The sequence below is a fragment of the Falco peregrinus genome, chromosome 1 (assembly GCF_023634155.1).
Source record: "Falco peregrinus isolate bFalPer1 chromosome 1, bFalPer1.pri, whole genome shotgun sequence".
Lineage (NCBI taxonomy): Eukaryota > Metazoa > Chordata > Aves > Falconiformes > Falconidae > Falco > Falco peregrinus.
In genome coordinates this window covers 95267056-95329024 of record NC_073721.1, presented here as the reverse complement: position 1 = coordinate 95329024, position 61969 = coordinate 95267056, and the positions used below count along the sequence as shown (strand labels likewise).

At 48.4% G+C, this 61969-nt stretch overlaps 1 protein-coding gene and 1 long non-coding RNA gene across 2 annotated transcripts; both read right to left on the bottom strand.

Moving 5' to 3' along the window:
- Nucleotides 1-8146: 8146 nt before the first annotated feature.
- Nucleotides 8147-11023, bottom strand: LOC114013732 (uncharacterized). The gene is made up of 2 exons (XR_003556880.2): nucleotides 9156-11023; nucleotides 8147-8525 (listed from the first exon to the last, which is right to left on the bottom strand). It is a non-coding gene; the product is annotated as an uncharacterized LOC114013732 (long non-coding RNA).
- Nucleotides 11024-30129: 19106 nt separating this feature from the next.
- Nucleotides 30130-39194, bottom strand: TMX1 (thioredoxin related transmembrane protein 1). Its single transcript, XM_055803660.1, has 8 exons — nucleotides 38996-39194; nucleotides 38759-38874; nucleotides 37870-37915; nucleotides 37221-37349; nucleotides 35996-36041; nucleotides 35810-35911; nucleotides 34000-34069; nucleotides 30130-33265 (listed from the first exon to the last, which is right to left on the bottom strand). The coding sequence occupies exons 1-8, from the start codon at nucleotides 39148-39150 to the stop codon at nucleotides 33093-33095; spliced, it is 837 nt and encodes a 278-aa protein (XP_055659635.1). The 5' UTR covers nucleotides 39151-39194; the 3' UTR covers nucleotides 30130-33092.
- Nucleotides 39195-61969: the final 22775 nt, after the last annotated feature.

The following is a 61969-nucleotide window of genomic DNA, read 5'->3' as shown; positions in this document are numbered from 1 at the left end:
GTTTGGCAAACTGCTCAAAATGTCTCAAAGAGAGTTTTGGACTAGCTAAAAGGTCCTATTTCTGCATGTTCTAAAGAAACTTGTCCAGAGTTGTTGTGTTTTTTCAAGGCGGGGCAGTTATTTCACTCCAATACTTAGCTCAATAAATTTTAAAATATGCTTAGGAAGAAAAAAGAGAAGAAATGAAACCTGGACCCAAATTTTCCATAGTATTGGGCCTGTGCCAAAGTACATCTGAGCTAAGCCACCCATGACATTTGCTTCTTGATCCCAGGCTGGAAGTTTTCAAAGGGACGCATGGGCAAGGAAACCCAGCCTGGGAAGACCACTGGGATTCAGGAGTGGTGGCAGCATTGGCCCATTGGGTCATCTGAAGGCTTCTGTTTGTGGGTTTAACTGCTGGTTTGAGGTTCAGCTGCAGCATTCATCATTTTGGATGCTCCAGTGAGCATCCCTTACTACAGCTCAGTGCCTGACATGGCTGTTGTCCCTGACTCCCTTCCAAGCACTTCCCTGGATCCCCAAAACTGGCATCTAATAGGGTCACTGCTCTCATTGGCAACCCATCCGAGATCTAGACATGGCAGACAAGGATGCGCTTGTGGGATTTCTAAGAAAATGCCGATTAGGTGCTTTGGGACCCTGTCCTGACATGTATGTTGCTGCTCCCAGGACTGGGCATCTCTGACTCCCCAGCTGCCACCGTGCCCTGTTATGACCCCACTTCACTACTTTAATTTGTTTTGCATGACCCCGCAAAGGTGTAAATCCCTACATCTCCCACTAGGTATCGAAGCTGTTACTTGAAGGAGTTAAAAATGCCTGTAGAGCTCTCTGAGTCTCTTTAATGACAAGAAATAAATGAATGCCTCCGCAGGGTTGGGTGCTGTTCTGCACCAATGAACCAGTGTATCACTCCTGCAAGAAATTATCTTGTTATGGTCTCCTGTAACAAACTGTCTCCCAGGAGCTGCCCAAGCTGCCTCAGAGCCTGATGGTAGAATACAGGCTGTGTTATTCAGCCAAAATTCACAGGCAAAATGTTTTAGGTGAGGCACCTGCACCGACCCAGGATGCCCCAAGCCACCACAGCATCCTGGGTCTGGGACCAGGGCAGCAGGCCTGCAAAGCCCAGCATCCAGGTGCTTTCTGAGCCTGGCTGTTTTCTTGGTCCCAGCAGCATCCCATGGCAATGAGCTGCAAGGCCCAGTACTGCGGTAAGTGCAAAAATGCTGCTTTTGACACTATTTGGGTTGCAAGCTGCTGTTTTTTGTTCTTTTGTGTACTCCCCGGTGGCGATGTTAAAGGATGCTCTTGCCTTCAGCATCACAGCCAGGCTGAATCAGTCATGCTGGCTGGCAATGGCACCTGCTTGGACTTTATTTCTGATGCCAGGCTTTAAATCCCAGACTCTCATCCCAGGCTGGGAGAGTGGGAATAGATAGGGGTGTCTGCAGGCAGCAGCTTCGGGGCTGGCTCACAAAATATTGGCTAAACCACGCGCTTGTGTAAATCCCAGCTGGGTCCTCAAATCTGTACTTGGGTCACCCACATCCACCCAGCCCCTTCAGCCACCTGCCCCACCGAAATCCAGGCTCGGGACCTCAAACACACATGGGCTTCCCAATCCTCTCCTTCCCCAGGGTTATTTGCAGAGCCAAGGAACCAGTGCCAGCTTTTTGACTGGAGGAAAACTCCAAGAGAGGAAAAGAGAGAGTGAAAAGCATCACTTGCAAGAGAGGGTTTGCTTGGGTTGGCCTCTAGTAGGAGCCTGTTTAATTCAGCATCATTTGCATGAATGAACCATTGCAGTGGAGGGGCTTTCTCCATCCCTTGGTTGCTCTGCTGTAGCATATTTGGAGCTGCTGCCTGCCAGGATTGCTAGGAGCGTGCTCCACATTTTCAAACTTGTTTCAAAAACATTGTGAAATTTCCCAGGATTTAAATTTCCAAAGAGGAACTGGACATTGGGACGGATCTGGATCTTTTATTCCAGCTGTGATTAAAAAAGATAACCTGTCTTGTCATGGAGAGGAAAGTTTGTCTCTAAAGGAAAAGTCAAAACATTCCCTTGCGAGGAGGGTTAGCCATGTTCCCGCAAAAGATGAAACCATCGTTTTCTGCCAGGAAAATTGCTTTATAGCAAAATATCAGCCCATGGGAGATGGGATGTGGCAGAAATCATCCATCACAACCATGCCAAGGAGGAATTGCTGTAGCGAGCCGACCGTCCAGTACCAGGACCTTGCTGCCCCAAAGGCGTGCTGGCAGATTACCCCAATTCCCCAAAGTTTTCCTTGGCTCCAGAAAACCCTTCCAAGCAATTAATGTGCTTCTGAGCTGACATTTAAAATGCTGGGAGGTTCTGGCTGACTACGGAGTTCTACTCCGATTACGTTCCAGTGCGTTGCTTGTCATGAACTTGTTACTAGCCTGACCTGATCCAGTGTGGGCAGACTGCAAGAGTCATATTTTGTCCGCGAACACTTGCGTTTTGGACCTCCTCCTTGTCAGAGACTTACCCCAGGAGGGCTTCGAACAAGAAGGACTCTTTCCAGATTTCAGGACTTGCAATGACTTCATCGTGCTTTCTCAGTGCAGATCAGAAGTTTAATGGGGAAAAAAAAAGCGCATTAATCCAAAGATTAGATTTGCAGGGAATGTAAAAAAGCAATGATCTGGGGAAAAACAAGGGATAAGAAGACATGAGAATATCAGCTCAATACCACAAGCATTAAAAAAAAAGACCAACCCACAAACAAAAAAAGCTGCAGAAAAGGTGAAAATTTCTCCCTGCTATTCAAAGGAAGTTTGTTATGCTGCTTTTTTTTTTCTTTAAAGACTAATATTTTGACATTAAAACTTCTGCCACAAAAACAATTCAGCCTGCTCTATGCCCAAGAGCAACCAGCGAGCTTTGGATGTGCTCCCTTTGAATGAACTGATGACCTGGTTTTGGGAGCTGCCAAACCAACTCCCTTGGCTCTGCTGGGCTCCCCCCACCCATGGATGCAAGGCAGAAGAGGAGCTGCAACACAATGGGTTGTATCTGCAGCGGGCTGAGGTACATCCAGGTGGTGGTTTGGGCTGGAAACTCAGGATGTGCATAGTTTGCTGGCAATGTGCAGAAGCAATCGCCCGTCTGGGACCAGTGGTGGGGCTTTCATCCCAGCTATCAGCAAAGTGGGGTTTAATGATGCTGTTGCTGCTGCTTAGGCTGAAGACTACACAAACGGCCTCAGAAACCTATCAGAAGGCAACAGGGCTGTGCAAGGCTAAGCTCAGCCCAAAAAGGAGTTGCTTTGCTGGTCCTTCTTAATTACGATGCTCCTGAGTGACAGCGGAGTAGGAGCAAGGACTGCTTTTCTCTCCCCAGTCATCTCTGTGCCATCTATCTCCCAACAGTTCATTTTAATTACGCAATTACAGTGTGTACAAAGCTTTCTGTGAGCTTTAGTGGATAATTAAAACAGATGGTGAGCTTAATGGGACCAACTCCTTTTTCTTCTTTTAATTAATGTGTTAACAGTTTATGGGCCAGCCTGTGGAAATCTGTTATTCAGCAGCTCTGTGGATCTACAAGCCTTCCTCGTGTATACAGACCTGCCACACGCATAGATACACACACATGGAGATGCTGCCCCAAACATGGTGGTGGTCTCAAGCAGGTCTCCACACACCTCATGTGTCACCTCCATGGTGTCATGTACCTCACTGGTAAGGCACAAGCACCCTCGAGGCAATGCTGAGTGGATGCAGGTCTTCGAGGCATGCACCAACGTCTTGCAGGACCAGGACACCCAAGCATCTCTGAAGATGTTCGTCTCAAACCTCTGCTGAGGGAGGAAGAGGAGGAGGCAGGCATGGGCTAGGCACACGGACGAGTCCCAGGGCACAGGCCCCTGCACCTCCAACCTGCAGGCAGAAAGGAGGATGGCAAAAGGTTCTTGGGGTGAAGGTGTGGGGGCCAGCAGTGGTTGGGGAGCCGGTGACAAGGGGTGGAAAAGCAGGGAGGGGCTGAGGCAGGATAGGTTTTGCCCGTGGCTGAAGCAGTGCACCAGCATCTTAATATCATTTCATGACATATGGCCGGCAGCAGCCTCCAAAGTGATGCCAGGCACTTCGACACATGGTGCAAGCTTTTAAAGGCCAAGAAAAGCTGCAGATCTTGTGTTTCCTCGAGGAGCTACCCCACAGCAAATGCCAGGTGTTGGGATGGACATGGGGCAGGGTGAGAGCAGACGGGACCCAGAAGCTGAGGTTATACTACAAAAAGAAGCTCGGGGACAAGCAGAGCAGGGTGGCACGGTGTGGGGAAGGTGAGGAAAGCAGGGCAAGGATGGACATTTCTGAAGGAGCCCTCTGTTTGTCCAAGGTGCTTTGAGGCTGTAAGATAAGCCAAGAGCAGGCTGTGAAATCTCGGTGGCCTTGGGAAGGAGAGGCTGTGCTCGGTCCCTGCCAACGCAGGATCATGCAGTCATCAAACAATACCAGTGGGAGCCCTGTTTCACAGCACCCAAAAGAAAGTGGGTCCTCAAACAGCATGTATTTAACTTGCTGAGCAAGGATGCTGAGGATGCCAGTGGGTTCAAGAGGACACTGGAGAAGTTCACGAGATGGAAATCTAGTGGGCTGATAAATTCACCAAAGCACTACCGGGAAGCCCTTGAGCTGGACATGTAAGATGAGGTATCCATCACTGAATGGCTCTCGCGAGCCTTTGGCAGTGGGACAGGCCAGTCCAGGAGGATTAACTTCAGCAGGGCAATGCACTGTTGGGCAGTCACAAGTGCGAAGACTACAAGAAGCAAGCGTTTGGAGAGCTGCTTCCAAGCCTGTGGCTTTGCTGGCAGGCATAGTACAGAAGTGGCTAGCCAGATGAACTGATAATTTTTTGTAAACTGGCCCTGGTTATAGTAACAAACAAGGAGGGGAATCCCACCCAGCCCACCACTGGATTGGGGATAAATCATGGCCAAGGCACTGGCTGTGCCTTGGGCTCAGTTGGGTCACTGGGATTAGCTTCTTGAAAGAGCAGTGGTTTCAGGCAAATGATCCCCGTGCAAAAAGGGCCACTTGATGCCATTAAACAAGAAAACATCCCTACAGAGTTTTGCTTTGCCTATGCCTGATGCTCTTCCAGGCAGCAGGGACTGAGCCACCCTCCCTGCTGCAGGGAAGGGGCTGTTTCTCACCTACCAGGCAACACATGAAGCTCTTGCTGCCAAAAGCATGGCTGGAGGATGAGCACAGCTGGTCCAAGCAAGCTGGCAAGCTGAAATAATAATTCCCTGGTCAGGGGGAAAAACAATGTTTGTTATTTCTGAGAGCACTGGGGTTTTGTCTGGTTTTGATCTCATGCTTTTTAACGCGGACTGGACTGCAAAGTGGCTCTGCAGCTTCGCAGAGGGATGCAGTGTGCAAGGTGCTGTGCATTTAAGGATGAGCCCTGTTCAAGGATGTGTGCCCCGTGCACAGAGGGCAGACAAGGCTGGAGGACACGGGGATGCACACTGATGCTGCAGGCTGGCGTGGGTTTCTCTGCACATCTGCAGCCCAGCTGCTGGGCTACAGCTCAGCATTGCTCAGCTTTCCCAGCCCCTCGCGTTAAAGTGACATTGGAAAATGTTAATGGCAGGGAGAGGGACACCTGGGTGAAGAAAAGCATGGCTCAGCAGCCATGTGCCGGCACCAGGAGTAGCTCTGTACGGCACTGCAGGCATTTGGAGACTGGGGAAATGGACTCGGAGAAAACCATCCAAACCTTTCTGGGCCAGACCACAGGGATGTACTCACCCATGCCAAGCATGCTGTCCCCAGCGAGGGTCACACAGTCAGGCCAGTATTAATCACCTTGTGATAAGCCCTGTCCCCCGCCCAGGCTGCCCCAGTTCCCCCAGTGCCCCTCTCTGACCACAGCTCGCCGGAGAACCACATGCCTCCTGGCCCTTCCATTTCATCAGGAGCTTGTTGCTACAACAGAAATTGCAAAAACCATGGAAACTGCTTGTCTCAGCCAACCCCAAACTTAACCGTATACACAGCATAAAATTTAGCTGCTTTAAACTTGCATTTTTTGGCTCAACTCTCCTGGCCACATCCTGAGACCGAATGGATTGAATTACTGAGCACAAAATAAATTCCATCTGAGCAGGCTGTGGCCCTTGTCTCCCTGAACAAAGGCTGAGGTGTTTTCTTTGCCTTTTTTTTTTCCCCCTCAAATCTTCTGGAAGAAGACGAGCTAATTTTGTCCATGTGGAGGCCAGGGTGCTGGGGAGAACCGTGTTAGCTGTGAGGCCCTGACATCAGCCACCTTACCTGCAGCTCCACGACGGGGACCAAAGGCGAGCACAGCCAGAGCTGAGCCGGAGCAGAGCTGGAGCAGAGAGCACCATGCCATCGCCTCTGGATCAGCCCCATGGGCCACGACGCGGCTACCTCCAGCATCCTCCTGGCAGATATCATATGACATCTCTTTGTCCCAGGACCTCCTCTCCTCCTTTGGAGCAGGGACCACGTGCCAGGTGCTGCACTAAGATGGAGGGAAGGAAGACTCCAAGCCTTTGGGAGGGTGGGTAGCAGGGGACGGGGCTGCCTGTGGGCTCTCTTTTATCCTTAAATCAGGCAGGAGAGTGAGGAGGAAGGAGGAGGGAGAGGGAAATAGAAAGTGGTTGCAGAAGAGCTGGAGGGGAGCTGCAAACACCCACCTAGCATCCTTGGCAGCTGGGGCGTGCCTCTGAGCCCCCCACCCTGCCATGGCACACAAACCCTGTACAAGCAGGGAGAGAAATGCCACCAGCAGCTCCAGAACTGCCCAAGCCGAGGGTGTTGTGGTGGGGCAGGAGGGGTTTGCCTGGGCAGGCAGCACGTCTGGGCTCCAGGAGCCCACCGTGGCGCGGGTGGGCTGTGGGGATCCACTTGTGCAAACAAGGCATCACACGCCCCAGGTGCATCCCACTGATTCTCGGATAAACCCACCCCGAGGGGGGGTCAGCAGCCAGAGCCCCGCCACCATACTCTGCTCTCACCAGCATGGGGTGAACACAAAGGAAGCCCAGGAGAAACCGCCATGGCCCCTCACCGCTGCCTCCAGCCCGCAGCCACCACGGCGGGCGTCTCTGCATGCACGCGTGGGAAGCGGCTCAGCCGGCTCTGCCTGTCCCTGCCCTCCGCCAGCTGCACCTCACCTGTCCCGGCAGCCGCTCCACCCCACAGCCGGCACTCCCCGGCCCCACGGCGCTGGAGGGGGCTTAGTCCTCTGGCTCACGCATGCCCACAGACCCACTCCATGGTCTCCTCCATGGAGAACATCTCCACAGGGTCTTGTCCCAAGGGGCCACAAAAGCCCCTGGTCCACGCTTGAATAAGCCCAACAGGAGGGCTGACCCCAAAACCATCCTTAATGAGAGGGTCCTCCAAAACATCCTTTAGATATCCCCCAGCTCTCTGCTCCCAGCCCAGCTATGCACCAACCAGCCCTGCAGAAGTGCTATGGGGAAGGCATTTCTGGAAAGTTTTCCTTGACAAACCATAATTTACCCAATTAATTCTCTGCTGGTGGCTTATGTACCCTTAGAGAGTCTGGTCAAGGTGAACGCTGCAGCCAGGAGGGAAAGCTGGAGTGTGTGCCCCCTTCCAGCCTGTACAACAGTTGCTTGAGGATATTTTGGCTTATTTATTGACTTTACTATTGCCATCCTTTTTGGAGAAAAACAAAAAGCAGGCTGAAGTTACCATAGACACCCTCGCTATGGGGTTTGTGCATTGCATCAGTGCAGAACCCAGCTAAGGGATAGGGCTGTGATGGCGATGGTTTGCTGTCACCCTAAAGCTGCCACCATTGCAGAGGGCTGTCACCGGCTCCTGTGCCAGCCCCTTCTCACAGCCTTCCCAGTGACCTGGAAATAATGGGGTGGCAGTTGAGGACATGGAGATAGTCTTCTGTGTTTCATCACATCCTATTTTTCACGCTGGGACGGTAAACATCTTCTCAAAGATAGTCTTACCCCAAAATGATGGGTGTCCTGGTGTTCGGGATGCCCCTCTTCAGGTGGGCTAACTGCCCAACCTCCCTTCCCATCAAGGTGTAACATCCCTGGTGCTGAGGCTGAGCCACCTGGTGCAAATTCTTCCTCACACCTTCTCAATCATTTAATAATAATTTAATAATAATTTAATAATTATTTGCATATAGTCTGTGGAGCTGTAGAGCAATAATTGCCCAGTTCCTTTATTGAAAACCACATCTAGCCGGGAAAGCTTGGTGCAGCTGTGGCTTTGATCTCAGGTCCCCATGACTCCCGTGCACCCATGCTTGCTGCATCACGTGTGCCGAGGCTGGGTCACGCTTCTCTGTCATGCCACAGAGTACCTGTCATCAGCTCTCCGTGAGCTACCACCTTTTTCCCAAATCATTGTACAGGTGTGACATCACCATTTCCACAAAATGCTGATGGCACGGCTCTTTCCTGCAGCTGGGCTGCTCCAGCCCCTCCACGATGAGTGGGTATGGCTGAAGAGGATGTCTACAAAGGGGGAAAAAAAAAATAATCACATGGGGTTCCCTCCTCCTCCTCCTGAACCACCGAGTCTGCTTCTTGAGACAAGCAATTGCTCAGAAAAGGGAAACCTGTCTTTCAAACATCAGCAGAGCTGTTATTAAAGTAAATGAGTTTTCAAACAAGGATGAGAAAAACAAACAAAACCAAGCCCCAGCCCTCTAGCCTGTGATGGAAAGAAGGAAACCAGCCACTTGCTGTGACCCGTGGCCACTATCCCAGGCCCCCTGCAAGCCCACGCCCAGCTCTGCTGGGGTGCAGCATGCCACCAGTAACTCCAGCTCCCCCAGAAGCCTCGCTGCCATGGGACCCCACCCCCAAATCCACCAGGGCCAGGAGCAGAGCATCCTGCAGGGCTGGCACAGGGTGAGCAGGTAGCTCAGGGCAAGCTCCAGTTTGGCAGCAAGATGGGCATGTCCTCCATGGGAGTGGATGGAGGAAGAGGGACCTTCTCAGATGAGCTTTCCCAAGAGATCAACACTATCTGCCCAGCCATTCCAATCTGAGCCAAATCCAACCGCTGGCTTGGGCTAAAACGGAAAGCTTCATCCTCACCTTCCCCATGACCATCCCACCCATCAGGGAAGGGACATTCACCTATGGGGGGAGGTGGCCTGGGGTCTTCTCTGGCCCCACAGCCCCAGCACAGGGCTGTTGCCCTCAGTGCATGGCTTTTCTCCAGTCACAGCAGCTGACACAGCATGAGGTTGGGATGCACCATGGGTGCCCGGGAGCTGAGAAGCTACAGAGGAATCTTCTGCCAGACCTGCAAGGAGGGAGAAAGGAAGAAGCACGGCTGCAGGCACGTTATTTGCAGACAAAAAGCATGCAGGATCCGGTCTGACCTCTCATTACATATGTCTGAGGGGCAATGTGCATATTAAAATAATCCCTTCAAAGAGACGGGTGAGAAGAGAGCACTGAAGTATTGAGCCAAGCTGTCACAGGGATTGATCTTGATACATTTATGATTTTTATTAATAACTTTAAGAGAGGGCACACAGAACCCTGGCACCACCACACACAAACATGTCCCACTCACTGTTGCCCTATGCCGAGCTGTGAGAGCTCCCCATCCAAGGCTGAGGGATAAAGAGGTCCCTTTACCCATGCCCAGGCTGGTACATCCTTTGCCCCACCACCACGCTGACTCTGCCTCTCCAAGGCCCAGAGACTTGTACTCTTAGGGCCTCACAAAGAGGCACAAATATGAAATAAAGGCAGAATTTGAGGCTTCAGATAAATAACAATTAAAATCAGGAAAAAAAGAGCATGAAGCAGAGCTTCAAATGAGATTTCAGCTCTGCCTCCTCTGGGCTTTTTCAAGCAATAGCACGGAATCCCCCACATTCCTATCTTCACATGTCCTCTCCTCGCAGCTCAGGTCAGCCTTTGTTCCTGCAGAGCATCTCAGCACCCACAAAGGTGTCTTGCTGCTCCTGACCCAGAAGAGCTGAAGCAGCTCTGCTCTGCTGTCATCCCCCCCGAGTTCTCACCCCAATATGGATCAGAGGATTTTCAGGACTCTGCTGCGAGACTTGCTGCATCTTGTTTCCAGACTGGCTTGGCTCTGCTTTCCTCCCTGAGCTTCACAGGTAAGTCATATCAACAAGGGCTTAAAATGACCCCCAGTCCTTGCTGCAGATAAGCCAGGGTCTGGTGGGGCAAGGGGCACCCAGCCCTGCACCTCCCAGGCAGGAGCTTGAAACTTCCCAGTTGCTCCTGGAGGAGGAGTGGGCTGGATGTAGGGTCTGCTTTCGCCTGCCTCCTCCTCGCCCCCAGGTCTGTGCAGCCTGGCTGCTGGTCCCAGCCCAGACCCCTCTGTCCTGCGGGGAAGCTGCTTTCCCAGTCCCCTTTGCATTCCTGTTAGATGTATCTGCTGAATAGCTCAAGCCTTGGAGGGGAGATGTGACATATCAGAAGAGCCACCGGTCTCCAGGCAGGTCTGCGGGCTCAGAGGGACACCAGCCACCCCCCAAGACCACATCCAGGACCTGATCCAGCATCCAGAGATGCTACCCATCCTGTTGACTGCAGCAAGTGCCAGCTCTCTGCATCAACAAGTATTACTGAGGTCACTGAAAACATCACATGTAAAAAATGTATCCTTGCAAAACACCAGGAAACCCAAATCATCCTGTTGTGCCCATTTTAAGGGCAAACAGAGAAGGGCTGAATGAATCCCCTGGGGGCCTGCAGTAGGATCTCCCCTCCCTGTGCTCCTGCTCTTGCCATCAACTCCTCTTTCTCAAAGCAAAGACTGCCCCCAGCCCATGGGACCTCCCCATCCCACACGTCTGAGAGAACAAGGAGGCAAAGAGAAAAGGAAGAAAGAAAAAAAATCAGTTATTTTCAGAATCTCTTCAAAGACTGGATTGTTCTTTTCTCCCCCTCTTTTTCCCAAAGGCACAGCTCCATCTCACTTGATTCCTTCAGAGCAAAGCTGTGCCCGGTCCCCGCACAGAGGCACCTGCGTCTCCCCCCACCTCCCCCGTAGGGCACACCATGCCCCTCCCCAGCTCCTCCCAGAGCTGCAGCCTCCCCAGTTAGCAGAGCAGTTGGTTTCTATTCAACCTCTCACCCCTGTACTTGTAAATCCTGGAAACACACATGGGTGAGCAACCTGAGCACTGTCATCTGGAGCCACTCTGATTCACCGCTGATGGACCCAAAGCAGGGGGAGCAGCCGAAAAACACTGGGCAGCAGTGATTTACAGCCCAGCTCTCCAGCTGCTGCTACCTGCCAGCCCCAAGGTGACACTGCCTGTAAAGGAATTAAATTTATAGGGACAAAGCTCTTTCCTCCCACACCTCTGCTGTCGTGGCGGTGACACTGAGCTGCGCTTGCATGATGGCCATCCCCCAGCCAGCCAGCGAGCTGGAGAGCATCTTGAAAGAGCATCCCCCACACATGGTGCATGTTACTCTCAGACTGGGAATAGAGGGGTACTGTGTCTTGGGCTGCGTGGGAAGGGTGGCCCCTCCTCCTCTTCCTCCCCATTTAGCCATCACTTCCAAGACAATTCCCCCAGTGCTGGCAGAAGTCCCTTGCAGCTAATTATCCTCAGACTTTGAAAACTGCCCGGAAAGCCTGACAATGCCAAACTTGTGGGTGAGGAGCCTGCAGTGGCTGGCCTGGCTGCAGTACACTGGATATTGCCCCACCAGACCGTGCCTCCCACCCCAGAGACCCCTGTTTGGCACGGTGCTTTTAAGAAAAACACCATCTTAATCATATCCTGCTTCGGAGGGAGATGGTGATGCATTGCACACAGCTCAAATCATGGCCATGGTCTATCAGCTAAAAGCAGGGTGTTACGTTCCCAGACACGTTCGTTGCTCTCCTCTCCCCTCCCCGTGCCATGACTCCTTCTGGGCTGTATTTGAACCCCTTGTCCCTGGGGCCATGAATTATACAGTGACACAGAAGCTGGGATCAGGGACTGGAAGCAGGATTTGCAATTCAGAGCAGCTCCAAGACCGAATGAGACATCTCAGACCGGCAAATGAGAGAGGGCAAAACCTGAGACACAGCCAGTCAGTGCCAAGAATAAACACACCCTTGGGTGCTCCATTGGATGCAAAGCAGTGAGCACCCCATCAGAGCCTCAGCCAGCCATAGGGCCCCAGTCTTTCCCATGGGGCACCCCATTCACCCCTGCGGTGGTACAGGTGCCCCATGGGATGCTGCAGAGCTGAAGGGGATGCTTGAGGGCGGGATACCTTCTCTGAGATCAAGCTCCATCCCTGTTGAGCAATCCCCTGGGATGCTTGAAGCATTTGGGTGGATTTGGGATGTCAGAGTCAGCAACATTTGCAAGCCAGAGAAGCTTTCTGATAAAATAAGGCTCCAGAACCTTCATCTGGCAGTGCTTTTTTGGGTTTACTGATGAAGGTCTGCAGGTACTTAGATGGGAAAGGATTCCTGTCAGGTGCTTCCTCATCAGCCTTGAAGAAAATTGCATGGCAAGAGTGAGCAGATGACACAAGACAAATTAACTTGGGAGATAAAGTGCAAGGGGGGAGCTCTAATGGGGTGAGAAGGAGGTTAGAAGTATTGACTATCTCAAGGATGAGGGAAATAGACCCACCAGAAGCAGGTTCTCATCCAAATACTGGCAGCGATTGCCACAGCTTACACTCCCCAGAGCCATCAGAGCAGTGAAAACCTGGTCCTGTGCAGAAACCACAAACAGGAGAGAAGAGACAAGAAGGCAGGCACCAAACCCCAGAATTTGTGAGGGTTTTGGGTGGGGATTTCTGTAAGGCAGGTGAAGAAAGAAAATAAATCACAGTAGATGAGCTTACATCCCTCAACACTTTCTTGTGCTACCACAGCACCACATTGCACGACGGGACAGCCCCAGGATGCAGAGCAGCTCTCAGAGGTGCTGATGTCACCCTCTCTCTGGGCAGCCACGAAGCTCAGTGGAGCAGCAGCTCCGAAGTGACACAGGTGACCTGCAAAAGCAGCTGAAGGCTGGTCCTGGGGAGCTTCAGAGGAAACAACAGATGCTGAACTTCCCTGTATGATAAATATTGCAGGAATGCCTTGATTTCCTTTTGCAGACATCCCTCACTTGGGAGCAGGGCTCAGAGTGAAATACTCCACATGTGGTTTGGAAATGGCCAAGGCACAGAGGCATGCTGGCAGGAAACACTATGAAAACCAGGTCTAGCCCACAGCAGGGACCAACGAGGGGCTGCCAGAGGTGTGAAGAAGGTGATTTGGCATTTCTCAAAATACAAGAACTAAGGCAGCTGAAGGAGTTATCAAGTGTCTGGTTTAAAACTGACTGAAGAACAGACCCATCACTAAATTGTGGAATTTTCTGGGCAGGATACTGTGGAGACCAAACGTGTTCATCATTTCAAAACAGGAAAAGACAGGTTCACAAATGATGGCTCCATAGTCATTTAGCATGAGGTTCCTGGTGCAGCTTCTCCAGCCCAGGAGATCCTGACACCACTGACCTTGTTGATAGCCAGGCTGTGGACATGGGGGTCCCACCGTTCTTTGCTGCATCCCTTGTTGCCAGAGAGAAGATGCACACCTACAGGGGCTTTTTATTAGATGCATGAGGTGGCTAGCCTTGAACACAATCCAGCTCTGTTGGTGTCGGTGCTTCAAGGAAGATGGAAGTTTGAGAATGAGGTTGGGATGTGCTGATTTGCACATAAGAAAGGGAGAACAGCAGTTGTCTCCATCCCACCAGCTGGCAGGACACAGACTTTTGCTTTGACCAGCCTAAGATGGCCTTGAGTAGCATCACCTGAAGGAAAATGCCCAAACGATCTTGTTACAGCAGCAGACTAGACTTTTCTTTCCAGCAGGGTCTGCTCTCAGCTGTCCTCCCAGGCAGAGGAGAATCCTCCTGGTACCTGCTCGGAAGTGCTGGAAAACATTTTGGGTAGCCTGGTCTCCTGCCAGTCTTCCTGAGGAACAGGATCACTGATCCAGGCCTGCACTGAAGATGCTCATCCCTGTCCAAATACAGAAGAGATACCTGAGTGATTTCAGCAGGAGGCACATTTGTGCCAAATGCTTAGAAAAAAACACGACAGACATCAGGGCATGTCGATGTTTTGGCTGACACCGCCAACCAGGCAAGAGCTTTCCAGGGAAGGACTGATGGCAGCAGAGCCAAGCCTCGACACAGGAGGAGGGCTGAAAGCTGCCCGGCTGCCTCCTCTGCCAACCTGCTGCCAATGTTTTCCAGGCCAGGAGGGATTTTCTCTCCGTTGGAGCCAAGTGATTGTGATCTTGCGTTGATAAATGGGTTTTGATCTAATGCCCACGCACAAAGATAATGTGCTGGCAAAAGCCAGATTCAATGACTCTGCAGAGCTCATTCCAACACAGTGCATCAACAGGTGTCAAATTTGGGGGGGAATTAAGGCCCAACACTGACTATCATTGCTCTGTGACATCTATGAGGTCTGTTAATGCTAAACATTAAGTCTGTTTCCGGAGAAGGTGATGAAATGAAGCCTCATGAGATGAGAGACAGAGGACAACAAGCTCCACTGGTTCAAGGGTTTCTTTGAAAAACAAGGAACTCTCCAAGTGTGATCACTTCGGTTCAATTAAAAAAAAGAAAAAAAGCACAATTCAGCACTGGTCTGTTTTAAATATATGTGTTAGCATTGACAGTGTCAATAACAAAATGTAATTATTTAAAAGCTCCTATATATATATCAGGGCAGTGAAAACTGCAGATGTTGGCTACCCTTGAGTATTCTTCTTTTACACCTGCCATTAAATCAATTTAAAGTTCCCATATCAATGTATCAGAATTAATTATGTGCTTTTAGGCAAAGATTACTGAACGACGACCTTCATTTTCTGTTGCACAGGTCTGGCTAAAGGATTATCCCATCTCCAGTGCCCATACAGGAGGGTGATGCACAGCACAGGCAGGGACCAGAGTATCAGGCAGATGCATTCTGCGTCACTTGCTGGCCACTTTTGCCCTGAAAGGTCTGAAGGTGCTCCAAAACATGTCACCGAGCATCTCTTATCCACAGCAGGAATAGAACAGAGTAGACTATGTTGCCCAGAACAGGTTGCCCAGAGAAGCTGTGGATGCCCCATCCCTGGAAGTGTTCAAAACCAGGCTGGATGGGGCTGGGAGCAACCTGGGCTGGTTGGAGGTGTCCCTGCCTGTGGCAGGGGGGTGGAACTAGATGGTCTTTAAGGTCCCTTTCAACCCAGAGCAGTCTGTGATTCTATGTCAGTTGCAAGGAACCCACAACAATCACCTAGTTCAACTGCCCGACCACTTCAGGGCTGACCAAAAGTTAAAGCAAATTATTAAGGGCATTATCCAAATGCCTCTTAAACATGGACAGGCTCAGGGCATTGACCACCTCTCTAGGCAGCCTTGTTCTTCCTGCACACACACCACTACAGCAGAAGTTTATTCATTCCTGTCCAGAAAAAAGTCCACTCCTGGTGAACTTCAGCCCTATGTCATGTGCTTTGGAGTTTTTGTTGGGGTTTTCTTTCCCCTGTTCTTTTTTTTTTTTTTTTTTTTCAAAAAAAACCAAGACAAAAACAACAAAACCCAAAAAAACCACCGAGTTTGGAAAGTTGCAGGAAATAAAACCAAGAAATTGCTGACAAGTGTCCCACTATAATTGAGTGAGAACACAGAGCTCAGCTCTATAGATTCCCAGAAATACAGTCCAGATGTGGCTCTCCATGGCGGCACAGCCAAGCCACAACCCCCAAAATTACTATCCCTGCAACTGGGAAACTTCCCCAGCACCCCTTCCAGCCATGCACGGTGACAGACGATGCCCCAGACAGCACCCAGCCAAACACTTGAGAAAACACAGGGTTGGCACCAGAGCCCAGAGGGGCCCTAGCAGTCCCTAACGTTGAAGGTCTGCAGCAGGGATACTGGAAACTCATTTGATCCACACAAAGCCCAGATTTCTCACCTGTGTACACACCTGAGCTTGAAAACATGACCTTCTACAGCTCACTTAAACCCCAGCTGCCTGCAAACTAGGGGAAACTGGGAACACACTGGTTTTGCAGCAATCCTCTGCTGCAGTCATCATCAGGGACTGAGTGTCAGCTCAGTCCAGGTGTCACCTGCTCTGTTGCAGGAGCAGCTCTCGGGACTGGTGGTCCCCAGACTATCCGCCCCCCCCATCCCCCCCACCAAGAATGCAGCTAGGGAAGTGACAACACTGTGATCATCCACGCACCGGTCCGCAGTGCAGCCACGCACACAGCCAAGGAGCATGATTGCGGCTACACCAGCATGTGAACGGGAAAAACCCAGCACAGCTAAAAGCGGCAGGAGGGTCAGTAATGGCTCCAGTGAGTCTGTCTTCAGCTTTTCCATGCCAAAAAGTTTTCCCCTTACCGTACCCCCTGCTCATCCTTTTATACAAAACCTTGTTCTCCATCCATCGTATTCACAAAGGTGGCAACAAGCACCAATGATGAAGGATGCACAGACAATGGCTGAGACATTTTGACGTTGTTGTATTATTTACCGTCAAACACTCAGCATACGCTAATTAGAAGTGTTCACCAGCACACAGAGCTCACATCCTCAGTACCTGACACGCTTCAGGATGGTTGCAATGGTATGGTGGGTCTGCAGTGATCACTCAGCTCCTGGCAAAGCCAGCACTGACAGCAGTGAGAAGTTCAGAAGCAGTAACAGCCTCCCACGTGGGATCAGAGCACTTAAGACTTAAAAAACAAACAAACAAAAAAACTAGTCCCCAAATCACTCCACTGGTTTCAATTGGGCTGCAATCTTCCAATCCATCTATTGAGCACAGTGGCACCATGCAGCAAGCAATTAGTCCGGCTCTCCGGAGGCCAGGCACTGGCACAGACAGCAGAGCCAAGCAGAACTCGCTGCCTGCAGAAGCGAGAAGTATATTTTGGTTATGACTCCCAGTATGAAGCCTGTTAGATCCAAGTTCTCTTCACAGCTCCGTTACAGGTGCCTTGCAAAACCTCAGGTGTGCTGCTTCATTTTCACAGAATCATAGAACAGTTTGGGTGGGAAGGGACCTTTACAGGCCCTCTAGCCCAACCCCCCCTGCAGCGAGCAGGGACATCTGCAACTCTACCAGGTCACTCAGAGCCCCATCCAACCTGGCCTGGAATGTTTCCAGGAATGGGGCACCTACCACCTCTCTGGGCAACCTGCGCCAGTGTCCCACCACCCTCAGCATAAAAAAAAATGTCTCCCTTATATCTAGCCTGAATCAACCCTCTTTTAGTTTAGAGACCATTACCCCTTGTCCTATCACAACAGCAGATACATTTTCCCTTTCCTGAGGTGGGGCAGTCATCTCATACTTGCTGAGTTTTCCCCAGGCACCAACTCACCCCAACTTTGCAACAGGTTCCCCCCAAGCAAAGCAGCTGAGCTGGAGGTGGCAGCAAAGCCAATATAACCCTCTCTGTCCTCCAGCTGAGGAAATGAAAATGCTGGGGACACGGTGAAGCCCTGTATCCTCTTCAGCTGAGCATCAGCTGCCCTTAGAGGTCAGAGCAAACCCACCAGGCAGTCTGTGGTCTACCATGGGGAGAGCAAGAAATCCATATGAAGATGAGGAAATGAATGCACCTTCCCCAAATCACAGGCTGCGTTTTGTTCTCCAATACTGAACATGAAGAACATAGCCCTGGGGGGGTGAAAAAGTCCCTCCCTCCCTGCCAGTGCAAACTCAGCCTGTGACAACCAGATGGCTAGCCAGTAAAGCAAGGCTGGTTCTCCAAACACCATCAGGTTGGTGTAAATCACATGTTTTTGACAGATGGTCCTTTCGTCAAGAGTATTTGCCCAGCCTTGCCCTTCCCGTGTGTTTTCTGCAGACAGATCGCTCTGTGCATCCACGAGCCCCATGCCAGCCCACGGCGTATCTGAAGCGTGGCAGCTCCAGCCACAGGGCACTTCTCATCCTTTACAGGGCACGATGAGACATCCCCCTCTCCTCCGCTGTGCGCAGTGAACCACTTTGGGAGAAAAGCTTACCAAAACCAGCAGACATGCTTGCATTATTTAAGTTGGAAACAAAAAAGTTACCTGCCGGCCAGGCTTGCACTGCAGCCCTCCTGCCTCCCTAGCCAGCCGGTGATGCTATCCCCTCCCCCAGCACTGCAGCTCTGCTCCAGCTGCCCAGACACACACATTTGTATTCCTTATACCATAATAGGCCACTAAAAAGGGCCAGTGGACAACCTCTCCCATCCATCCAGGAGGAGCTGAGTCTACATTTCACTTAAATCCCCAGCGAGACAAGCCCCGCAGCAGCACAGACAAAAGGGCACTTAGGCACTGTGATGCCCCATCACAAGCCCCTGGCCATCGGAGGCTGCGCAGGGCAGGGGACAATCTCCCCCTCTCTGCTTTCATGCGGCAGGGCTGGGAGGCAAAGCATGAGCGCTGGGACGCTGCCTGGGCCACAAAACACCCCTGTGCATTTTGTCCACCTGCCGTGGCAGAGCAGGCAATGCAAGGTGCCAGGCTTTGCGCACATCAGGTCTCTGGGATGGCCGATGGATGCTCCTGGAAGCACAACACCAGGCTAACCCTGGGCCATCTGATCCACCAGCTCAGACAAGGGCAGCCCAGGGAATCCCCATTGACCCATTTCTGATCTTGCCACCCACTCCTCTCTACCTGCCCTGACAGGTAAGGGGATGTCTGTTTTAATTCCAGAGTTTAAATGACCTCTTTCTCCTGGAGGACCTGCAGCTCTTCTTACCTAAGTATATAGAAGTTCCCAAACGAAGAGTGAGTGTGTGAGTCAAACAGTCTCTCTTGCAGCCAAATCCTTTCCCTGCAATGCTGGATGTCCCAGGGCCTCTTTTTGTATGCTCTTCATTCAGGGAAAACCTCCCGCTGCCGTTATTCCCCTGGCTGGGAAGTGTTCTTCTAATGGGAAGATTTACTCCCTGTACAGTAGAGAAGATTTACTCCCCATATTCCGCAAGGAGATTATATCCAGTTGCTATTATTCCCTTATCAATAATTCACCATGCAGCCGCACTTTGGATCGTGCCTGTGCTGCCTGCATAGTTTCTAAGCTCAGTACTGACTGAAAGAGCAGCCGTGAGTAATCACATCTCCTCTGATACTGCTTATGCTTTCAGCGAAGCAGAACAAGTAACTCACACTGCAAATGAGTCATGTCCCCTGGAAGCTTCTCATTTTAGCATCCCGTCAAGGAGAGCAGCTTTGCAGAAGCACCTGCTAAGGATTGCAAGCCCTTGGCATTTAAATAAATAAATAAAGGGGAGATAATTAAACTCCATTTTTCAGTCTTATAGGAGGAGTTCACATAAAGGGACTCTTTCTCCTTCCAGAAAATCCAATACAATTAAATGATTAAAACAGAAAAGCAGACATAAAACCCAAGGAGGAGCGGTCAGACAAGCCATTGTGAATACAGATCACACACTAAAGTCTTGATCAAGACTCACTCACTCCCCCGTTAGAAGTACAAGCTTGTCGCTGTTCCCATTTCTCTCTCTCATAATAACAACTGTGATGCACAAAGCTCAGGATTAAACCAGCATAATTTCTTAGCAAGAGCCCATTTGAGTAATTTATCCTGTACACACACACAATATACATGCACAAATGCCTCATTTCCCACAGAAGAGATGATCATCGGCATATGTGATACGATCTCAGCACATGAGCCTGCCATCTCTGATTAAAACCTAACCATTAGAGTGATTTATGGCTCTGAAGATGCACAAACGTCCTTCGCAACTAAATTAGGCACCGGGTGAGAGATGAAAGATGATCTACCCCTTCCCAGTTGTCACCGGGAAGCTCCATGATCGCAGCTTGGATGAACCATCTCGGATGTCCAAGACATCTGTGCAGTCATTGACTAAACCTTTAATCTTGCAGGCTGGCTTTTCTTCGAAACACCCTGCCAGAGACTCAAGCCAAACAGCATTTGAGTGCTCCTCGTTCCAGCTAGGTGGATCTGTCTCCCATGGATTTATTGGCACGTCTCTCCCCAGGAGACGCACCTCCCATTTCTCTATTCACTTGCAAGGTTCAACACATTGCTTCACAAATCCTTCAACGGGAAGGTGGGAAGCACCCCTCTGTGGGATGCTCTCCAGGATGGTTTGAGCAAGGCAGGGGGCAAAAGATAGGACTATGGCAGTTTGGAGAAGGCTCCTTGAGGGTAGTTCCCCACTGCATTGCCCGGCTGGTGTCATCAGCACACATGGGGTTCGCATTTTCAGCTTTACCTAAAAGGCTGGCTTTTCAACTCTCCAGGCTTACTCACCTGCCCCCGAGCATCTCCAGCAGCAGTCTGAAACCCCATCTGCAGCAGCGATGAGCACCTGGGAAGATCACTCTGCGGTGAGGCAGCCGGGTGTCAAGATCAAGCCTGGGGACAGCGTTGGCCACCATCGGAGACAAGTTGCTATTAGAGCCATCAGACCTCTGGAGCCAATCCTTCTTCCCTTGGAGGAGAATGATGAGGCCAGAGCCTCCATGCCCCCAGGCTTGTGGATAACCCATCCTCATGCAAAGCTCTGACTCACGCCTGGGCAAGCACGCGCGCAGCCCTGGGCACCAAGACTATTAGTCTATGCCTGGACCCCTTCCTATTACTTCTAGCTGGGTGAAATTAAATGGAAAAGAAATTCAGTTAGGAAGGTCTGGTTTAACACTGAGGGATCCTTCAGAGTCACTCTCTGGAGCCGTTAACAGGTCTGACAGGATTAGCAGCCCCTGGGTTCCCTCCTCTCCAGCCATCAGCTCAGGAAGCCTGTGGCTGCAGCAGGCTGAGCTCCAGCCAGGATCTGCTGCTGGTGCAGCCGCAACCACCCCAGCCTCCAAAATGGAACTTGCTGCCCAGCTGTTTTCTGGAGCCACCAAAACTCAGTACTTAACAGCAAAAAGAGCTGCCTTCCCCTGGGAAGCGAGCAGCCACCAGGTTACACACCCCACATGGAACAACCGGAGGGGCAGCCATGCCAGACCCTGCCTGCTCTGCCATGGAGGAAGACACAGGTTTGGGTAAGTGGGCTTCTCACGGGCAGCACTGGGCCAGGCTTTGCAACAGCCTGGGAAGCAGAAGACCAAAGCGTGGAGGAGACCTTTGCGCACCAGCCAAGGACAGGGTGCTGAGTCCCTGCCAGCCCCACTACAAGGGTGCCATGGAAAGGCAGGATGGGAGGTGCTGAGGGCTTACAGTGATAGCCAGGCGGGGAAATTTCCCACTCCCTCCCATGCTCTGCCAGCTCTTCATGTCCCCAGTATGCTTTCTGTGATCAACGCAGCCTACAGCACGGGAAATTAAAATGCCTACCAGACAGTTGGCTGCAGCAGCTTGCTTCAGTCTCCATTTATCCAGTGACTTGGACACGGTAAGACAGGCTAATATAAAAGGAGATGCTGTGGTACCTAATACACTGCAGAAGATGATAGTAGTTTCAGACTAATGGACAACGCTAAAGACAGTGTGACCAACGTGATAAATCAGAGCTGTGCCGCTTCAGGGGAACAGAGGAGGGGGGAAAAAAAAAACCCCAAAATGAAGACTTAGAGCTTTCAGCCCCAGGAGTCAAAGGAAAGGCAGTGTCCTTGGGAAGGCTGAGCCCCCGGGCCCTCCCTGCTTACTGCCCCACGAGGCAGATGGGACCTCCAGGGTGCATAGGTTGCCCCTGCCCACAGAGCCCTGTCCCCCAGCACAAGCCACTACTCACAGTGCGTGCGAATCCTCAGCTACTCACACCATCCCTGCAGTTCTGCTAAGCAGTTTCCTTCAAGGCATCTGATCCCTTATCTCACCATCCAGACTTGGACCTACAAGTGGCAGAAGGGATAATTAAAGCTGAGCTGTTTCAAAAATATCTCCCTGCAGACTCCCGCCCTCTGAAAGGGACAGTGAGACAGCATGGGATCCTGTTCCCCTGGGACTCCAGAGTCCTTGCAAGAGCAGTTTAACAGGGTCATTTCTGCCATCCCCAGCGCCCCTGGCAAACCCAGCACCCATGTCTGGTATCCATAGAGCAGCATCTCTTTGGCCCTTGGGTGGCAGACAGAGCAGGAGGATATGGGAGAGGATCAGAGGTAGAATCAGAGAGGGAAATAGTGTTTGCCAACCTTTGGGCTGGAGGGAGCACAAACCAGCATTCAGCATCAAGAGCTGAATCACCCACAACATGCTAGCTCCATGCTTCACCAACAGCCTGCAGTAAAACCCAGCAAAGCTACACGTGGTGAGCAGCCCTGGCAAAGCCCCAGGGGCTGCCTCCGCTCCATCTTTCTCTCAGCCACTTGCCTACACAGCAGATAAATCCCAGGGCACCTACTACAACCGTCCTCCATCCCTGAGCGTGGCAGAGCCCTCGTCCCCCCTCAGAGACCCCACTCCAGGCAAGCTGAACTACCCCTAAATGCGATCAGTGCAGTGAGGTTAGCATCCGAGCATCTGGAGGTGAAGCATGAACCTTGGGGTCCCCCCACACCTGCCCACTGCCTGCCCTTAGGACTGCACTTCTGAGCGGTGACGGAAAGGAGAACAGGTACCACAAAGGAAGAGCAGAAAGTTGCTGAGCATTACATCCTTCCCCTGGCAGAGAAGCTCTCCCCAGAGGAGAGAGCGCTGCTTCCTCCAGTGCTTTTTGGATCCTGCCCAGCCAGGCTGTAAATCCCCCAGGCTGAGGACAAAACGCAGTGCAGGCACAGGCGTCACACCACTGTTCATACCCTGTAACCTCCACCCCAGGAGCTGAGACCTGGAAAAAGCAACAGAGAGGGGCAGCTCTTAGCGCAGGTGGGACAACACCTACCATGATGCCCATCGGCTCTAGCAACCTTGCAGGTGATGTCTTGTATCAGTGTGGGATGCGATGGGTGCTGTGGGTTGGGTCCCCAAGCACAGGGCCAGTGAGTGATGCCACCCTCCACCCTGCTTGGGGACCCTGCAGACGGCAGCTCACCGTGGCACAGGCATCAGGGCACAGGAGAGCTGGCAGCACTGCCAGGGAGCAGCAAAGAGCCTAAAGCACCTCCAGAATGTGCTGGTGCCTCCTCATGACCTTTCAAAATAAAAAAAATCACTCAGTTAACCTAAAAACATATAAAAATCTGAATTGATACCATTTAAAAACAGCAACCTCTCCTAAGCACAGTTTTCATCCCAGGGAAGAAGTGCCAGAAATGAACTCAAAATTGCAGTCGATTCTCTGTGGGAAGAATTCAGCTGCTTTGCTGATAAGCAGCTATATAAATCTCTAAGCTGGAGAGGTAGATCATTAAGGAGAAATGTTTAGAGAAATTAAATCCTTTTTCCTGCTTCTTATGCTAATAGGGAAAACCAAGCTGATTTGCAGGAGGACAACATTTAGCAAAATCTAATTCATCAAAGTCCCCATCTGTTCTCATTCTCATGCTGAGTTTGTCAAAAATCAGCTTTCCTTCAACCAACACCCATGTCCCTTTTAACTGTAAGAGGCCAATTCTGGAGAGATTTGTAAATAAACCACTTCTGCAAATCCAGCCAGAAAAAACAGACAGGGGAAGGGCTTGATTAATAGAAATACGTGTCAGGATTGAAGGGATTGAGGAGAAACAGCAAAGTGAATAAGGAGACAGGGAATGACTAATCAGCACAGCTGGCAAAATAACCCATAGCAGGGGCCAGCATAGGGTTAATGATACCAGAATGGGGAAATCTTCAAAACAGGATCCTACATCCATGCCTCCACTGCAGTTTTTGCTCCTGGATGAAGCAGAATCTGGAAACAGCTCCATGACGGAGCCAGTCTGCGTGTAGGGACTAGCAAGCTCCTCCCGCAGCCCATGGGGGTCTAGAAAAATCTCCTAAAAATGTCTTTCTGTTCCTTACAGGAAGCAAGGCTGAACTGGTTTGTTACACTGTTCTACCTATTCAGTTATCAGAGCAAACAGGTTATCAACATATTGAAGCAAAACACACTATGGAGCACATCTTATCTCAAAACTTGGCAATTTGGGATTTAAGTAACAAGGTTATATTCCTGTATTCTTCTTTAGGGGCGGGATTATTCTCTATGCTCCTGTATTCAATTTATTTGGCAATTTAAACTGTGCACTTATTTCCTGCAGTATTTTCAGCAGTGGGGATTCCACTTTCAAGGTGGGTAGCCCCATGGGTCATACCTGTCATTCAGCGCAGGTCAGGCCAGGCATGGTCAGGTTGGTGTGCTCCTCCAGGATCTCCAACAGCCGATCCCTGCCTCGCTGGCAGCTCCAGCAGGGATCCTGCTGGGGCATGCACACCAGGCGTAGGCACAGAGCCGATTTGGCTTACATTGCAGCAAGCAGAGGGGAAAAAACCCTGACATTTGCTGCCCTGAAGACAAAACTGGTTTTTATCCTTACTCACGGGGCAAAAAATCTAGCCAGCTGCAGCACAGGCAGGAGCCCTGGGGCAGGATCGCAGCTCTGCTCACCACCTGCCCTTTCCAGAGCCTTGCTTCCCCTCCCAGCCCTGTGTAGCCCAGCTTCTGTAGAGCCCCAGAGAGGAGCATGCAAAGATAAGCCTGGCTCTCCCCACAGCAGCCAAAATGTTGCTCCTGCCCTGTGGTTCCCCCATCACTTGCCCCATGGAGCCAGGACTCCATGGCACCAGTCGTCTTCGCTGTTGCCAGCTGCTTTCCAGCTCCATCTTCTTGGTCAAGCACGATACGCAGCAGAAAAAGGAGCAAGGAGCACACAAAAGCTGGGCAGGGAAAATGGCGACAGTTTTGAGGATGCTCTTGCTTACGTACAACCTGCCATTGAAGACTGTGTGCTCTGGCCAGCTGCGAGATGTGCTGCAGTGCTGGGGATGTGTTCCCAAGGGTGCTGCGAGCCATCAGCCTGCGGAGGAGCAGATCCCCCCAGCAAGGCACTGACCCACTGGGGATGTCACCCAAAGGCTGGGTACATGCAGCTCACGTATGTGACACTTTCTTCTGAAAGAGAAAGTCTCACATGAAAACAGAACCAGCCAAAGAGGGTTCACACCGCCTCCTACAAATCCAGAAGAGTTTATTCTCTGCCTGTTCATTGTTTACTCCTGGGACTGGAAGTTCAAGTGGTGATCCCAGTCACCACAAAATAAATCCATCCGTCGAGAGCACAAAGCAGGAGTTAGACATTTCCTTTCGCTATCATTACCTCCAGCCAATCCCCCTCCTGCTGTGCTTCCTCTAGCTCAGTCTTAATTATTCATTTCCTAGTGCCCTTTCATTCAGAAAAGTTCTCCCTAATCTGTAACCTGCTTTTTCCATTTGTTTGGTCCCACATAGCTATGCTATGGGCATCCACAGCATAAGGTGACACAGCTTACTCATAGGTACGTATTGTTCCCATACCTATTGTTTCCTTTAGAACAACTGAAAATATTTACATTTCAGGCTTTTACCATTCTCTTTTAAGACATAAAATTACTTCAGGTCTCTCTTTAGAAGGAAGATTTCCTCCAGGGGCAACACAGATCCAAGCAATCTTTCTGTGGCATCTCCATATTGCCACCACGTGGTAAAATGGTTCCTTTTGCTTGCTCTCCTTTTGGTCATGCAATTTCTTCCACAACTCTCTGGAATAAAGCTAGAGCAGCCCTTCCAGAGATGTGCTCCAAAGCCGTTTAAAAAAAAATAATTAAAAAAATATAATAACCTATATATACATACCCAGAATGGAGATCCGTTTGGAGGCTCTGAGGTTCTTAGAGCAGCATGGCAAGCATTAGCTCTTGGTCAGCTACCTAATTATAATAGGCAAAAGTAAAGAGTGATGCCCTTGAGCTCCTTCTGAAGTGGGGAGCGCCACCTGCACCTCCCCCCATACAGCCCTGCACCCAGATCCAGCCCCAACCTCACCAGAAGCTGAAACCGCTGTAGCAGGCTACAACCGAGGTCTTGATTTCTCAGATAACAAATGAGGCGTCTTCCAAAGTGACCACAGGACATCAGGATATCATGGACAAGCTGAGGGACATCAGCACATCTTGCAAAAATAATAATAAAAAGCCACCTCTTTATTGTGCCTCCTCTCACCCAGCAAGGCGTCACTACACCACCCCATGGTGGTTTGAGTTTTAGTCATCGCTGCAGAACTTCAGCAGAGCACCGAGACAAACAACTCTTTCCCCGGGGGCCGACAGCTCCTGGCAGGGTTTGTTCTTGCTGTCCGTCATGCTTAAGAAAACATACAGAAACCTCCAAGAAAAACTCAGATCCCACTCGAAGGGGGGGACCTGGCCGGCTTCAGCAATTGCTCCGCTCTCTCGGCTGGGCTGACAACTGGCTAGAGCTTTGACGGATCTGGAAGGGGATGGATCATCCTCGTCTAGGGCTCTGACAACTAATGCATCATACCAGACAGTTCCTTTAGAAATCTGTCATGACAACGCCCACCACACACATCAAACTGACTACAAACTCCTGTTTTTAAAAATACACCATAGCAGAGATTACACACAGATTATTCCCCCTGAACAAGAGATACTTCAGCAATACTTTGCTTTTATTCATCTTTACACAGGATTTATCAGCCTTTGTGTTATGGTATCACCACTCACAAAAGATCCTTCAGCAACTCAAAACCTTTGGGAAGTTTGGCCATGGGCACAAGCTCCAGCCCAGGGGGGACACATCAGACGTAATTTCTATTTCTGATCAGCTGGGCATACACAAGAGTCCACACCACAACCTGCTTAACACTGAGCATTTAATCTCAAGTTCATGTTCACAAAATCCTGCTGAAATAAACTCTGTGTAAGACCACACTTCACGTCCTTCCCAAATACTTCACAAGGGGATGGAGAAAAGAGGAGGAAGAGAAGGAAACTGTTACTTACCCTTGGAGAACCACTTCTGCAATCGTCTAAGTCAGCTTTGCAGTTCCAATAAACAGCCAGGAAAATTCAACACGTGTGCTATTTTCCTGGGAGACCCAAGGACTGAGCCTACGCGAAGGAAACAGCCAGGCTCCACAGGCACAGGTAAGGAAAGGCTTTGTTCAGCCACTATTTGTTATTGAGGAGTAACAATGTCACCCCCCTCGAGAGCCACACAGGTCCTCACACCCCTCTTCCTTCTGCCGTACAGCTGTGGACCGCGTTCAGTTTATATCCTGCCTGTTTCTTCGTGCCCGGCGTCTCTGCTGGCTCCAAGCTCTTCCCATTGACGCAGACGATCAAGGAAATTCAAGCCATCCAAACCCAGCGCTCAGCCTCCTTGGGGTTTTGGTTTTTTTGACAGATTAAACTGCAATTCCAAGACAAACAGACACTGTGGTCTGTCAGTGAACAAGATCTTGGCTAGTCCAAGGAGTCAGGTGGAAGAGATTCACATCAACAGTGCTAATAGCAGGCTTGAGCTTCACCGAAATGGAACAAGCCTCGTGCGGTGACGCTAATGGGGCAAGCAGCCTTCCCTTGTCACTGTGGTGCCTATGCTGACACGGGGAATGCAACAGGGAAAGGACACACCAATTGAACTTGACCTGTGGAAACAGCATGCTGTATCCCTGTGATTTCAGCCACAGGCAAGAAGAAATCTTTACTCTGAACCCCGCTTTCCCTTCAGCTGATAGTCTTGACACAGCAAGCGTTCAGAGGGGAGTAACCATCCCACATGCCAAGGAGGTTAAAAAAAGATTCAGAGACATAATCTTTCTGAGAAATTACTAGTCACATGGTGGGGGCACACAAACCCCCCACCAACGACACTGAAGTCTGGGCTCAGCAAATCATGAAGACTCTGGAAGGCAAAGCGCAGCTAACAAAAATATTATCTTTAATGATGGTCATGCATTAACAGGTTCACAACTAGCATTTGAAAATCTCCTTGATACAGGAGGCATAATTTAACTTATAAATGGACCTTTTAAAAAGAGACACCCAGAAGATTTCACTGGTGTCTTTTTCCCCTTCTGATACTCACAGGTGCCTGTCACTTCAAGGACATCAGTCACGTACAAGCCCACATCCACCATCACCCCTCAGCACATGCTAGCACCCCCTGGGTCTTGGGGAGGTTGAACTGGAAGTCCAGATCCTTCCCATGACTTCAGCCTCAGGAGACTGACATGCATGCCAGGGCAGCTAACAGCCCAGCAGCTGCTCCCAGCCCCCAAGGCACCATGCCATGGCTACTCAATGAAGCGGGCTCTCCAAAAGCAAGGCATCAGTTCCCACTGCAGGAAAGGCTGGGTCTCTGATCTACTCTGCGCTTTAGTCCACGTGGGATCCCAACACCAGCTGTTCCTCCAGTTATTACAACTATCAGCACAGAGAACTTAAAAGCACCCGTAAGCCAGGAGCAAAAGGCAAATCCCAGCATGCAGCCTACAGCATTGCTAGGAATCTAGTTCTAGGGGCTTTTCAGAAGGCTGGCTTTTATATGCAAGAATTTAAAAGTCAAATACAGTAAGTGCTACAACAGGGATATGCATATACTCAAGTACCTCACCAGATAAAAGAAATATATTTATTCCTTTCACAGACTACAGATGGCTATTAAACATCAGATGCATACCTAAGTGCTAGCTTTCTGGATCTGCCTTGCAGTTAAAGAGAATTTCTGTAAGCAATGCTAAATAGAAATGAAACTTGTATCTGGAAAGTTTTAGAGTGCTAAATACGGAATAGTGAGGAAAAAGGGCACACTGAGGCAGAATCTCTACAAAGTTACTGAAGTTCATGAAGCCCACAGCAAGGTAAGGAGTTCAGCAAGGCAAAGAAAAGCTGACCCAAGAGCAGATTGTAAGGTATTAAGTAGTCAGAATAGCAGTCAGAAATAAAAGTCAGGGAAGAGCCAAAGATGATGCTGTTCAGGTCAAACCAAGAACTTGCAAACAAGGAGGCAAGACAGCTGCAGGAGATAGAATCCCTCTTCTTTAAAGCAAAGAAGCCTTAAAATTGATGTTGTCCTTCGGTGTTTCGAAACAGTGCTACAGCACACTGACACTGAAGTTTCTCCTTCCCCATCAACCTTTGTCATAACTGAAACTACTCACTTCAAAACTAAACTTACAGCTGACTTTGGCGATCCGGCAAACACCAATTGCTGCCTAAGCATAATTGCTTTTTTGTTTCTCATTGGGCTAGTCCCAACAATTTTAACTATCTAAATATACTTCAGTTTGACTTTTTGCCCTGTTTTTCCTTTGGACTGGCAATCACTTTGTTATATGCAATACACTGAGTGGAAAGGGAGGGAAGTTAGGTTTGTATGAGCATCCACTGAAGTCCCCAGGCAATCCGTATTCCTTACTCCTGTTGGGGAGGAACTGCAAGAGTCTTACAGCACTTTTCCAGAAAACTCTACGCATTCAGACTAAGCACTCACATGCTAGAACTACCACATTCTCAATGCTCATTCCTAAGAGAAAAGATGAAGGAAAGAGTAAGGGAACTCTGATGGCAAATTTTGTGCTGGGCCGGCTGTTACTCATTAGTGCTGTGAGCATACCTTGTCTGGATTTGTTTCCTCCTCAAGCAGCCTCTTTCATTTCAGATCCCATATAATTCTGAATTGAGCTTCCCACTCCAAGACAAACTCACCAGTGTTGACCCCTTCAGTTGTTAAGATTTGATATACAGTGTGTAGGTGGAAGAGGGGAGGAGTCCATCTGTAGCTGAAATACAATTTGCATGCATTTTACGCAAATACAGGAAAAAAGTTACAAAGAACTGAATTTTAAACAGAATTTGTCCACTCCAGCCTACATTCTTTTTGCAGCACAAGAACTCACTTTACGACCATCACTGTTGAAGCCTGGTACGTGTGAAAGTGCTTTCCCCAACCATACCAACCATCTAACCAAAATGAGAAGTGGTCAGCTCACTGTGAGGTACCCAAACCAGTCTCAACTGAAAAAACCACAAGTATACCTCAGCACAGCTTTACTTTGAAGTATTATTCAAACTTTTATTTTCAGAAAGACTCAGCACAAATGGTGTGTTAGCTATAGTGTTATGACAATCATGTTTCCATGGAAATAGCTGCAGTTTTGCTTCATTGCTAAACAGCAAGATACAGTGTTAAAAAAAAATAAATACACAAACACAGGAATCCAAAGCTGGTGATTATTTTTTACTTGAAGACTCTCAGAAACATCGAAAAAGAAAAGTACTGTTACAGGTAATTAATTCTTCTGGAATGAAACTGGCTGGACATGCTTGGTCAAGGTGGTAATACGGAAAGACTGTCTGACTTTTACAAAATTGATACTCAAGCATCATCAATACACACAAAAGACAGGCTCTTATACACATTTGTTACATTGCAATCTTCGCTCAGCCTCAGTAAACATCTTTGGAATACAGACTATTTTTTTAAATTATTTAAAAAAAATATGAAGAAACTTAAATATTCACAGGACAAAACCATAACGTTATTAAAAATACAAACAGTAAGATTTACAGAGATCTGCAAACACAGTCTGCCTATGGATAATCAAAACAGAAGTTAACACTAATCACAAGCATAGGTCTGCCACAGAGGCTGGATTCCAGAAACACCACTAAGAGGCAGTTTTGAAATTTGGTTACTTGCCTAAGGCAGGGAGGCAGTAAGAAAAGGTAGGTGTGCAGAAGGCAAAGGCAAGGTAAATTAGTGCTAGAAGTTCTTGTTAAACCAGGAGTCTAGAAATACAGCAAGAAAAAAAAAAGAGGTGGTTTGTTCTGTTAAAAGTTAGCCAAAAGTTATCAGTATATACTTTCTATATTGCACAAACAGTTTTAAAGTAACTGAAAAAGTAGAAACCCCTGCATGTATAACAGCTACATTTAAATATATTCCCAGGAGTCAGCCCGTATAATTCCACTTTTAAAACAATTCAACACTCTTCCCCTAACAACACAGGAACAAAGGAAAGCATACAGCATTCCTGCATCCCGTCTTCTCAAGCCCTCTCAAAACTAATGAAACACACCATTTATCAGAGACTGTGCTACTAGTTCTCTTCAGCATATCACAGATTTATTGCTTTATTTTACTAGTGACAAAGGCTAAAATCTAAGCTTCTAGAGAATTTAAGGCAATCCCATAAGCCCAACACCTTTAAGGGCATTTATGGCACACAGTGGTCTTCATTCAAACACCAGGAAAAGTTTGGTATTTAAAAATGACAGGAGCACTCAGATTTTAATTACAAGGACCCTTTCAAGCATCAGTTATATCTCCCTAACACTTAACCCAGCACTGAAGTCCTAAGTCGTTCCAGGGCACCAATGTCCAGGAATAGAAAAAAGAAGTTGTCAAAGGAGGAAGTTCCAGAACATCTTACAGAACAACTCATTCCTACTCACCTAAGAACTTGTTGGAAGATTCACTTGGGTAGTTGGATAGCTGAATCGCTTTTTTCCATACGCAACGTGGAGGATGAGTTATGATCTATCAGATATACTTCAAATGCCACTTACAAAGAAGCATTCAAGACTGACAAAAACCATGGTGTATTCCTGACAGCTTTACAAGCAGATTCACCTGCGAGAGCTCCAATTATTGTTTTTTCCAATATATCTTTCATATCCCACAGAGTTCATTACGAACTCCTTGTCTGATGCTCTGTCCTCTTAATGATCACTAGGAGAGCCTGGCTTTAGAGTGAGGCTGCATGAAAATATCAAGAGGTTTTCTAGGTTTGTGGTCTTAATTACTCACGACCAAGTTTACTATCGACACAGATTTATCAACTGCCAGTCCTGCAAACCCACTCAGATCAACATCAAAAAAAAAAAGCCAACTAAAACATAAAAACAAACAAAACCCCAAACTGAAACCAAAAAAAAAAAAAGCAAAACCAGGCTTGTCAAAACACCTATGTGTGCTCAATATTAGGCCAGTTCTTCCCTCACAAATAATTTGGAAATTCACTGAAAGAATATGGAAAATTCTTTACAAGCGATGCAAGGTAACACTTGGTCCAATGCGCATGTGCATTCTTTTTATTTCTATACAGAGTAAAAACAAATACCATACAGAAAACAGCAGACTACAGTTTTTTTTAAAGAAAGAATCAGGGTATTTTGTTTCAAGAGGGTTTAGCAAAAATAGAAAAGATTACTTTCTGCAAAAGAAATTCAGAAGCAGTTACTTCAACTTCAGACCAGATACAGCCCGACTGAATTTGCAGTAAAATTTGATTGAGCAGAAATCACTGATGATTTACTGCCACTCAGCAGGATGAATGAACAGGTTTTGCACTCAGCAGAGAACCCTAGATGTAAACTATTCCTACCTGAATCAGAGTCACTGAGACAAACAAGACTTCATGGTGCTATTTGTAATTTCTCTAGAGAAGAATTACTTAGCCAAGAAACTCACATATTTTTCTACAGCCTTTTCTAAAAGAAGTCTATGTAAATAGTAGGTTTCTGGTCAGCCAGAGGATCCACGTTACACAAAGTGCTGGTGGTAATTTCCATCTGGGAGGATGGCAGAGACAAGCTCTCTAGTTTTTGTTCAGAACACAACCTCTGTTCCTCTGAATGAAGACAGCGACTTTAACCTCTTTGGAAGAAAGATTGGAGGGGTTTATAGCACTCATTGTCACAGCAGAAAGCAGGTTTTGTCACATGAAAAGCCTGGAACATGTCCCGTAACTGAAGGAACTTTTCCCCTCAGCATTTCTTCAGAGTACAATTAGATAAATTTATACTGAGAAACCTTTCTGAATACTTTAACAGCAAACAGGTTAGTGCATTTTCCTTGCTAATGTTCCCTAATGCAACAAGTACACTGCTTTACACTCTGTTAAAAAAAATAAATCCCTATAGAACAAGTCATTCAAGAAGCCACACAAATTACTTCTTGGCACTTCTCTGCACAGACAGGAGAAGTTTCAGCCATTAGCAACAGCATATTTTAGTTTTGAATATCTGATGCCAAAGATGCTTTTTTCCCCCCCCAAAATTTGTGAAACACATCAGTATTACCATGACAGGAGTCATTCTTCCCTTCAAGCTGAAGGATTTGATATTTATTTCCTTTTGAGTTGGTGACTCAAACACTAATCCTGCATGCAAATAAAACTAAGATTTAGCCATTGTAGCAGCAGTGTTCACTGGGCGCTGCCTAACAGCATTCGGTGATGAGGTGGACTCCTCTTTACCCTCCGTTTCACCATCTGAGATATCTTCCTCATCTGCTTCTTGCTCTTCATCCAGCTTTTTTGGCAGCTGAGCTGACTCTGGAGCTAGCTTTCCTTAAGGCGAATGGAAAATGTGCATACACAAATACCATTACCATGTGAAATACACTTTTTTTAACACCACAGGCTAGCACAGAATTTTATTTAATTTAATCCAGGTAGCACTTTCCAGTGTCAGTCACTTAAGATGACATCTTATGTAGAATTGTTGCTAGCGTGAATTTACCCACAAGTATTAACAGATTACAGACTACCTAGACAGAGTAATATAAAACTTCCTCCAGCTTTGAAAAAAATGAGTCAGGTTACTACAAACCATAAACCAGCATTCAGATCTTCTTCCATTACTTTTTAAGACCACCTTGAAAAATTCCAGAGACTAACCCCAAACTGAACCACTTACCATCCACAGAAACACAAATTCATTTTTAATCCTCACTTTGGTCCTAAAAACCCCCAGCTTAACAACACTGAGAGCTCCACTGAAAACTTTTACCTCCCTTCACATATGGAATTTCCTATCTTGCAGGTATGAAAATGCTGTAAAAACATTTTTTTTCCTCTCCTAAAAAAATTTGTTTAAGAATAGTTTAGCTTTAGCTAAATAGAAAATGCAAGCCCACTATAAACCCTAAGGGCAAACAGCTGCAGGTAAAGCAAAGTATCAATCACAAGTGTAAGATTCTACATTAAATCTCATGTCCTGCAGACACAAGTTACAGACCGATATCTATTATATAATGTTTACCAAACAGCTTCACTGAATTAAAAGTATACAGTGGGCTTACCTGAATCAGAGTACTGTGGGGGTCTGCGCCTTTTGGATGGACAGATGCAGTCTGATAAGAACACCATCATCTGAAACCAAAGACAGATAAGTTTAAATCTCCAAACACCCTGCGTATCAGAATCAAAGAATCATTTAGGTTGGAAAAGGCCGTTCAGATCATCAAGTCCAGCCATCAACCCAGCACTGCCAAGCCCACCATTAAACCCTGTTCCTAAGCACATCTTTCAAATACCTCAGGGATGGCACCTCCACCACCTCTGTGGACAGCCTTTCCAGTGCTTGACAACCCTTTTGGTGAAGACATTTTTCATAATATCCAGTCAAAACCTGCCCTGGCACAACTTGAGGCTGTTGCCTCTTGTCCTGTCGCTTGTTACCTGGGAGAAGAGACTGACCCCCACCTATCTACAACCTCCTTTCAGGTAGTTGTAGGGCACGATGGAGTCTCCCTTTAAGCCTCCTTTTCTCCAGGTTAAACAACTCCAGTTCCCTCAGCCAGTTCTCATTAGACTTGTGTTCTAGAAGCTTCCAGCACCTCAACATCCCTTTTATAGTGAGGGGCCCAAAACTGAACCCAGGATTCAAGGCACGGTCTCACCAGTGCCGAGTGCAGGGGGATGATCACTGCCCCGGCCCTACTGGCCACACAGTTTCTGACACAAGCCAGGACACTGTTGGCCTCCTTGGCCACCTGGGCACGGTGCTGGCTCATGTTCAGCCAGCTGTCAACCAGCACCCGCAGGCCCTTTCCCGCTGGGCAGCTTCCCAGCCACTCTGCCCCAGGCCTGTAGCGTTGCATGGGGCTGGTGTGACCCAAGTGCAGGGCCTTCTTGAGCCTCACAACTGGCCTTAGCTCATCGATCCACCCCGTCCAGATTCCTCTACAGAGCCTCCTGCCCTCAAGTAGATCAACAGTCCCGCCCAACTTGGTATCATCTGCAAACTTACTGAGGGTGCACCCAACCTCCTCGTCCAGATCATTGATAAAGTCATTCAACAGGACTGGTCCCAGCACTGAGCCCTGGGGGACACCACTTGGGACCAGCTGCCAACTGAATTTAACTCCATTCACCACAACTCTCTGGGCTCAGCCATCAGCCAGGTTTTTAAATTCGCTTTATCAGCAAAGAGTGCAGCCCTCCAAGCCACGAGCAGCCAGTTGCTCCAGGAGAATGCTGTGGGAAACAGCTTCAACACCTTTGCTAATGTCCAGGTAGACAACATCCACAGCCTTTCCCTCACCCACTGAGTGAGTCACCTTGCCACAGAATGAGATCAGGTCAGTCAAGCAGGATGTGCCTTTCACAAAGCCATACTGACTGCGCCTGATCACCTGGCTGTCCTGTACATGCTGCTGCGTGATGGCACTCAGGATGATCTGCTCCATAATCTTCCTTGGCAACAAGGTCAGGCCGACAGGCCTGTAGTTCCCTAGATCCTCCTTACAGCCCTTCCTGAAGATGGGCGATATATCTGCTAACTTCCAGTCAACCAGGACCTCCCTGGTTATCCAGAACTGCTGACAAATGATGGGAAGTGGCTCAGTGAGCACTTCCACCAGCTCCTTCAGTACCCTGGGGGGAAACCACCCAGTGCCACAGATTGTGTGTGTCTAAGTGGTGTAGCAAGTCATCGACCATTTCCCCTTGGATTATGAGGCCTTCACTCTGCTCCCCGTCCCGGTCTTCCAGCTCAGGGTGTTGGGTACCCCAAGAATAACTCATCTTACTATCAAAGACTGAAGCAGAGGAGGAATTAGTGTAATACACAGTAGTCACAAGCCAATCCATTTCAAGTGTTTCACTTACAAGTCCCAGTATTACTCCTGAGAATACAACTGTCAACGCAATAACAGCATATGAGCCCCAGACCGGTATTCCAACATTTTCTGTTAAATAGCCACGGCAGTGCTGGAATAAAAGACAAGAGAATCATTTCAAGAATAGCTGAATATCATGTCTGTTAAAAAATAAAGTAGAGATCTAAGCACATACCCTGATCCACATGGACAACTGAAACAAAGCTGACATACTGCTCATCCTGAAACAAAGCAGAAAAAAGTAATTGAAAACATCTTTAAGCTGCTCACAAACCTGTATCTTCCGATCTGCCTGGCTGGTCATTACTTAGTCCCATGTTGAACAACTTTCTGCTCACAGCTGGTTTTCCTTCTAACTACTCTGATTTTTACCTTCTTTTTTTGTCTTGTATGCCAATAAACACTCATTTCCCATAAGGCACCTTTGGTAACAACATCAGCTTGTACAATGTTCCACATATGGACAACTATGAATTCACAAACTTCCTTGACTTGGATCTGCTAACATATGAATTTAGTTGCTTTTGCTTCTGTTCTAAGTTACATTTGGATCAACAGGCTATCAGAAACCAGCTGGAGCTCTATTCAAGATATTAAGAATTGAGCATCTACGGATTTTATTGAAATAAAATTCATAAACTGAACGCTGCTATAAGCACAGTACAGTTAGCACAGAAGTGTTTTAGCCATCATTGCTCCGACAGAAGAAAAACCACAAACAACTGGGTTCATTTGCCACAACCAATGGTGTCCCCAACATGCTTTATCCCTCACAGTTCATGAAGTACTCTGAAACCACCACACAGCACGTGCAGCAACAACTAAAAGCACTTCAAAGGCACAGAAGTAGAAAAAATTCTTTTTCTTGAGCAGGTTTCTTCTCAAACTACAGTCTCCCCACTTCACTTGTCCTTCAGTGAAGGAACATTCACCCTTCCACTCTGCTTTTAACTTTGCTACAGATGTGTCTTCTTAAACGGCCAGCCCATATCTTAAACTACATTGCTGTATTATTTTCCAGGTTTTCTTGCTGATCTCCTAGAACTTAGCTGGGCAAAACACACATCTGCTGTATAAACAAAAGAAGAACTTCAAGTGTAAGTTACCTCCAAGAGTTCAGTAAAACAATACAGCCTATAACTATTTAAAGCCTTAAAGTAAACCTTCCTCAGGACATCTCTGCTATGCTAGCACACACAACCCTCCCACAGCTGTTGCAGGAGGCATGACCACCCACCATCATGTTCACATACTTCTCACCAGCACAGAGCTGCTGCACGAGCGGCTCATCATCAAGGAGGTAGCACCAGGTGTGGCACACCTAAGGACCTGTACCAACATGTCCTGAAAGTGGGCATGTTTGACAACAAGTTACCATAAAAACCCTACCAAAAACTCACAGGAAAGAGGAAGGACCAAACCATGATGAAACTGGTTCAATAGATTTCCATTCCTGGTCACTGATGAAATTTACGAAATCAGCTACAGTTCTTGCACCCTGGTATCTCCTGAACTCCCCATCTTTACAGCTGTAAACCAAAAAAAGTCCTTTATTTTAGACAATGCAAGCATGCAACATTTGCTTCCACTCAACATCTTCCCTCCCATTACCTCACCTTTTTTTTTTTAAAGTTTTACTTTGCTTTAGATGATATTAGCTCTAAAACATTTTCCAAAAAATATTGTCTACAAGTATTTCTAGAATCTTGACTCCATGTGTATATTGGCTAGCTTTAGGCTGCAATTCCATAAAAAGATAGTGATCTTCCTAATGCACTTGCCACACAAATGCACTGCAATCAACCTGTGGAGAAAAGATTGCAAAATAGAAACACCCATGAAAAAATAGAATAAATAAGGCCCGAAGGGAAAAGAAAAAGAATCAACTGGCAGTACTGTAAGGTCACAGCAGGTAAGACAGTGGTTGTCTCAGGGTAAAGTAACTCACACTCTTTAAGAGCATGGTAAATCTCATTCATGTGCTCCCAAGAAAAGGAAAAAAAATATTTCCCCTCTCCTCCAAAAAATCCTGCTGCATTGCATACTTACTGATAGATGGTAGGAAGAGCTGTTATGATAAATCGTCCACTTAATCCTGCAAGAAAACAGTTATCTTCAGAACAGTAGACCACTCTTATGTAAGAAAAAGTAAAAATGCTATTATACACCAAAATAAAAACAGCTGCTACCCCAGGTATCAAACTCTGTGATCAAGCTCAAACATATGTATATCTAAGTACTGCACATAGTCTAAAAAAGAAAGGTCTCTGGACAAAAGGTGAGAAAGTTTCTCCGGGGGGGGGGGGGGGGGGGGGGGAGGGGGGCGGAGATGCCTGGAGATAACTATTCTACTTGACTATTTTGGCTGCAGCTGTTTAGAGAGAGATGCTCTCCTCTTCCCACATGATCCGCAACCTCCAGTGCTTGCAGAAGATAATCCCAAGTGAGGCACATTTCAAAAGTCATGGTGACTTTGGAGAAAAGTATTAGCATGGAGAAGGTAATTTTTTACATATCCCACAATCACGTGAGGGCAATTCAGAGCAGTGAGTTTCAGCTGCAGGATACCAGACTTCTCACTCTCACCCCTTTTACCAACAAACAGAGGCACTACCACAGGGAAGGCAGAAACCACATTTTCACTCTGTATGGTGCTTTAAGAGTAAAGCAAAAAGCCTCCTTGAAACCCTCTGAATCACTCTCTAGAGGAATCCTCTTGTCCCCTGTACCTATTAAGAAAGACCTGAGCGTTTAGTTCACACAGACCAATCTGCCTTCGGCAGAGTTCCATGGAAGATCTTCGTTACTTCCTACTAATCCCGCTTGTTTCCTAGAAGCACGTACACTGGCAGGGAAGGTTTGCCCCGAGCGCTCTGCAGCCCAAAGCCCCGGGGAGGGCGCCGGGAGCGCCCAGCCCGCCCCCGCCACAGGCTCTCACCCGGCTGCTCCGTGACATCCACTTTGGCAACGTTCACTTCCCGGTCCTCGCCCCACCCGGCGAACTTCTCCCACTCGGGCTGCAGGCTCTGGCAGGCGGGGCACCAAGGGGCGTAGCTGAGGGGCAGCACAAGCCTGTCACTGAACTGCACCGCTCGGGCCCCCGCGGCCTCAGAGCGGGCCGCTGAGACCCCCACCCCGCGGGCCCAGCAGCCCGAGCGACCCCCGAGCGACTCACAACGCCACCATCCACTCGCCCTGCAGCAGCTCCCGCCACGTGCCGTCCGACAGCTCCTTCACTGGGCCCTGCTTCCCCAGCGCGGCCGAGCCGCCCGCCAGCGCCAGGCACAGCCAAGCGCACAGCCGAGCGCGCAGCCGCCCGGCGGCCACCATCTTGCCGCGCCGCCCGCCCCTGCCTTCCGGGGGCGGCACACACTGGCGCCTGCGCACTCGCGCCTCCGGGACAAGCGCATGCGCGTAACGGGGGGCGTGTCTAAGCTCGCTTGTTGTGGGCGGGCCCAAAGGGAGAGCCCAGGGGGCGCGGCAGCCTATTGAGAGTGGACCTGTAGGGGCTCGCGGACGCTGCCCCGGCCAATGGGGGGCGCCGGTTCTCCCGCCTCCGACTCTAGCCGGCACCGCCCCCCCGCCGCGGTCCTCACTGGAGGTGTGGGACGGGCGGCAGCCGGGACAGGCTTGGTGACGCCTTGCTGTGGCAAGCCCTGCTCCCGGCGTTGTGGACAGTCATTGCTTCCCCCCTGCTGCTGTATGTGGGATGCCATTTCCCCAGGGAGCCCAGCCCCCCACAGCTGGACAGCAAGGGGGCCTGCACAGGCTGCTTGCTCTCTGTGCCCAATGCACGCTTCTGCTGCTGCCTCTCCATTTCTGACAACTGTAACAAAGCAAAGAGATGCAGAATGACCAAGCTATCCAAACTCACTTATGTCTCATGACCGCTCCAGAGCAACTGGTAACAATGTAGACAAGGGTCTGAATACGCAGCTAAGGAAAATCTTCAAAACTCCCAATATAAAAGATGTGCAACAAAATTATCCAGAGAGATAAACATCTTTATGCATCCTCGCCACACTGAATTGCAGAGCTAGAGACAGATACAGGCATTTCAGACATTAGATAGTGAAGACTCAGTTTAGGACCCTCTGTGTAAGGCAGGCATTTGGAGTGGGATTTATTTGTCCTTTCTTGCACTGACACTTAAAAAAACACCTGCATTTTGGAATTCTGAAAGTTCTGCTTTTTGCACCCAGATGACAAACAGCTGCAAGGTACAAAATAAGCCACAGTAAATACTACAGCTGTGTTATTCCCCTGTGCCCCGTTCCCAGCCTGGAGAATGGGAGAGAGCCCTGAGCACTTGGGGCAGATGGCAGGCCACCATGAGGGGAGGAAACTGCTATATGAGGTCACAGGGAGGACAGATTCCCCTCACTCCAACCCCTGCTTCTCTCTGCCACAGCTTTAGTTACTTCTGGCAGAAAGTAACTTAGTACTTGAGTACTTAATCCTCAAGCAAAAGTCAGGAAAAAGGTCACCAGTAATGAGCAGACAAATCCCACATCATTTCACTGCAATCTGTCAGCACCTTGAGCTTTTCAGTGGAAGGAACCTCTTTTTTTTCCCCATATGCACATACTTTCTCGACCACAGTTTTCTCCAGCTCTTTGTCAGGAGTGGCTGTGATAATGCCACCTTGCCTTTTCCGCCTGGATCATTTCCTTCCCTGCATCTTTCAAAGGGGCCTTTGCTATAATTTCATAGCCCACAGCTTCAGCCCTTGGCAGGTGGGGAGAGCTGGACTGCAGCAGCCATTAGACCAGTGCAGGAAAAAGAATAAATCAGCCTTTGGGGTTCGGGTTTTTTGGTTTTGGTTTTTTTTTTTCTTTTAGATTTTGGCAACTTTTCTGCAGTACAATGTGTATGTTCATTTCTGTAGAAGAACACTTCAGGGATTAATAAGCACTTGATGAAGCTTGTTATTCACTGATTCAGTAATAAATCACTGCTTACAGCACTCTCCCTGCTCACTGCCCTTCCATTTTAGTCATAATTTTTTAAATTTGTTATTGATAATCCAAGAATTTCTCCGTTCTGCACCAGTGATGAGATGCGAAGAACTCCCTTCGGTTAATGGTTGGACTCAATGATCTTAAAGATCTTTGCCAACTTAGGTGATTCTGTTCTTCAAGGTAGCAGTATACATCCTGATAATTTAAGATGCATTGAAGAATAAGTGCATAAACAAATGTGTCCCAAGTGGAGCAGAGGTTGGGTGGCTACCAAGCAACATGGCTCTGATCTACATCCTGGAGAGAATGGATAGAAACATGTTCCCACCTTTTATTCATGGTGAATGAGAGGGTAACTGAATGTCCCTTCCTTCAGCACATCCAAACAGATGACTGCATGGAGGATGAATTTGATTTAATTCATGTGCAGGTTAATAAAAGAAAAAAATGTGACGGCATACAGGCAACAACAGAAGAAATTGCAACACAGCCTTTAGACGATACCACAGCAGAACTCTTCTGGGACTGAGTCCCACATGGAAGAGCACCTATGGAACTGTGAGGCAGGAAAAGCGATTTTGCCATTTAATGGTCCTAGGCTCAAGGAGAAAGGAGCTAATAGGCATTCACTGTAAATAAAGAGTAGCTTCAAAGGCACACCAAACTCCCTAAGGAAACAGCTTGGAAGACCCTGAAAAGTATGACTTTATGCAGCATTTGCTTGGTTCCAGTAAAAATTTTAAGGGTAATTACTGTTGTGAATTTTTTTATCTCTGTTATTATTACATTAACATTGCCTTGTTTCTTTGTAAGTTTTTGAGGCATTTGAGAACAAGAAAGCCTTGACCACATCTTTTATGCATTCTTCATCTCAGCCCTCCCAAGCTGACTGGAGAAATGTCTGCCTCATTGCCCAAGGATCAAGAATAAAGAAATTTAACAACAAAGCAAACATTGGATGGCCCTGAGCGATATTAAAAAATAAACACATCATCCAACACTACCTCCTTTCCCTTCCTCTGTGCCTGCTCTATTACGGTGACACCAGATTTGCAAAAAAAAAAAAAAAAATGTTGCTTTATGACTTACTTTCAGAAATGTGCAGTGTGGAGGGACAGCACAGGTTTAATCCAGTAGTCACTGTCGCAGCACAAAAAAACTAGTAGGCTGCAACAAGGCTTTTACCATCACATACCAGGTTAACTTCAATAAGTAGTTGTCACACCTTGCCCCAGCACAGCCACCAATCCCCCACAAGGTTTCAACAGTTCATCTACTGTCTGTGCTGTTCCTTCATCCTCTTCAGGCCACTCCACCCGCTTCTTGCCTCTGCTGCATCCTTCTCCTTGTCTCTGCTACCTCCAGGGCACTCTCTCTCCTCCCTCTGTTTCTTCCATGTCTCTCTTCAGTGGCTGCTCCTCTTCCATACGGTCCCTAGAGCTGTTTCACTACTTAGCAAGAGCCAGGACAGCTGCATGTTATCCACACCAGCCAACCCACCACCCCTGAAGCAAGCCCACAGCTGTATATTAATAATGTTAATTAACCTGCCTTCATTCCTTTATAATTCCTCTACAAGTCACCACAGCCCAATCCTCTTCTTCCCCTCAGGCTCTCTTGGAGGTGTGATACTCTTCCATGGGAGCAATACCAGATACTTTTACGTTTGTGAGGCTGTGGAGCCCTGTGATTCTGGTCTTGACCAACTTGAGTAACTTGTCTCTAAGACCATCCTGGCACTGCCCTTCTCTGCTTAGTCCTGAATCTAAACAGGGATCCTTGGGTATGGCTCTTTCCTTGCACAGTTGGCCAGAGTTAAATTGTAGGCCAACACACGCTAACGAAGTTTTACTACAGGTCCTTAACCTTTTCTCTTATTGCAGAGTTTGTCCATGCTTTCTTGCATACAGAAGCGAGGAAAAATGCCTGGGCCTGCCTGCCAGAGGTGCTATGCTCGTGTTAAAATTCAGTGATGGTGTTTGCAGGAAGGAGGAGGTTTGTCTGCTGAGATCTGTGCTGAGAGCACAGTGTATCCTGCCTTTACAACAAACGTCGGCCTCCAATTGCACCATCACTTAAAGGGGAAAGTAGGATCACTAGTGAGAACTCTCCTGAGCCTCGGGGACCACTATCAGACTGCCCACAGCCTTCCTTTCAGCAAACCCTGATATCCACATCCTCTGAGAAGGCCCCAAGCAAAACACTGTCTCCTCTAGTGGAACGAAGTTCTGCTGGTGGAGGTCAGGAGGTGCAAATGCCTGTTTGCAAAACTGACCCTACAGTGCAGAGCAGGGACTTTCTGTCCTCGTGGGCTGAGCTCCACCCTGCTGAGTTGATTTGTTCACTGGTTAGTGAGTTTTTTTCATGTTCTTTTTCAGCACTGCCACGCAGTGGTAGAGTTGAGGCTGCTTCTAAATGGGGAAGAGAGTGAAGGAAGAAAATCCTCCTCAGTTAGAAATGAACTGTATTTCCTGCTAGGGGCACCCTGATGTCTTTCAAGCTGTTAACATAGAGGGTTTTTTCCTTGTTCAAGTACTTCTGGCTTTAGGCTGTTTTTCTAAGGAGCTGAGGTAGAGGGGATTTTGTGGTCAGTCTACAGTCCTTTGTGCCAACACAACCACAGTACACAAGCTCACATTTTGACCAAGGCTGGCATTACAAAAATATCGTCTGTATGTTTCATTAAAAGAGTTGTTCAGTTACTGAGTACTGCTGATGCACAGAAAGAGGCTGAAGCATAAACCCAGGTTATTGCTTAACAAAGGGAAAAGGAATTATGAGTATCTTAACCACAGGGAAAGCTACAGTCGGCAAGATCACTTCTCAGACAAGGGGACATTCAGCTTGAGGCACTGAGCCCAGGAAACAAGGCTGATACGTTCTCCTGCCCACAGAGTTGTTTGGTTTTGATACAGGATGAAAGATGATAAAGTAAAAAATGCCTGTGTAATCAAGAAATCATCCTTTTCTGGATGACATCTCTGCCTCACAAAATCAGAACCCACAGGTAGGAGTGGGAGTAGAAAGACTCTGCTTCCTTTGGGTTTTGTTTTCTTTTGAGCTGAAAATGAAAAAAAGACTAAAAAGCTTGAATGTCTTAACATTTTCCCCAAAGTTAAAGCCATAGAAATGAAATTTTCATAATTCAACTCATTCTGTAAGTGGTCAAAATCATTTAAAAAAACTACACGCAAATTCACCCACTCTTTTGCTTTTTTTGCAGAATGTTAGTTCATCTATATTTGAAATGTGAACAAATTGAGCCCACTCTATTTTTAAGTATTTTCTCCTTTTTTTTCCTTTTTTTAAGTACCCTTATATGTCCTGACAATGAGTTGAACACTAAACCAGATGAATGAGCAGTAGGAGCACAGAGGCTGTCTGCCCAGGGCTGACCTTTTGAAGGACCACTTGAAGATGTCAGTGTGCTGGGCAGGTAAGTATTTCAAAACACGGACCAAGGTCTGCAGCAAGCATCCCTGGATGAGGTATGAGCATCAGAGCCCTGGCCTCATTTACAGAGCCTGTATTTATGAAATGCCAAGAGATGATGCAGAAAGCTTTCTTGCATATAATCATACGAGGCAGGAGACATGAAGTCATTGTTCTAAAGCCCAAGGTGAAATCAGGCTGACCCTGGAAGTCCCAGGCAGGCCTACGGGTGCATTTTGTAGTGCTGTAGGAAGAAAAACTGCCTGCCTACTTTATTTGACTGTTTGCAGCTTCATCCTTTTGGGAAAGCTAGCATTTAGAATTCCACTCAGAAGAGTTTTCTGGGCTTCAGTGTCAGAAGAATTAAAGTCAAGAGCTAATTACCTTGCTGTAGCTCTGGATTTCATTCCAGGAAGACAATCCATGCATCAATGCTTCCTCCTACAGAGGAGAGATACCCTCTGTATCAAGGGTATTAATTCAACTTTACCTGCCTAAACTGAAGCCTACAGAGGGTGCCACTGCCTTCCCAGAAGCAAGACTGGGCTTGGTGCCTGTTAGCATGGCTTTCATGCTGTACACATTTGGGGGAGGATTAGCAGACAACTCCCCTCCACAGGGGACTGTGCTTGGAGAACCCCCATTGGAAAGCACATTCCTATCCAACAGCCTCGGCCTTCTGCTCCCCAGTACCTGAGCTGCCTCAGCACAGAAGCCCCTGTGTTAGGGGCTCAGGTTCTTGAGAGCTTCAGCGTGAGCAAAGAGTTTCACAGTCTCAGCTTTTGCCGTTATGCAATCCATGCCTGACTGCAGTTTGTGTTGGCTGGTGAAAATGCTATGTGCAGCAAGGTTTGCTCCTTCTCACTTTGGAAAACTGCTTGGAAGACCTCAGAGTTGCAACAGCCCTTCTCACAACCACTATCCATCAGCCTTTCCCCTATGTGCTAAGAAACTCCAGTAGCTGCAAATTATTCAGTAATTAAGTGTCTCTCTAGGGTCATAATTGTAAATCTGGCCTCTCCCAGTCACTGTTTGCTCATTAGGTAGCACTTTTCTCAATGCAAAAACAAATACTCTTCTTTACATTTGATTGGATTGCAAAATTGCTTTAAACTCTGTGGAGATGATTAGGAAAAGTGTGGTTTTGCGCAATAGTTACCATAGGAACTAAAGTGGAGAGATCTTTATAAACCAAAAGTCAAACAGATTGTGTTTCAGACAATTAGTATTGTCTCTCATGTTTATTCATTTGCTTTACCTCTTTTGTGCCAATATTCTGAAATAATTTTTATCTCTTTTTCCATATCAAATGCTGTGTCAAAGAGATTCTGCTCCCTTGAAGATTCACCCCTCCTTCTCTTGCAAGGCCACCCTGCAGCCCTGGTGAGCTTCATCTTCCTCTTTGCTTTGCCTCTTTGGTCTGGGGACATCCAGGTGGGATTTGGTTTGGGATCGTGACACACGTGTGGGGAGAAGCGTCAAAGTTCCTGTCCTGTCAGTGGAGCCCAGAGAGCTCCCGCAGACCAGGGCGCACTGGCAGGTGAGCTGAGCTGCTCTCATTGCTTCTCCTGCGCAAACCCCTCTGTTGTCTTTTCTAACACTCTGGATTCCTCAAACTGCATTTCTTCTAGTTCTGTGTTTGACACTTCAGGGAAGAGCAGCTGATAAACTGACCGAGTGCCAGTAGCTGTCCCTCTGCTCTCCAAACCCTCCTCTTACTCCAGCAACCTGACCCCTTCCCATCTCTCGATTTCTTTCTCCCCTGCCCTCAGCTTTTTCCCCAGCATCTTGCCATCCTTTGGCTCTTCCCTCACAGCACAGTCTATCACATCTTAAAAATAGTTAGCGTTATGCCAGAGAACAGTTTCCCACTCCAGCAGTTTCCATTTGCCTTTCTCCACATTCCAGACGTCAAGAGGACTTCACTATACTCAGCTGCCACCACACTAACGGCATCACCTTTTGCTCTGCCACTGTTGCCTTTGTGCTGCCATCCCCTGCATTCATGTGGGCTTTCTGGGGCAAGGTTTTGTCCTGCATTAGTACAGCGTTTCTCAGAGCAGAGTTTTGTTGTGAGCACACCTTCAAGGAAGAATAAATAAGAAAGGAATGTCCTTATTTCCCCCCCAGACTTCTGCCTGATACCGCATACAGGAGGAATTCCCCTACCAAAGGAATTCAATATTCATGTATTTAAAAACCAGCCTCTCCTCAGTCCCCTCCCCTGTGTACTGCTGACCTCCTTCCCCTGCACTGCATACAGAATTACTCATTTCCTCAGAGACTGATCTTTCATGCTGTTGTTTTAGCTCATGTTTCACTTCTTCACAAACAGTGTTTCTGTCTCCTGTCAGAGGTACAGTGAAGAAATCTGCGTTTGGTGTAAAAGCCAGTTAATTTTCAGACTGTTGTTCAGATCACAGGGCCGTGCTGTAACAGCTCCTAGGTTAGATCCTGCTTCTTTCACCATCACACCTGTTGTCACAAGAGCATCATGCAGCCACAGTTCGGCAAGCTTTGATGAGACTTGCAAAAGGCGTATTCCCGAAGCAAGGGTTGCTGAACTGCCAAATTTCCAGTTTCTGATCAAAATCAGGGAAGAGTGAGATAACCTCAGAGGAACACAGGTGAGAATTAGCATTGCATGAGACAAGCCTCCTGTTTGCCCCAGCTTCTGTCTCAAACTGCTGAACTGATTTTAGCAGAAACCTTCCGGAATATTTGTTCTGAGGCAGCTAGGTGGTCTGGAAAACATCAGCAGGCAAGATTTCAGCTTGGGAAAATGAGAAGAGACGGAAAGCAGGAGCTTGCAGTGGGAAATTTTGGGCAGCCAGAAATGTAGGTGTTGCTACTTCCTCTGCTGATAATGTTTCGCTGCAAAAGATATACAAACCGGAGTACACAGCAAAGCTTGTGTGTATAGAGGGATAGCTGGATCAAGTACTGTCTTGCACACTCAACTGCAGAGCTGGGCACAAAAAGACCATCTCTTGCCCTCCAAGTATTTATTTACTCCAGAATGATATGGCTGTAAATCCCTAGTGACCTGCTGGTTTTACATCACTTTGCACCAATCTGAAAGTTACCCTTGGTTCCAGGAGGCAGTGGATATTGTTCTGATTGAAACCCATTTACTGTATTTTAGTGACAAGAAACCTGTTGCCCTGAGGCCAGCACAGGAGTCTGCCTAAGGGTGTCCAAGGACATATTAGGGAAAATGCTCTTAAAACTGTTCTCTTGTAAACTGTCACTTTTGCAAGAGGAAGGTCTGTGCAGGTATTTTTGTACTGACTTTGGAACTCCATCAGATGCTACGTGCACAGGGGCTCGTTCAGACAAGACAGAAATAGGCCATATTTAACTCATTATACTCAGCCAGTAAAGACCTTCCAGTTCAAGCCCAGTTTCTAAATTCTTAAAAATTCTTAAGTTCTTAAAAATTCTTAAATTCTTAAAAATTCATGAGGCAGAGGAGATGTCAGTATACCTTACATTTTCCCTGTCACCATGGGAAATGAAGCCTACATAATGTGAGAAGCTGGATCCAGGCAACAAGAACCAGAAAGTGTTTATTGTGGCCAGTGCTGCATGTGGATGTATTCCCAGTCACCAGCCTGCGTAGCAGAGCAGACCAGCCTCACTTGCACAGGCTGTAACAACCAAGCCTGCGTTTTCACTGCAGTCTCTCCAGCAGAGGCTGGAAGAGGTTTTTCTGGGTAGCTAGTGAGGAAGTAATGTTGCTTTTGAAGCCAAAAATAATTCTTGCAGATAGACAACATAATCTGTAACAGGCCCATTACTTCACTGCTATTAGATAATACTGGTGAGATGCAGTTCATGACGCTCTTGAAGATTATGCTGGATTATTAGATCAGATTAGATTAGAACATCTTCGTGGATATTGAGGTCAGAAGGGCCATGGGGAGAGGGGAAGATAGTCTGATTTTCTGCATATCCCACAGGTATTCTTTGTGGGGAATTGCCTCATTTCTCCTTTTCTTTACATCCCTTTTTCACTTACTTCGGCCTGCCCTGCATGGGTATTGATGCCAACCTCTTTCTAGTTGTGTCATTGCTATTGAGATCAAACCGCACTGTGCCAGACAGTGCCACAAATAGCGCTACAGCACCTTGAAAGCAGGACGCATTTCTGTGTTCAGAAGGAGACAGAGTGGCTGACTCTTGGCAGAAAGCCCGCTGCTGGTTAATTGGAAAAAGAGTTTTGAATCAAGTTGGTATTTTTTCTTTAAACAAGACATCTCAAATGGAGTGTTTAGCATCAAAGAATCAAGCAGAGTGGCACAGAAATAGCAGCAAGAGCATCTAATGAGGCAGAGAACAAGACTTCTGACCCTAGTGAAGCTAGCAAGGGAGACAGCACTTCCAAGTTGTCGTCTTTGAGCACAGGGGAACATTTTTCCTCATGACTTTTCTATTTTCCAGGAAAAAGAGAAGCACAGTGGTAGTATGGCAACAGAACAAAAACTGTTCTACTAGAAGGAACCATACTTACCTAGCCAAATATCTTCTCATTGACACTGGTGGGCTCTGAATCAGACTTACAAGAGTATGAACAGCACATCATGATTTTGCATTTAACACCTCTCCTCCACCTCTCTCCCCAGGAAGTCCTTCTGTGAGTAGCCCTGTTGCTGGCTGGCACTGATGGGTATTTGCTCTTCTGGGCTGGGATTAGGATGGCAGGGACTTGCATGGAGCCCAAAATAAAATTTGAGATCCAAACTCCCTGAGATTGGAGGAGTTTGGATCTCACTCTGGACTTTATTGTTTACACTTTCTTTTCATGGCCCGGATTTGTCATACAGAGTCAGTCCCTAATTGCAAACCCAGTCAACAAAGATCCTCTCTCTGACTTGTTCTCTTTTCCAGCTGACCATAGCAGTACAAATCCCTCCGTCCTCTGCTAACACCAAGAAACCCAGTGGTGGGCAACTGAGCGGTTGTAAGTGGCAGTGAGGGACGTGGTGGTACCAATGTAGATCATGCTGTATGCTTACCCTGTTGGTTGTGGAAACATGTTATAATCATATTTCTGCTTGTGGATAGTACCTTTATGCAGTGGGTGTGCATTTGCCACACTTGTTCTAACAGACATCTTGTAAGGGTTTCTAAAAGCTTCTCATACTATTTTTATAGCTAAGGTGAGGGGTTTTTTTCCCTGCTTTGGGGATTGCAATCCCAGACAGTGTTCCCAACACAATCATCAGGTATGCACACTGCCAAGCTGCATGATAAGGATGGATGTCCTGTATCACTCGCAGCAGGTCTTTTTTGTCACACTGAACTTTTCTCCACTGCTCTCTGCTGGTGCTGAGGGCCTGAGGGGTTACACTCAGCTACCTGCAGAGCAAGAGCTAGCTGATCTTGCATGCCCTCTGTAGATTCAAATGGAACCTATTTGCACTAACAAAGTATGGATTTATTAATCCCTTTGCAATAAAAAACAGAGTCATTTTAATATGCTTTCAGGGAATAACTGAGTCAATAATTCTGCAATAAGAGCTCTGCCCTCTTCCTCGGAAGGTGTTCTCTCTGGCACATAAATCTGCATTTCTGTTGTGAAGAGCCCTGTACAACTTGCCCACACACTGCTTACCAAGGGTGTTGTAATGCTGTGTAGGCTGATGCAAAATGTTCCTTCACCCACAGATCCCTGCCTGCCTTTGCCTTAAAATGTCATTGAGAAACTAACGAAGAAGCTTATTAGAGAAGCTTCTCTCCTAGGAGTCCACTCCAGTGTGTACCCACTCACCTTTAGGTAGCAAAGGTAATGCTGGGCCAGAAAAAAAGTATCCTACAGCAAAGCGCGCTCCTCTGACAGAGCTCAGTCTACTAAATCAGGGAAGAGAAATACCTAAGTGAGCATCAGGAAGCTTTCGCTGCGATCATCACAAATGCTTTTTTCAGTCAGAATATGCTGAATAAAACTAAATGTCACAGTGTGAATCAGAAAGCCAGCAGGGAGGTGGTGATTATTATGCTTAAACATTTTCTGAGCACCTCTGGAGAGCACTACCGAGTAATTTTTTGGTGATGCTGGTGTGGGATGGGCTGGGAAGCAACACGAAAGTCTGTGATACCCACAGACACAGGGTAGCTGCTTGTGCAGCCCCCCACTCCCCTGGCTAAGCCAAAATCACCCATGGGGTTGTGGTGGCTGCATCCAGCTTACTCTGGACTTTGGGGGATGGATGGCAATATGGTAGCCAAAGGCTGTCTGGGACAGTGACCCAGACGTCTTGGCAGTATGCAAATATGACTGATAGTCAATTATCTTACTCCATAAATAGGGGCAGCCCAGGGCCTGGTGAGCTCTCCTGCATGGCGTTGGGCTGCGTGCCAGGATCTCCCTCTGAGTAGGGCGCCTCTCAGGGTTACACCTTGGGGTTGAGAGATTCCTTGCCGCAACATATCCTCAGCAAGTGATTAAGTGTGCTAAACTGAAATCTTAGCTAAGTGATTGACTGTGCAGGTATAATCCCTTAGACATAAACTGTTGACCAAGTCTGGAACTAGGACTGGATCCAGCTACATGTAGACTCCTCTCTGAGAAGGAGTTTAGAAAGCAAGGGTGTACAGGAGGCTTGTCCTGATGGCTTGTCTGACCCTGTCCTCTCTGCAGTAAATAATCAAATGTACCTTGCCATCGAATCTTGTTAAGCCACTGTCGCATTTACCGCTGGAGTTCATCAACTCACTATTTTATATCAATAAAGTATGTCATTGCTTCTCTCTTACGAGTGAAGAGCATGACTCCATCTGTGATAAGCCCCAACAGAGCTGCACAGCCAGAGGTGTTGAACTGGCAGCTGAGAAGCCTGCTGCATGATCCCATCTCTGCTGCAGAATTAGTTTGAAAAGTGATGGGGTATTTGCTGGCCATTCAAAGGAAAAGCACATGGACCTTTCATTGCACACCATATACCAGCGTGCTTCTGCTGCTGAGCATAGGACTCCCGCCCTGCAAGGGCAGAAGCTGCAAGTGATGCGGGAGGGTCTGAAGGTCAAACACCAAACATGGGAAAAGTGGGACCCAGGGGTTTCTATCAAAGCATCTAAATCAGAGGCTGAAGAGACAAGAGGGATTTTGACAAAACAGATCCATAAAGGAGCAGTCTTCCCTATCGCTCAGTCCTGCATTTTCATTTATTTATGCTTTTCTCCCATGTTGACAACAGCCCAGCCTGCTGCATGCTGCTGGAGTCAAAACTGAATCTTCAATCAAGCAAACCAACAGCCAATAAAACACTCCTCAGCAGAAACCGTTTAATTTTCTTGGTAACATAATGCAACACAGTGATAGCAGGGAGGCGATCTGTCATTGCCACAAAGGTGAACTCCGCTTTTCAGCAAAAACTATCATCGCTGCCTTCCCTTCCCTCGCAGTGCCTGCGCTGCAGTTGCATGGATCCGATGGCTCTTGAAGGCACCTCCTGCAGAGGCATGTCTCATGCTGCTTGCTGCCATGCCTTCCGCAGCAGCAGCTCCCACTCGCCTCACTTGTCTGCTGGTTGCATTATGATAATGTCAGGCTTGATCATTTCCAAGTCTTATTCATACAGTGTTTGTTGTGTTTCAGCAGAGATATGGTGGAGCTCAGTGATGTACGTACTGAACTCTTTGAAAGGGCCAGTTTCACCAAGTTCAAAACAGCTGTGAGCTGGCAGCAAACTCTCAGCAGTTAATGCACGGAAGAAGGGGAACAGTTTAAGGATGTTTCACTAGAGACCCAAACCCCCATAAGTTCACCACAGAGAGGGAAAGCCAGGCTTGCTTTAACCCGCCAGATTTGCAGGGGCTGGGAAAGGAAGGATAGGCACCATTGGCAGCAAGCCAGCCTCCCTTCATCAGGGCTGCTACAGAAGAGGGGTGAAGGGCATCCCTGGCGTGGTGGGGATGTGGTTCAGAGAGTTTGTGGGCAGAGCTGCTGTGCTTCCCATGGGACCTGCTCTCGCCTTCTCTGGCAGGGCCCAGGTGTGCCATGGAACAAAATCCTGCTGCAAGCCCCTGCAGAGGGGGCTCAAGGTGGGCAGTGCATTCTTGGTTGCAGCTGGACATCACAGGAATGAGAAAGGGAGAGGAGACCGCTGGGACACGGCTGTAGGAACAGCACAGGTCACACAAGAGCCAAGAGCCCAGGGCAGGAGCTGAGGTGCGACGTCCTGCTCTGCACACCTTGTCATCACCACACACGCCCAGGCACATGGAACTGTGCACACCTTGTCATCACCACACACGCCCAGGCACATGGAACTGTGCACCAGCACCAGTGACCCTGTTGTTTGGCCGGCAAGCTCCCCATGTGTGGCAGCTGCAGAGAAAATCCACCCTAATAAAATGCTTCCCTGCAGTAATTGGATTTCCACTGTAAATGAAGTCATTATGCTGATTGTCCTTGCACTTTTGAAGATTAGACAATGCCAGTGAGTGGAAGCTCTAGCTGATGGACCCATTTATGTATCTCTGCAGCAGGGAGCCAAGCCTTTCCTGGCTCAGGAGAGCAGGGGCTGGTGTTTGCAAGGTCAAGATGGCCACATGGCCCCAAATGCTCTTGGCTCTGTTCCAAAAAATGGGCAGGGGAGAGGCTGTGGTTTGTGCAGCAACCAGAGGAGTTTCCAGGTCTCAGCTACAGTGGCATTCTGGGCACGGCGTGCCATCCCTGTCCGGGCTAAGCTGCAGGCACTTCCCTGTCCGTGACCAGAGAGCTTCTCGGTGAAGGGCTGGCTGTGTCTAGCATTGGGAACACAAAGGTCTCCAGTCTACAGGGATGAACAATGGGAGAGGGAGCAGGAGAAGGGTGTGTACCCTCCACAGAGCTTGCTGGTTTTGGAGCCATGGTGCCCTCAAGGGAAAAGAGGTGAAGGCAATTTTAGGAGACTCTGGGAACACCCACAATTCAAGCTGGGACATGAGCAGGGCTTTGTCATCATGGTTCGATCAACACCACATTTCTGCCTGTGCCATCTCCTCCCCCTTTTGTTTTTAAGGTTCTTTAGTCACATAGGAAAATGTCACGCTATAAAAAACTCACGGAACAAAACCCAAAGCCCAAGTGAAAAGAAAAATACAGCTGCAATTCTGAGGTAACTTTTCAGGTTGGCTGCAACCAAAATTCTTCCAGCAGGTCTCAGGAACCAGGGCACACTGCGCAGTGCTGCTAGGCCAAACAAAGATGCACAATTGGAAACAGAAGACAAAATGCCATTTGAGACCAAGATGCCTGGTTGGATTGGGGACAGATCAAATTAATCTAAATCAGTGATTTGAATCATCATGTAAATCAACAAGTGAAAACTATTGGATTGAACAACAGAGAAATCTTGGTTTGCCTTCGTACCTCATTTCTTTCTAGTGAGAATTTATTGCAATCAGTGGTGCAGCTGATGAAGGACACTGATCAGGAGCCACAGCAAGTCTCTGCTCCCTGAGTGCTGCCTTTTGCTGAGAGGGGCAGTGTGTTCAGCTAAAACACACTTGGAGGCATTGCTCTGCTTCGGCAGGTGTTTATTCTGTGGGATCACTGGTCTCTGCTCTCCTGAACCCCTCTGGACTCACTTGGAACCAGGCTGGCAAAGGGAACTCGCTGATGCACAGGCAGCATCATTAAATGGCTGCAGGGTGCAGCTGGGGCCAAACACATCAATGAGTCCAGGGAGGGATTAGAGAGGCGGGCTCCTTGGTGGCTACTGAACGTGGTGGTCCACAAGCCACTGCCACCTCCGCAGGTCCCTTCTGCCAGGGCACAGCCAGGAAGGCATCAGATCCCTCCAAGCCCTGCAGCTGTTCTTGTGTCCCCAAGCTAAGCTGGTCCCCTCTCTTCCTCACACAGCCCATATGCCTGAGTCCCTCTCCCTCCCAGAGCCTATCCCAGTTCCCAGGCAGGCAACAGGGAACTCAGTGCTGGCACAGCCAAGTTCCCATCACAGCTCTGGGATCACTCGCCTTCTTCTCAGCCTGCCAGGGAGTCCCCTTGCGTCCCTGTGGCCAGAGGCCAGCAGGCAGAGCAGAAACCCCACACATGGCCAGCTGGCAGCGGCAGGAGCTTCACAAACCCTGAGGAGCTGGAGGAGACAGATAATTTATTTCATCTTCAACTCAGCGCTGTGAAGGCCCGTGTCTCTGCAGAACTGGTGCAGAGCCAGGGCTCAGTCCTGTGAAAGAAGCACCAGAGCTCCTGCACAGTTTTTCAGGGCTGGCCCCAGAAAAGTTCTTCCTGAGAGATTTCAGTGGTTTAGCTGCCCCAACCCATTTTTAACACTGGGCAGGAGCAACGTGGAGACAAGGGGCTGTGTCATCATTACTGGGGCTGCAGGAGCCTGTGGTTGCCCAGTGCCCTGACATGGCAGGGTACAGCCACACCATAGCCCCAGGCCAGCTTTCCTGTGCTGTGGTGGGACCCTGTGCCTGTCTCCATCCCTTCCATGTGCCCCACATGCCATTGCAGCGAGCATGGGCAGACAGGCTGGCCCACACTGCTTCCCGCAGAGCTGCCTGCCTCCCCACCACGAGGCAGATGGGACTGGGAACTGGGGCTGGATTCAAGCGGCCAAGAGGCAATGCATTGATGCCAGGAGCAGTCTTTGAAGAAATCTGGGCTCCAAGCCACTGCTGGAGCAGTGTGCCCGGGTCACAGCATGATGTGTGGAGTGCCTGCGTTAGGAGAGGCAATGGCTGCGCGCAGTACCTCGCCAGTGCACTGGATATGTTAGGAGTGTCTGTGCAATGTGCAGCGAATTAGAGGACGGGAGCATCTCCCTGGTGAGGACAGGGTGAGAGCTGGGGCTGTTGAGCCTGGAGAGAAGACTGAGAGGGGATCTCATCAATGCCTACAAATATCTTAGGGGCGAGCACCAAGAGGACGGGGCCAGGCTCTTTCCAGTGGTGCCCAGCACCAGGACAAGGGGCAACGGGCACACGCTGCAACACGGGGAGTTCCACCTGAATGTGAGGAAAAACGTCTTTACCGTGAGGGTGCCGGAGCGCTGGGCCAGGCCGCCCAGAGAGGCGGTGGGGTCTCCTTCTCTGGAGACATCCAAACCTGCCTGGGCTGTGCAGCCCGCTCTAGGAGACCCTGCTTGAGCAGGGGTTGGGCTGGGTGAGCTCCAGAGGTCCCTTGCAGCCCCACCAGGCTGGGGTCCTGTGGGGAAATCTTTGCCAAAGGCCTTTGGGAAAGCCAAAAGTTGGAGAGCCAGGGTGACTTCTTGGAAGGGAGACTTCTTGAGATTTTGCAAACAGACAAACCTTGTACAGGTGAGGAAACACACAGGTGCTGAGAGAACACCTGGGGAATAAATCCTATATATTGCCCTGCTGTGACAGCATTCTCATAAGCCCATAGCTGGAGACATGAACTGCATGGACCATGAGCTGAACAGCACAGCTGTTCCTCTGATCTTACTACCCTCTTTGGTAGTATTTGGCAGTAGAGATCTTCCAAATGCGGCTCCTAGAAGAGAAGTGCTAGAAAATTCAGAGAAAACCAGAAAGCTAATATATATGCCATCAAACAACACAAAGGCAATGCAATCCCACTGTGCCATTCCTGGGGGAAGAGATATGTGTTGGAGACCTTTCTGATCTAATAAACAGTGCATAATGATATCCAATGGCAAGAAGCTTAAGTCTGAAAAATGCAAGCTGGAAATAAGATGCACCTTTATAATGGAAGGTAATGAATCACCGTAACAGATTGCCAGGGGATGGGATAAACTCTCCATCATGCAGAGCCTCGCAGTCTCGCCTGGCTCTCGGAGGGTGATGCTCTATTGCAGCACTGCACCGTACAGAACCGCTAGCTGTTGTTGGCCCATGCTTAGCAGATCAAAAGTGCTGCACAGCGTGATGACTCTGCTTTAAAATCTAGGAGACGTATTTTCCAGTGGAAAATGGTCCTACATGTGAGAGAGACAGCTACAAAGCCACTACTTTTTCTCATACCCTATTTGCCTGTCTGTTTCCCTAACACTTTTCCTGGCTTACCACAACAGAGAGCAGACACCAGCATATTACCTCACACTTTGAGACCTACTGATCTGAAAATAAGGGGCTACATGTAGCTGACTTTGGTTCAGCTTACCGCTGAGACACAGCTCTATTTGCCCAGTGGCCCAAGATGCAAAATCATCACATCTTAATAGAGCAGGACACAGGCCCAGGGAATATACTTCTAACACTGTCATTTAATTTATTCACAACAATCAGATTAGTAAATTAATATATGATGAGCCCCATCACTGTTACAGTCCGTGGATATTTTTCCATGCCTGCATCTGGACATCTGACAGTTTGTTTACATGATCACTGAGTTGAAAACCTCAAATGATTTGGCTTAGCATCAAGAGCAGCCTCTGTTTTAGCAGCCTGCAGTGGCAGCCCCCAATGAATTTTCGTAAGCCATTAACAATGAGTGCATGTTTTGTTGTTGTCAGCGGAAGTGTGCAAAAGGACAGGGTGACATACACTTGTTGTGGGATTCAAAAGGATTAATAATCTGCTTCCCACACGTCCTGCATGGCTGAGCTGCCTACCAAGGTAGCTCATCCCCTTTTGCCGTGCAGGCAGCAGAGCTGGGTGCCAGAGCACGGACCCTTCCCTGACCTGGCAGGATGGCAGGAGCTGTGCTGTCACTTCTCGGCTTGTCCTCCTTGCTGTGACTCCCTGTGAGGCTCATCAAAAACGAAAGGGGCCACAGTTGCTGCCTGGTTCTCCTCCATCCTTCTGGCAGGTTCCTGTCCAGTGCTGGCTCGTGTTGCCCAGAAGCAAGTGGTGCAGAGTCCCCTGTTTTGTAGCTCAAGCATTCAAGCCATCAGATGGGTGTCACTGGGGCTCTGCTAGCAACTGGGTTGGGTTTCCAGCTGCTGTGGGGTTCCAGAGGACCTTACTGCAGCCTTGGCAAGCAGCTTTGCTCCAAACCCACCCACGTGGCAGAGCGTGCAGCCATGGGGAGCCACGTGCTGTTGTGGCTGTGTGCCACGATAGTTATCCACTGGAGGAAACAGAGAGCGGGTTCACACAACATGAATAAGGAATAGGCACATTCCCAGGAATGGACAATACAGCAGACACCCAGCAGCGCCGTTGGGGTGTTCAGCTGACAGCCTGCATGTGCTTAGGGGGGGTTGTGTCTCAGCCAGCAAAGCTCCTCCAGATGCTCCTCCAGCCCTGGGCTTGGACCAGGTTTGTGCTGAATGAGGGAGAGGACCCGAGGGACTTGGAGGCATCAGACATCCCTGTCTTCAGGATGGAGGTGGAGTCCCCCTTCCCCAGCAGATGCCCACAGCCCTATCCCCCAGGCTCATCCCCCCCGCAGGTGTCTCCTCAAGACAGGGAAAGCAATGACACTGGGAGGGACCATGTGGAGCCCTCACAGCCTGCAGAGCACAGGGTGCCCAGCAGTCCCCAGCTTTGGGGGTGAACTGGAGCTCAGCACCAATGAAAGGCATGTTGGCAATCCCCAGCTCCTTCCTGATTCCTTCTCAGCTCAGTCCTGGTCCTGTGTGAAGCTGTAATGAGGAGGCACAGCCGGCTAGGTTTCAGTGACCTCCCTGGGGGGCTGCTACCTTTCGGATGCTAATAGCAATTGGCAGAAAAAGTGTTGCCTCAATTGCTGGCCAGGTAGGTTAATGAGAAGTGGCGAACAGCATGTGTAGGTGGTGGAGAAATCTGCTCTTGGGAGTTTAGGTTGTTCATCCCAGCTGATGGGTGAGCCACAGGTGGCCACAAAAATGCTCAGAGGGCTGGAGCCCCTCTGCTGTGGAGACAGGCTGAGAGAGTTGGGACTGTTCAGCCTGGAGAAGCGAAGGCTCCGGGGAGACCCTATAGCAGCCTTTCAATATTTAAAGGGGGCTTGTAAGAAAGACAGGGACAGACTTTTTAGCAGGGCCTGATGCGATAGGACAAGGGGCAATGGATTTAAACTAAAAGAGAGTTGGTTCAGACGAGATATAAGGGAGACATTTTTTACACTGAAGGTGGTGGGACACTGGCACAGGTTGCCCAGAGAGGTGGTAGGTGCCCCATCCCTGGAAACATTCCAGGCCAGGTTGGACGGGGCTCTGAGTGACCTGGTGGAGTTGAAGATGTCCCTGCTCATTGCAGGGCGGTTGGGCTAGAGCGCCTGTAAAGGTCCCTTCCCACACAAACTGTTCTGTGATTCTATGTGCGGCGATGACAGAATTTGTCTAATGGCCAGATCAGACAGCAGCAGACCTGGAGGACTGGATTTCAAACAGAAAGGCATAAAAAAAAAAAGGGATTTTATTTTACCATCCTACAAGGGAAGATTTTACAGTGTAAATATTGCAGCTCTGCACCATAGCCATGGGACTGTAACCAGCACATGGGGAAATGGCACATCCACAATTTGTCCCAATCTGAGGAGCTTCTAAAAAAAACTAAAAAAAAACCCCCAAAACCAAACCCAAAAAAACCCCAAACCTTTTACAACTAATTTATAAACTCAAGCAAAGTGATATTTTAACCTCACTCTTCATGCCCACTCCAGTGGGTACAAAACAACATCCCAGCAAGAAAAGTGCCCTCCCAGACACAGGTAGCATGCAGGGAACACATCCACAGCAAGAGGAGGTGACGAGGGCTGTGAGACATAAATCCACCAGCGATCTGTGGGTAGCAGCCCCGCAGGAGAAAAGGCAGGAGGCTCGGAAGGATCAGCTAAAAAGACATTTGCGCACTCTTCTATTTTAGCAATGCTTTAGTCAGAGCAACACATATTCCCTGGATATTTTTATCTGTTGCAGTTTGGGAGTGCATCTTTGGGTATCCGTCTGGATTATGCCACAGAGCCTGCCCCTACAGAGCTCAGCTAATCAACACGTTGATGTTCCCACCACCTGGCAGCCCAGTGCCCTGTGGTCCCCCATGCCCCCACGCCTTGAGGGGTTTATGGGGAGCTTGGCAAGAGTTTGTGGGGCCAGCAGGAGTGTTGCATGCCCTTGCTGCCATGTGTTAGAGGAAGGAAGCACCCTTCTGGTGCTTGAAACCTTTGGAAGTTGAGTCATTTCCCTCTGCAATGACCATTTTGGAGGGGAGCTTGGCAGCGGCCATCCTCCACATCAATCAGGAAGGAGTCACAACTCTCCAAGAGCCTCCCTTCTCCTATAATAATGGTTTTAATGGTTTTAAGCTGAAAAAGGATGGATTTGAATTAGGTATTAGGAAAAAATTCTTTACTGTGAGGGTGGCAAGACACTGCCACAGGCTGCCCAGAGCAGCTGTGGATGCCCCATCCCTGGAGGTGCTCAAGGTGGCTGGATGGGGCTTGGAGCAACCTGGGCTGGTGGGAGGTGTCCCTGCCCGTGGCAGGGGGTTGGAACTGGATGGTCTTCAAGGTCCCTTCCAACCCAAACCACTGCATGATTCTATGATTCTATAAAATCCTCAGGTATGTTGACCAGGCACCTGTGACTTCTGCCTGGCTCCAGCTTTCCCTGCTGCCCTCTCGGAGTGTCTCTGGGAATGGCACCTGCTGCTGGGTACCTTTCCTTGCCAGGAATGTATTGCCATATACTTTTAAAGGCATTTGGGGGAAGTGATCAGCCGAGGTTCCCTGGGGGCAGCCTGTAGAAATGCAAATGTGGATGAAAAGCAACGTGTAGGAATTAAGACCAGCAGCAGTGGGGTTTCTGCTGTATTTTTTTGCCTACAGATTAGGGCTTCCTATGGTTGCTTGAAATTTTCCCATGAAAAGTAATTTCTCCTATAAATATAATGAGTCAGTGGTGCTTTGGACCTGTTGTGTGGAAAAGTTTTTTTACTTCTAGAGTCATCCTCTTTCTAAAAGGCAAATGTCTTATTCACTCCTTACTTGGATAAAGGTTTATCTTTAGCATGTATTATTTCCTGGTACTGCTCTGTGAGTCAGGGCACCTTGTAAGGTTGTGTTATGCTACAGCTGGTTATTTATGTAAGGTAGATAATTACAGCCATTAATTGGGAATTAATGAATTGCATGTGCTCGTATCACAGAGATGCAGTATTCACAGATCCAGCTCTCAAGCCCACTCTTTGGGGATGCTTTGAGTTTTAAGGTTTTTTGGATGCATCTGCAAGAGCTCCTCTCTTTGCTGCCATGGGATGTAACAAACTTTTTCCGCTTTTCCTCTATTACAACTGTTTAGACAAGCAGTGAGACTCCCCTTAGCTTACATGATATTTTTTTTCCACAGCCAGGCAGTACTTGCAGTGTGGGGACATCTGCCATAAATGATTCCTTCCTTCCTCTCCTCCCTCCACTGATATCTTCTTCCTAGCCATAATAATATGCATTTTTCCCTGTTAACATTCCTCATGCTTATGTGTTTGAGATATTTCATGCCCCAGGAGGGGGCTGGTGAGGGCAGAGGTAGGTTCCCCCTCGCAGGAAGGTGAGACCCCGAGTGTGGCACAGGGACATACCTGCCACCCACCTCCTCTCCCTGGAGGTGACAGCCAGCATTGCAAGGGCTGCAAAGCCAGCCTGGCATTGCCTGTGGGACTCAGAACCACTTAGAGATATTGAAATCCCTTAGATCAGCTTTGGACACCACAGCCAAGGGTCCTCAGTATGTCCATCACCCTGTGTTGGCACATTGTGTCTCAGCAAAGCAGCTGCTAAAGAGCTATAAATAGGGAGCTTGGGGACCCTGTTTCCAACTGCAAATGGCAGAGCTGCAGAGGTGGCTTTGCTTCACTTGGATGATGCTAAATTTTCCTGAGCTCAATAGCAGAGATGACAATGAAAATCTCAGACGCTGGGATCCTATTCTTGGACTGCCTTCGCCTCAGCAATTTTGTCTGCCCACCTCCTGCTCCTCCTCCAGCAAACCTCCACCCCCGGGCACAGATGTAGCTGCAGCATCCGCCAAAGAGGATTACAAGAGAAAGGGAGCTGGGAAGATACTCCTCATGCCTTCGGCTGCACATCCCTCCCGGGCCTCATGCTGCAAAGTGAGCTGCTCTGATGGAAGCAGTTTGCACTGAGCTTTGCAGCACAATAGAATATTGTACCTAATCCTGTACTCCCCACCTCCCCATGGAGCCTTTCTGCTCTATCTCATTCCTTCTCCTTCTCTCACCACATCCTACCTGAGCCCACAGCCTCCATGAGGTCTTCAAGAAAACATCTCGAACCAGATCTAAGTCCCTGAACCACTAGAGGAGGTGGCTTGGAGAAGGGTCACTCTGCGCTCAACTCTAATACTTTTCCCCTACATGTTTGGAGAAGCTCCCAGCTCAGGGTCCAGCGCGTATGGCCTCTCATGTTCTTAAATTACACACCTTACATTCAAGAGCATCCTTTCATGAAAGCCATTCCCTTGTGCGGCCTCAGCACCAGCAGATGCTGCTCATTTTTGATGTCTGTTGCAGAAGGATCATCTGATCTTCAGATTCCTCAGTGAAGTCAAGTCACAGCTTGCAATTTCCTTTCAGATGTGTTAAGTTCCTGCATAATTTTCAATTCACTCTTCGTTTGTGGGTGATGAATAGAGTAAGGTGTTCTCCATCAAAGATGGCTTATTAAAATGCAAATAAACTTCAGACTGAGGGTCCATTTGAGCACTGAAAATCACGTGTATCAACAGAGAATATTAAATCTGGTCAGAAGAAGAACCAAGGAGCAGATTTTTTTTCTAGGGGGAGCCAATGTCATCCTCCATCACAAACACTGCCCACCTCCTCCCACTCAGAGAGCTTTATCAGTGGCTTATGGCATTGCCCTGAACTCTGGACAGCCA

Excerpts from the sequence above, each read along its gene's own strand:
- TMX1 (XM_055803660.1), bottom strand. The coding sequence starts at position 39,150 with ATGGTGGCCGCCGGGCGGCTGCGCGCTCGGCTGTGCGCTTGGCTGTGC. Across the intron at positions 37,916-38,758 it reads GGATGTCACGGAGCAGCCGG|GATTAAGTGGACGATTTATC; the intron begins GTGAGAGCCTGT and ends GTTTTCTTGCAG. Across the intron at positions 35,912-35,995 it reads AGTTGTCCATGTGGATCAGG|CACTGCCGTGGCTATTTAAC; the intron begins GTATGTGCTTAG and ends CTTTTATTCCAG.